The sequence below is a fragment of the Erpetoichthys calabaricus genome, chromosome 16, assembly GCF_900747795.2.
Source record: "Erpetoichthys calabaricus chromosome 16, fErpCal1.3, whole genome shotgun sequence".
Classification (NCBI taxonomy): Eukaryota; Metazoa; Chordata; class Cladistia; order Polypteriformes; family Polypteridae; genus Erpetoichthys; species Erpetoichthys calabaricus.
The window spans coordinates 67,733,728-67,804,986 of NC_041409.2; the positions used below are offsets into that span (position 1 = coordinate 67,733,728).

Sequence of the window (71,259 nt, forward strand, 5' to 3'; positions counted from 1 at the left end):
GCTGTCGCTGAAGCTGCTCCTCTGTCTAGAGGTGACACTGTTTAGTGGATGCAGTGGATTTTCCATTATTGACAGGAGCCTGCTGAGCGCCCGTCGCTCTGCCATGGATGTCAAACTGTCCAGCTCCATGCCAACAATAGAGCCTGCCTTCCTCACCAGTTTGTCCAGGTGTGAGGCGTCTTTCTTCTTAATGCTGCCTCCCCAGCACACCACCGCGTAGATGAGGGCGCTCGCCACAACCGTCTGATAGAACATCTGCAGCATCTTATTGCAGATGTTGAAGGACGCCAGCCTTCTAAGGAAGTATAGTCAGCTCTGTCCTTTCTTATACAGAGCATCAGTATTGGCAGTCCAGTCTAATTTATCATCCAGCTGCACTCCCAGGTATTTATAGGTCTGCACCATCTGCACACAGTCACCTCTGATGATCACGGGGTCCATGAGGGGTCTGGGCCTCCTAAAATCCACCACCAGCTCCTTGGTTTTGCTGGTGTTCAGGTGTAGGTGGTTTGAGTCGCACCATTTAACAAAGTCATTGATTAGGTCCCTATACTCCTCCTCCTGCCCACTCCTGATGCAGCCCACGATAGCAGTGTCGTCAGCGAACTTTTGCATGTGGCAGGATTCCGAGTTGTGTTGGAAGTCTGATGTATATATAGGCTGAACAGGACCAGAGAAAGTACAGTCCCCTGTGGCACTCCTGTGTTGCTGATCACAATGTCAGACGTGCAGTTCCCAAGACGCACATACTGAGGTCTGTCTTTAAGATAGTCCACGATCCATGCCACCAGGTATGAATCTACTCCCATCTCTGTCAGCTTGTCCCTAAGGAGCAGAGGTTGGATTGTGTTGAAGGCGCTAGAGAAATCTAGAAACATAATTCTTACAGCACCACTGCCTCTGTCCAAGTGAGAGAGGGATCGGTGTAGCATATAGATGATGGCATCCTCCGCTCCCACCTTCTCCTGATATGCAAACTGCAGAGGGTCGAGGGCGTGTTGAACCTGTGGCCTCAGGTGGTGAAGCAGCAGCCTCTCCATGGTCTTCATCACATGTGAATCTAACATTTTTAATTCCTACATGTAATAATTTACATTTAACATAAAGATAAATAATATAAAATATTCAATGTTAATACTTTAATCATATCCTTTTGTTGCTGTCTTATTGAATTCCAACATATTAGTAAAACACAACCTTTTTGCCGTTGGAACCTGTGCTGGCTGTTCTCAATCTTCTCCTCAATAATTTCTTCCACTAATAATAGTGAATGGCGAACAATGAATTGTGGTTCTTTGCAGCATTCAAGTTATCAAGCACCACAGAATAAAGAAAACTTGGAATTTGAATATTTGATATAAAATATGTAATCCAGTATGACTGAATTGGGATGAATAACACTTGAGTACTCATGGAAAGGGAATTTCAAAATAGTGGGAAAAATACCTTGTAAATATAGAAATGACCACTCAGACGTTAAAAATATGCATGTGTCATCTTCTAACCAATTCCAATTTAGCCTACATCATGCATCCCTTTGAATAGAATTGAAGTTTAAAGATGTAACCAGAGTTAAGATTTTGGAGCCACACAATGTTACTTGTTGTGATGGATTACCTGGTTAGCAAAAAGTTGAAAGGGTGGGCACAGTCAAGGCCTGAAGAAGCTATGAGAAACATTAAACCAAACTGCAAGCATGCAAACTGGCCATTTATATCTGCTCTATTATGGAGAAAAGGTGCATGGCTTGGGAAAGGTAGGGCCCTCTATATGTACTGAGTGCTCTGGAAAGGTAGCAGCATTTAAAAAAAAAGATGTGCAACTTGGGGAGAAACTTGTCTGTTGTCATTACGTTAGAGGATAGGCAGTCCAACAAATGCTACCTATTCCTGTCTTTCAGGCTAAGGGAGAAAGGGCACAAAGATTTGGCAGAACGTCAAAATCCTGGCTGACAGAGTGTAGGTCTTGAGAAGCAGAACCATAGTACTCTTTTAAAGTTGTCATAACCCTCCAACACATAGAAGCAGTTAGACAGTGTTTCTCATTTAAGAGAGGCATCTCAGAAAGTGCTAGAAAAATCGGGCTCTTTAAGAGCTCACAAAAGACCAGAAAGGCAGGAACACCAGAGAGCTTTTTTACCTGGTGACTGGAAGCATGCTCAAGAAGGATTCTAATGTTATCACAGAACTCATTGAACTTTGAGTCGAAAGATGTGTTCAGGCAAAAGTTCAATGGTGGGAAGAAGAGAGGCCAGCTTTGTATGAATGATAAAATGGGAGAGCGATAGGAGGTGAGGAAATGATGTGTTTTTGTACTGTCTGAGAGGCGAGCAATTGGATGACTATGTGGGGGTTCAACGCCTATTTATGGAAGTTCACAGTGGCAGTGACATTTTGTTAGGCTTTTGTCTATTTTATGTTCTTCCTTTGTTTATTACTATCTAGTATGGCTTGTATTTCAATAAACAACCTTTTAGAACATAGAAATTGTACAAACGAGACCATTCAATCCAGACCATTAAGCCAATTTGCTTATCTAATAGCTAAGCTGTCCCAATATCTCATCCAGATTCATCTTAAAGGTTGTAAAATTTTGTACTTTTGGCCTCCTTGGCATTATTCTTATTGTGCAAGGGTACCCTCTCCAGGTACAATGAAAAAAGGAAAAATGTGTTTTCCATGTGTAAACAAATGTAAGTACAGATGATACAAATATAATATATAAATATATAATATCCAATCTGTATACAAGAGCCAATACCTGGTGAAAAGTTACAATGCAAGTTCCCTATTTTTGACAAGATAATAATAATAATAATAATTAATAATAATAATTCTTTGCATTTATATAGCGCTTTTCTCACTACTCAAAGCGCTCAGCAATTGCAGGTTAAGGGCCTTGCTGAAGGGCCCAACAGAGCAGAGTCCCTTTTGGCATTTACGGGATTCGAACCGGCAACCTTCCGATTGCCAGTGCAGATCCCTAACCTCAGAGCCACCACTCCATCATTCAATTCAATTGAAATATAGCACCTCAAACATTCACACTCCAAAGCAATTGTTGACCAAACCTGACAGAACACTTTGGTCTATAGAAGGATTTGTGCCAACACGATTAGGGCACACAAATTCTACCCAGAATGCATAATTCCCCCAATCAAACTAGCACAGAAGATTCTGTATGCACTAGCACAACATAAAAATAGTCACCATTTATTTTCAACAGTTGGTAAAACAATCTCTTATTTATAGTAATGCTGACTGGTAACTCAAGTAAACCTTGTGTAAAAGCAACGTCATGAAACTATATCAAAGTATTAATTAGTATATACTAATCAGAAAAAAGTACTTTTCCACATAATTTACAAATATAGTATATAAAAGACAGCTTCTTTAATTTTCTAGTTAAGCCAGTAACATAACACCTGTTGCAATTTCACAACTATCAGTTCTGTTCATTGCCATTATACATTACAGTACAAATCAAAGTATTTATTGCTTGTCCTGCTGGTGCAGAAACATCAAAAATACACCCACAACACAGTGCATGGCTCAGTAGGCAAACATAACTACAAGCAATGCAGATAATAACAATAAATATTAATAAATATACACTGCTCAAAAAATTAAGCCAACACTTTAATCACACATCGGATCTTGAATGAAATATTCAAGAGGAAAATCTTTACTGTGTAATACTGTATAATTCCTTGAGAACAAAATGATGTAACGTTGGTCAATGAAAACCAAAACCACCAACCCATTGAGGACTGATTCAACATCATACCGAAAAAACTAACTCTAAAATTGAAATCACAGGCTGATACAACTTGCATGAATTTCATCAAGACAATTCATAATGTGACTCAGTAGTGTGTATGGCCCCCACTTGCCTGGATGCACTCCCGACAGTGTCTGAGCATGCTCCTGATGAGATGGTGGATGTTGTCCTGAGGGATCACCTTCCCGACTTGGATCAAGGCATCAGTGAGCTCCTGGACAGTCTGTAGCTCTACTTGGTGACGTCAGATGCACTGATACGTAACGTCCCAGAGGTTTTCAATTGGATTCACGTCTGGCGAACATGTGGGCCAGTCAATGGCAACAATACCTTCGTCTTCCAGGAACATCCTATACACTCTGGCCACATGAGTCCGAGCATTGTTCTGCACCAGGAGGAAGTCAGGGCCCACTGCACCAGAATAAGATATGACAATGGCTTTGAGGATTTCATCCCAGTACCTAACCGCACTCATGGTACTGTTGCCTAGCATGTGGAGGTTTGTGTGACCCTCCAAGGTATGTCTCCCCAGGCTACCACTAACCCACCTCCAAACTGGTCATGCTAGATGATGTTGCAGGCTACATAACGTTCACCACAGCATCTCCAGACTCTTTCAACATCTGTCACATGTGCTCAGTGTGAATCTTCTCTCATCTGTGAAGAGAACAGGGCATAAATGGTAGATTTGACAATTGTGCTATTCTCACTCCAGCCACCATAAAAAACCTCACACTGTGTATCAGCTCTTAACCTCATCCTCCTTCCCCTGACGAATGCCAATCAAGCTGTACAGTGATAGGCTTTGAGAACATGTGAAGAAGTGTTTTCATAGGGCATAGGTCCCACAAGAGGACGTCAGGCTATCATGCCACCCTCATGGAGTCTGTTTCTGATGCACACCAGTAGCCAGCTGGAGGTCATTTGGGAGTGCTCTAGCAATGCTCCTCCTGTTCCTCCTCGCAGAAAGGAGAAGATATCGGTCCTGCTGCTGGGTTGATGCCCTTCTACAGATCTGTCTAGCTCTCCTCTTGTAATGTCCCATCTCCTGGTATCTCCTCCATGTTCTTGAGACTGTGCTGAGAGGCACAGCAAATCTTCATGGAGGAGCTGGACTACCTGAGCTAACAGATTCAGCAGCAGGTCCTGCCTCAAGCTACCAAGGACTCTAGCAAAACACAAAACTAGAGAAGAATCAATGAGAAAGGATAAAGAAAGAGCAATTGTGGCCACCACCTGCAAAACTGTTCCCATTGTGGGGGTTTGTCTTAATGTTGCCTCTCCAGTGCACCTGTTGTCACTTTCATTTACACCAAAGCAGGTGAAGTTGATTCACAATCACTTATGTTTCTTGACTGGACAGATTGAAATCCCTGAAGCTTCAGAGACTTGGTGTTAGACTGTGATAATTAAGTGTTCCCTTGTTTTTATAAGCAGTGTACATTATCAAATTATAAAATACGAGTATTAGATATATCCATATAACATGAACCAGACATAACAAGTAACACCCTGCCAACCAAGAAGATGTGCTACAGAATGGTCAAAGAAATTGATCCAGGACTACAGACTGATTGGGCAGGTACATAATGGATTCTTAATAACAGACCATGAAGATGTTAGCTAACAGTTTAATTGCCCAGGGTAAAAACCCTTTGCAAACCTGCTGGTATGAAACTGAATGGTTAGATCTGCATGTGCTTCATGGCAGTGAGCAAACACTTTGTTGCTGAGTTGTATGGGTTCCCTCACAATGTAAAGGGGTTTCTTCTGGCATTGCTTGCCATAAATGTCCTTTATGGATGGGTGCAAGGCCAGGGTGATGAGTTAGGCCATTTTAGTCACTTAAAGTGGCACCTTGCAGACTGGCACAGTGCACTTACCACACCAGACTATGACGTAACTAATTACATAAAAGACTTATATTGCATGTTTGTTGTCCACTTTCCACCTAACAAGTTATTTTGAACCTTTGACTATGCTTTTCTTCTATAATAAATACACATTTATCATAGTTTAGTAAGAACTATAATCTACTTTGCCAGTTCTTATGTATCAGTCTCCCAAAAATCAAGTACAGCAGAAATGCTTGTTGATATGCTTTAAGAATTTTCTGAAATATAAAATTCATATGTACACACTGCTGTTCTAATCCTAACCCTAAAGTATATATCGCATGCATTAGTTATACTGTCCTAGGGCTCCAGGATTACTGTTATGCAAACCCACCATAACTTGCCTTAGCGTACCCATCTCCTTACCCAAGTTTGAAGGATTCTACCTAATAATGCTCCTATGCAAAACTCTACAAGCACACTCCAGAGTGCAGCCATTAATAAAGGATATAAAGTAAGTAGGAGAAAGTAGGAGCATTCAGGACTTTGTATGTTAGAAGGAGCTTACTAGACAATCAAAAGCAAAACTTGGTAGCCCTTACACTAAAGGGTCAATAGTAGACCAACTATGCTAACTCTATGTTATTATAATTATTCCCTTTGGACCATTTGGAGTGCAATCAGCAAATTAAGCCCTATGAAAACACTTAATTTGGCTGTAAAGTTTAGTATTCCATAAATTGTGTGAAATTATTTCATTTCTCTCATAGTTTGCAGTGGGATGAAAGCATTACCTCATCTATCCATCCATCTGCTGACCTGTTTTTATCCAATACAGATTTTCAGGAGAAATGCAGCCTCTCCACATGACACCAGGTACAAGGTAGGAAAAAAATAGATGAGACACCATTCCTACATGATTTTTAAAATAGCTCAGCAAAAAATTGTTATCTCAAAAATGTTATTATTTCCCTGTAAGTGTTGTTCCAGTTTCATAGGGCCATCACTGAATGCATCCTCCTGCTCTCAGTTATTGCTATTGAGGGAAATTTTACTATTCACTCAAAAGAAGAACCACTCGTCATGTCCATAGTTTCTTCCCTCCAATAGATAATCTTGTCAATTAAAATGTTTGGTATGTTTGTGGTTCCACCACATTCCTAAATCCACATCCCACATGTTTTTATAGTGAAATGATAGGAGTGTGTTGCTTACGTGCAATTATACAGTCTGTAATATTGGTTTACATATTTAATTATGTAGTGTATTACACTTTTAGTGTTGTTTCATGCCAGTTATTTTGATAGTGGATACTGTATATTTTTGCTCTCTACATTTTTTTGTTATTATTATAATTATTGCTGTAACATCGACATAAATTCCAATCAAATATGTTACGTAACAATAATGCTTTCTGTCATTATCAAAACTTCTGTAGAGCTCGAGAAAAGCTTTTATGTTCAAAGAAAACTTTGATTATTATTACAGTACAACTAACAAAATTATAAGCCTCCCAAAACTAAAGAAAAAATAAAATTGAACGATTTTCAAACTTGCTTAATTTATGGGTTGCACTATGTTCATTTAATCTGTTACAGAAACACTGTAAAATATTCCAGTCAACAATTTTTTGACAGTTCTACATTAATAAAGTATGTAGATATGAATATACAGCATATGATTCAACCAAATATACTGTAAAACTCACTGTTTTTCTTTCTCCAAGTTAGTTTGGGTGTATTCATTAAGCTCTCCCGCAATGAAATAATGTTCTGTATGTGGTCACTTTCTGTTTTGCAGCTATTGCTGATGGCACAGACTCTGATATGTCCCACTTCATCCTAGAAAGTCTATAAAATTAACAAAAAAAAAAAAGAATCCGTGAACAGCAATGTCAACAACCTACTAATACTATCAAGAATTATACATGTACACTTTGGAATCACATTTGCCATCAAATAGAAGAAAGGTAAAAAATTACAGCATCACTTGAGCTAAGATGTCATGTAATTGTGTAATTGATTCTGACTTTTCTGATTGGAAGTAAGTCATCCAATAGCATTCAAACTGAGGGTAGACTGCAAAGCTTGTGGTATAATGAATCGAGTGCAGTGTTAAGAATTCATACGCCAGCATCTACTGTCATACTGCAAAAATTATAAATACCTAAATAAATACTCAAATAACACAAAGGCCTCAACCTCAAAGTGATGGCAGACATTTTAGCCATTTTAAGAGAACCACATTTCAAAGACAGTGAAAAAACAAAAAATGCATAAATACAAAAGTTCTCAGCACTGTGGTGCAGTGGTTAACAGTGCTACATCTAAGATCTGTTGTCTTGGTTTTGAATCCCACGCCCATTCACTGTATGCATAGATTTTCCTAAAACATCCATCATGTATACAGATTAGCTGAATTGATGATCTCATATTGTCCCATGTAAATGCGAGTAAGGTTGTGTGTGTGTGTAGGTGGGCTCTGTGATGATCTGGCTCCCAGTGTAGCCAGCACAGGCTTCAGGCATTACAACCTTAACCCTAAACTGAATTGGGCAGTATGTTACACAGTAGTAGTTTTGTGGTCTTTCTCCTTAATTACCTTTATATATGGCTCCATTGTCACAAAAAATATATCTAATGCTTCATTTTTGTTTTATGATAAATACTAAAGCCAACAGTTTATATTTTAGCATTTCAGCCAATAACTATGTATTTTTAACACACTCAGGTTGGTTTTAAGATGTATTGCCCTCTAGTGGACATTTGTCAAGGTCCGGACAACCACCTGACCTTACTGACCTGGAAAAGGTTGTGAGGGACAGAGATTTAAAGAAAGCGTGGAGAATTTATTGATGTTGCAAAGAAAATAAAAGAAGTGTCAGTTAAGAAATGTGTTGATTGAAAGAAATTGAGTTATCTAAGGCTACACCAAAGTTCTTAAATGATGCTGCAGATAAAGTTTTTAATTGTATACTTACTGAAATGGTTTTGCATCCTCTGGTAAAATTTATAATGCATGTAATATCATGCAGGGCAGGCAGTCATGCCAATCTATCCATTTTACAATTTGCATTTTTGTAGTGCAGGTGTGCAGGGAGATGAACTGAGTGTATTCACTCATACTGGACCAATTTATAGTTACCAGTTAAACTAAAAGCATGTCCTTGTGTTATAAAGGGAGATGTGTCTGTGGAAATACCCATATAGTTACAAAGGCAACCAAAATATCAAACTATGACACAAAAATAAGTAGCTTTAATTATATCACAAAAATGTGAATTAATTATTATTAATAATAATAATAATAAACCTTAAATTATTCAAAACCTGTGTTTAAAATGTATTTGTCAAAAATAGTAAAAAAAATTGCAAAAATTTTTGGTAGGTTGTATAGGTGTAAGTTGTAAAGACTATGTATAGTGTATGACAGTAAAGCTGTTCTTCACTTTAGATAGATAGATAGATAGATAGATACTTTATTAATCCCAAGGATCTTATTGCAGATGTTGAAGGACGCCAGTCTTCTAAGGAAGTATAGTCGGCTCTGTCCTCTCTTGCACAGAGCATCAGTATTGGCAGTCCAGTCCAATTTATCATCCAGCTGCACTCCCAGATATTTATAGGTCTGCACCCTCTGCACACAGTCACCTGTGATGATCACGGGGTCCATGAGGACCTTGGTCCTCCTAAAATCCACCACCAGCTCCTTGGTTTTGCTGGTGTTCAGTTGTAGGTGGTTTGAGTCGCACCATTTAACAAAAATAATTCTTTAAAATTGTCTGTTATAGACCTACACTAACTTAAACATGTGAGTTTGATTTGGGGGATGCTAGGGGCCAGTCCCAACCCTAGTGACACCCTTTAGATATAATTGAATATCATGCACCAAGCACCCACTGCGATAGCCATGTCTTTTCGTCTATCCACATGAAACAACTCAGCCACCCCATGGACCAATTTTGTTGAAATGTGGCACACTTGTTCTTCAAGAAAATGTGTCAAGACATTTCAATTTTCATTGAGATACAATGTATTTGACCTTATTCTTCATTTACCCCAGTCCCCTCCTGTCTGTGTCTGCATCTTTGAAACACTTATGCACAGCGGTCATTTGGTGGTAAGGCAAGAAATATATAAACTGGGTGAGCTCAGTTGGTGCTCTACTCAAACACTGTGTTTCATACCTCTGCAAAGGCCCACGTAGAGCTCACCTTGTTTAGCAGTTTGTGCAGTGTTTTTCTAGAGTGTAGTGTTTGGCTTCATTTTTGGATTTTTTAAGTACTGTCCTTGGGGAACCTCATGGCATCAGGTTTTTACTCCAACCAGTTTCACAATCGGTGAGTCATTCTTACTTTAACTGATCTCAGTGTTTAGTTATCTGTTCTTCAAATATTTCTAAAAAATTCAAAAACATTTGTATTCTTTGCATCAGCTTTGAATGTCTTTTGTTTCTTTTGCCATTTTGTTTTTAATTTCCCCTTTTCTGTAGTGTTTTCTCCTTTAATTTTATTCAAATGTGGATGAATAGCAATGAGGAGGGCAGATACAGGTGCATACAGCATTGAATGCTAAAGAGGAGCAATAACTTCACTGCCATGTTCACTTGTCTGCTCATTAAGAAATGATTCTTATAGCTAAGCAGATAACTGCATATGACACTAAAGTGCATTTATTTCTACAGCACATTTTCATACAAGGTATGCAGCTCAAAGTGTTTTACAAGATGTCAAAGAAACAGTTTCAAGAAAAAAAGTAGAAGTAAATAATATGAATGAATAAATGAGATACTAAAAATCTCTCTCTATATAAAATCCAATGTCTGTCTGTCTGTCCGCTTTTCACTAGAGAACAACTTAACGGATTTAGATTGGGTTTTTTTGTATAATTTGCTTGAAAATTCTGGTGGATTTTGCGACTTCTGCCATCTAAGTATCATAGTTCGCTTGCAGGAATGATTTATTTGCGCTAATCCAAGACAGAGGCTGCGGGCCAAGGGGAGGGGGAAGCATGATGACAGGAGTTGGGAGCTGGGCAGGGCCCTCCTCCCTCACACGCCAGCCTCCATTCGAACTGGTCTACCTCTGGCCACGTTATGGAGTGTACCTTGCCTCCACTTAGGTAGCAATACCTGTTTGTTTATTGATTTTTAAAGTTTGTCCTGTATCAGTACTATGCGGGTGGAGCCACAGGGGGTAGCTAGTAGTAAATAAGAATAAATTGGTCTCAATGTAAATTAGGCAAATATACAAGTAATAGATAGAGTCCTTAATTTGTTAATTTGTTTTTAGGTTTTAAGAATAAATTGGTCTGAATGTAAATAAGGCAAATATACAAGTACTGTAATAGATAGAGTCCTTAATTTGTTAATTTGTTTTTAGGTCTCTCGTGATTTTAATGATTAATCTGATGTCAGACGGCCAAAGAGGACAGAAATAAGAAAAAAGAAAAAAAAATCCAGCTGGCTAAGAATAAAAAAAAAAATCTGCAGGGGTTCCAAAGCCAAACAACCACCCGCCCCAACAAGGCACCCTACCTATATACATGTGGTATAGTAGCTCCTCTTATTTTTTAAGCTTTGTCCTAGAAGATCTGATGCAATCAGTAGCAGTCAGTGTTTTTAGCATTTGGTTTACAATATGGAAGTAAACTCTTTAGAAAACGTTGAATTAAAAAGAAAACAGCAAAGCTAAGCATTTACAGTTTGGGCAAAAATACAGTTATTTCAGAAGTTCCCTGAATATGAGAATAAAGGAAGATAAAAAGGACAGTTCACTTCACAATGAGATCAATTAAAAGTAAGAATAATACACTTGATTGTGAAATTATTTGAAATAAAAACTCGCAGCTACAGGCACTTGATTATGAAATTATTTGAAATAAAAACTCGCAGCTACAGGGGTTCTCAAGACTGAACAAAGGAACCACTAGTCTAGAGTTTTTTTTACTTTTTGGATTTGACCTCTTCCCTTTTCGTGAATTTGCCAGCTGGATTAGGATAATTTGTAAATCTTATATATTTTTTCACCATGCTTGTTTTTAAATCAGAATTAACAGATGAAAAACAAAATCACTTTTCTTTTTGTACAACATAAGCAGATGATGTTAAAGTTTAATTACATACAGTACTCTTATGTGCTTTATGCAGCTTGAGAAGCAGAGGCATTGCTACACTTCTCATTCCGCTCTTCGCACTGTGTAAACAGGTGGAAGGAAAATAGACTGTGAAAACTGTGCAAATTTTCCTACAAAAAATTTAAAGAACCAGTAACCTGCTGCACATCGAGATTGCACTTCAAGTCTGCGTTCGGTGGAGACTAAGCAATCAGACAAAAAGTCTAACAATGCCACCTCTTTTAAAGTTACAAACAGGTGGCAACATTGAGACCTTTTAAAGAATGAAAGTAAGCAAAAATAATACACTTGTAAATTTGTTGTATTGGCAACCCAACAGCTTGTTGGTTTTCCGTTCTACTGCGTATTTTTGCAGGTACTGTATACAGTTTGTATGTGTGTCCACAGTAGTATCGCGATCTCTACAGGTCCATCTGCTGGAGATTTGTTGAAAGGCAGTGTTTTCTAGTGCTGAATGTATTCCCTGAACCATTCAATAAAAAGTAAATTCTCAAATATGTACAAATAATGAAACTGAAAACAGACCAAGATCATGTTGAACACCTGAAGTACTTAGAAGACAATATCACTGTGTGCCTGAGCAGAGTAATGCAAATAAAAAACAAAGTAACAAAACATTTTAAACTGTTGTAGTGTTCAGAAATGGCAGGACAGGTAGTCAGACCTGTGTATTTTAATGAAGAGGCTATACTAGAACTTGACTTCATTCACAACATTTGTGCAGTCAAGTGGTTAAGGTGTTATACTGTAATGTACCTGGATGCTAGTTCAATGACTGCCACTGACTCCCTGTGTACATCTCGAAATTTGCCAGCATCCCATGTGTAGAAACAGTTGATGACTGAACTTATGATTTGTAAATTACTTTAGATAAAAGTGCGTTCTAAAAAATAAAACATTAACAACAAAAGGTCTAAGTAATGGTATACACAGATTTGTGATGTTGTTCCTCTATTTGAAAAAACAATATTTTACATGGTAATTATGAGCAGCGTTCCACCATTACCAGAAATGCATCTTCCTTTGCAAACTCATTTTGATAGGAAATTATTTGTAATTTTCAGCATTTTCAAAACAAAGAGCAGGTAATAATAACAAGGCAATGAGAATGATGCACACTTTGGCACTAAAGAGATGCATAAAATGCATGGGTGAAAATCTATCCTCAATAACCTAGAACATCCCATTTTACTTTACATGAAGTATTTTGCTCCAAGCCCATCCAAGCAGATTGAAACCTGAGCTCATCCTAGTCCTCCAGTGTAGGCTGCACGGTTGTGGCCCACTTTGTTAGAGCTGTTGTTTCCTCTCCTGGCAGACAGTACAAATCGCTTTTATTCAAATGGCATCTGGTTTATATTATCCAATAAAGCCTTCTTCCAATGTGTTTTCCCATATATCAGAAAATTTGAATTCAGGCAAAAAGCACCCCAGAACCGAAGTATTTTGTTACTCTTGAGGCTAAACACAAACCTACAAAATTCAGGAGTTGCACTTTTTATATTCTATTTGACTGAATGATTTTAAATGTTGCACTGCTTGAAGCAGAATGGCATCTGTTACATGATCATAAGCGAGAAGCATTGGTTTGGATGTTTTCCCAAGTATGTCTGTAATATAGCACCCCCACCCCATCTTTCAGCAAACATTTGAGTAATTACTGTCAGCCTAATCTGCCAAACTAAACAGCATTTATCTATGTGTTCACATCATTTTATTGGACTCCATGATGACAGATCTGTTGTGGCATTATGCCATGTTGATCAAGATTTTTTATGTTATCTGTTCTGTAACATACAGGAATGATGGCGAACAGAAAATGATACTGATTAATAAACAAATACATTTTGTTCATTACTTCAGTAGAACCTTTTGATCACCATTTTAATGTACAGACAGCCTTAAAGCACAAGAAATGCTTTAATTATGTACCGTGTTCAAAATATTTGTGCTATATGTATAGAAGCGTAATGGATGGAAAAGACCATGAGTTAAGAATCTGTCATAAGACAGCATGTGCTACTCTTTTAAACTGTGGCTACCAACAGGGCTTGAAACCACACAATATGTGGCCTGAAGCCAAAATCCCAGTTCACTCAAGTTAACTTGCTAGTGCTGCTCATGCAGGTTCTTCCACAAGGGTGTGGTTCCTAAACTAATGAAACCTCAAACATCTCAGTATGTTCAGAATTATATGTAAAAATGCTAGGCAGACCTGGTTACCTGTATTTATTCCTAGAAGATGAGATTTTAGTGATTATAAAAAAGGAGTTTTAGTTAATGCACTGATGCTGGCATGGAACATGAATAAAACGTGACACTTGTGAACATTAGCTTGAGGTTTAAGGGTAAATGGACCTGCAATTCTTTATCAAACAACTTCCAAAATGAATCTGGGGTGTGAAAAGTCATGTCATTAGGAATTGTTTGCTGAGAACAGAAAGACAATAGCTACAGATGACAATGCTCATTTAGAGGAGGGCAGTGGTGCCAACAGTTCAGGCAGGGGTCTACACAGCCATAACAAAATGGAACATGATAGATATGTCATCATGTGGGCTACATATGCGGTGCAGACCATTAAATTCTACACATTTTTGCTTGCAGTGGTGAAAGGTGCTGGTGTATCCTTAATAAGGAAGAGTCTGTTATACAGACATTGTTTGACTGCTCAGGGTTAGCGCTGCTTCTCTTTAGATCCAGTGCTCTGAGTTTACATCCCATGTCCAGTCATTGTCTTAATAATTGTGTGGGCTTCTTACCACATTCTGTTAGGCTAATTCTGAATTCTAAATTGCCCCGAGATGACTGAGTGGCAGTGCAATACTTCAGTTAGCTATGCAATAGATGCACCACTGCCCTGTCCAGGGTTTGTTTTTGACTTGCAACGAATGCTGCCAAGACAGACTTCAGTCTGCTTTAACTATGACATGGATTAAGCAGGTATGAAAATGTTTGGGGGCTCTTATCTGCTTATAAGACAATCCACCAAGTGTGTCAAAAAAAGTCAGCTGAATAATTTATGGGAGTCCCTGCCATGACATCTGAGATAGCATGAGAACTGTGTGTGTTAAGTAACATTCCTGTTGAAAGACCAACACTGCAGTCCTCAAGCAGAATTCCAAATGTTAGGAGATTCTATGCCACATCACATAGTCCTGGCTTTGGTGATACATGGTGGCCATACAGTCTATTAAGTGACATCAACTTGGTGCTTTCAGCCTTCGAGCATTCTGCACCAATCCTGCTAATCATTTTCAGAAATAACAATGAGGATGGATTGACCAGAGTAACTGAAACCATACTTTTTAATTATATACATATTACATAACTTGTATATAAAAAATACAGCTTTGATAAAATGGTCTATAACATCTTACCACTACAAAGTCTTTAGGGGCCTATCTGTATGAAACTGCAATAATTTTTATTTATCTGATGATTTACTTTCCACAACGATGTTTCATTATTAGTCCCACAGGAATGTTTCAGATTCTGGTTTGTACAAAAGCAGGCTTTGGCATACTAAAGAACTGAAGTGCTATGTGTAATGAATAGAAGGGCATAGACAGTAAACGATACATTTAAAACATTTGCAGTCATATGTTTGTGTGACAGAGCATATTCAGAAGTGTGTGCTTACTAATCCCAAAGTTTTGCACTGACTAGATCAAAATCTTCCACTTGTATATAAACCATGACGGCAGTGAAAAAATAACAACTTATTTTTAGCACTTACCATGCTATACTGTTATCAGCTCCTTCAGGTAACTCCAATGCAGATTTGTTTATTTTGTTTGCATCTGTTATTATACCAAGACTCTTGTAAACTCTTCCAAGCATTTCATTATTTCCATGTCATTTATTGTTATGCGTTATCATCTTGTATGCTACATAATTATGAATTTGGTTAAAGTCACAATTTATAATATTTTATCTGATGTGCCTGACTTGACACATTTTGGAGAAAGTGTATGTCTGTTATTGCTTATGTGCCTCTTACAATGTTACAATGCATTGCAGTTTTTTTACATATGTACTGCATATTTCTCAGTTAATATTAGGACACACTGAAGATTAACTGTAGAAGGTTTGAAGTGCAATGCCCCTGGCACCAAGCCACACTGACCTACTTTTTGCAATGAAAGTGACCACGTAGTCCTAATATTTTACTGTGCCTTGAGTGATTACGCCAGCTTTTACTGTGTAGGGTGGCCACCACGTTACCGGACTGTTAACACCCCTCACAACAACAAACAGGCTTCCCGGGATGTCTAAATCCCAGAATTGAAGAGGATTTTGTTACCTGTGGCTCTGTGCTTTCGGGAGAACGGATCATGACTGCAAGTTACTGATATTGTATAGAATCGTCACACCATCTCCCGTCTTAATTTACGGGATCAAACTACCGGTAAGTCATTCACTCATCCCGAAATATCCGGTAACTGCGGCCGCAGCGCTCATACAGCAGAATGGATTATCTCGCAGCGCGCCAGAAACCCCCGCCCGCCCTTGGGATACGACCGCCCTACTGGTGACGTATAATCCACGCCCACACACTTTAAATATGGGCAAAGGAAGTTACACGCGGGTACGTTTGCGGCACAGAACGCGGACGTGATATGACGCCACTTGACGCTCTGTGCGTGCTTGGAAACCAAACAAAGCAAAATGTAGGAAGACTTGTAATGGAGGCTGACGCAAGCACAAACAGGTTTACCTGTAGACGTGAAACTTTGCTGTTTCGAGAGACACTGTGGTGGATACTTTGCTCAAAACATTGAGTTGTTTATGTAACATAAATTTTTACTTTGGATGTAGCACGAATGAAAGTTATGCTTTGTTAAATTTGTATTGTTGTGTTATGTCTTAATTTTATTAAATATCTTAAGAGGTCTGTCTTCACAAACGCAATGTTAATTGTTCTTCTTCGGTACGGTAGTTTGTGTGCGTGGTTAGTTCCCAGTCCACGGTTAGAAACTCCTGTGTACATCCTGCTGCTTGAGTGGACTACAGCTCCGCGCGACCTAGAATCGGATTAAAAGTGGAATGATGGAGAAATGAAGTGCACGAGAAATACATGAAGGGCAATTTTTTTAATGAATGCTGGAAGTCTGTTATTTGCATAGAGCTACTTTATAACTGCGAGTGCCACAAAGCGCTCACAAGTAGAATATAGGTAACTAAAGTAAAACAAGCAACAAATGAACCATGATGCTTCTAACAAGGCACTTTACAAGGGTTGTGTGGTTTCTTGTGGAACTATTACTTCACCCAAAACTTTTAGTTCTGGGTTGAATTTTTTGTGGTTAGAACAGAAATCTCTAATTGTATTGCAGGCAGGATACAATTGAAAATCTGAACTTAGTCTCTGATATTGTATGCAGCCAGATTCCTTTTAAAATCACAAACCTGTTGATATTTTACAAAACGGTCATCATGTATTCATGGATATTTATGGAGCCTGTTTGGAATCTAAATAGATAAAAGTTCTTTCTGAAATTTGCACGTTGACGGCTTTTTTTTGGGAACTCGGAAGAAGCCCATTGGCACCTTTGTTTAAGAGTGCGATTAGTGATGCTGGACTAGACAAGCCTGCCAGTTTTCTTTGCGACATTTCTAATGAGCACAACACAAAACCACATAAGAAAATCACTGGCAATTTTTTGAATAATGTTTGTCCATTATAGATTGTCTTGGAGTGCTGATGTCTACCATGGTAGCATTTGGTAAATGGAAACAACCAGCTTTTGATGGATTGACAGCCTGTCACACAGCTCACCTAGTTATATCAAGCATTGAGCAGCCCCTGTTGATTTAATATGATATTTTGGAGGAGACTGCACTAAATAAACACACAAATGTGAAATTAGTCAGGATTCTTGAACATTAGTGCTGCAACACTAACTCTTTTGCTGCATTTAAATCCCTACCAATACACATTTTCAAGCTCTAATAAATGGGTGACCATGAAACATGGATTGAAGTAGGACAAGATGTAGGCAATAAGAATGTGGACTAAGCTCCCCCAAAAATCATGTCAAGTTCAACACCACACACACACACACACACTGTTGTGTATACTGTTTATTGGTTGGATATTTGGGACTTTATCGTACTATGCCCCACCTAGTAGTACAGACACTGCCCTTACCATTTTGCTTCAGAGCCAGAGCTGATTGAGAGTGAATTGTTTTATGCTACATATGACAGCAGGAATGTAGACTTAATCCAGGTTTTCAGTTCTGCAAACCATCCATCAACCAATCCAGCTGTTTTCAAAACAGCAAATAATATAACCATTTGAAACTGGCATATTTCTGGGGATACATTATATTTGGCAGATGTCTGATTAAATATCTACCATAGTTTATAGCTACATGAAGCATATGCAGAGTCTCTTGAGTGCACAAGCCAGGAATCCCACTAGGAAACAAAAGGTGAAAGGCAGGGCCTCCTTCTCCCTCTGGTGTCACACAGCTGTAGTAAGAAGTAACTGCAGATTATACGTTGACATTACTTGCACTTGAGTGTTGGGTTCAGTTTTCATTGTTGAGATTTCCTGCTTATCAAATAAACTTCTGGGCTTCCTTTTATTTTCCAAAGGCATGTCGTCAATGTGAACAGATTTTGTCTAGTGATGTAGTGCTTTTGCACCTGTTCTTGCTAAGTTAAAGTGTGCCTACCCTTCTCAAAAAAGGTATAGAAGATTTGCTACTTGGCTTACTTTTGCTGATTGAGGGAGGAATCCTTCCTTTGTTTAATATGTTTAAATACAAATTCCATAGCGTTTCTGAAGCTGTGAAGCCATTATATTTGATGGAAAATTCAGGTAATTTACAAGTAGATGTGGCTTACTTACAGTTAGAAAATATGGGATAGATGTAATCCCTTTATGGCATTATAAATGGTGGACAAAGTAAGACTGGACTTTATTACTACATATTTTCTTAGGGGGCGGCACGGTGGCGCAGTGGGTAGCACTGCTGCCTCGCAGTTGGGAGACCTGGGGACCTGGGTTCGCTTCCCGGGTCCTCCCTGCGTGGAGTTTGCATGTTCTCCCCGTGTCTGCGTGGGTTTCCTCCGGGTGCTCTGGTTTCCTCCCACAGTGCAAAGACATGCTGGTTAGTTGGATTGGCAATTCTAAATTGGCCCTAGTGCGTGCTTGGTGTGTGGGTGTGATTGTGTGTGTCCTGTGGTGGGTTGGCACCCTGCCCGGGATTGGTTCCTGCCTTGTGCCCTGTGTTGGCTGGGATTGGCTCCAGCAGACCCCCGTGACCCTGTGTTTGGATTCAGTGGGTTGGAAAATGGATGGATGGATATTTTCTTAGGAGACCACATTCTTTTAATGTGGGTAGTGGTATCCTTTAAATGATCTATAACTCTGTGATAGCCATCAGAACTACATTCTTAAATAAAGGTGCCAGAGGTGAACTTTTTTTGGTTCTCAAAAGATCCATCCACATGTAGGTTCCAGGAAGACGTTAGATCCATAACAGGCACCATCTTTATATCATAATAAAAAAATCCTTGGACACGATGTGACTTTTTCAGAGAGATACTTTAATGTCCCACAAGACAAGACTTTGTGCCAAGAGATTTAACCACACCGGGGCTGGAAATAAAAGGCAAAGAGTAGGTGACAAAGTAGAACATCGTAAAGAATTCAAAAACGTTGGCGCGATACACGTGCAGAGCAGGATAGAGATAATGAAAGTACTAAAATACTATAGTCTCGAAAAAAGGATAGTAAAGATCGCATTAGCGCAAACAAATGGAAATTATTACTCGGTGAAATAACAGCGAAAATAGATTGAATATATTGTTCGGATTTAAACCTTAAGTCGGAGACTTGTAGATTGTCTAATTCATGTTGCCATCAGGAGAAAGTAGTGTTTCTTGTCAATGAAGAGACGTTTCCGTGAGAATTAAAAGATTTGTTGTTTGGCAAAAGTGAAATCCACATACGCGAGTGGCAGAAACGCACAGTGGCTGGCTTGTAGCACAGGCCGGGGGGGTTGGAGAGCGAAGCGAGTAGCCCCCCTAGTACAAGAAATAATCATGAATAGATGGTAACAGAAATACCAGCACATCCTGATTTTAAAAGGATTCTTGCTGCAAAGAATAATACAGGCTAAGTCCAGGCTTCCAAAATCTGTTAGTGTCCTACTATGTTGCATACCATACAGTAAAGATTTCATTTTTCTTCTACATATCTGAAAGTTTTTCAAAGCAAAGAATGAAATGGTGCTCTGTCAAGCAATGGTTTTACAAGGAAGCACACAACCCAGTAAAGAACTATTAACTTTAAGCGAGAACAATCAAGAATTGTTAATTTGCATGATCCCCGTAAAGCCACCCATCCATCCATTTTCCAACCTGCTGAATCCGAACACAGGGTCACGGGGGTCTGATAGAGCCAATCCCAGCCAACACAGGGCACAAGGCAGGAACCAATCCAGGGCAGGGGGCCAACCCACCGCAGCCCCGTAAAGCTTTCGAAGTAATTTTAAAGAGTTTAGATTTTCATCAGTCCATAGTTAGACAATGTGTGTATAAATGGAGATGGTTTAGTACAGTGGCTACACTCCCTAAGAGAACTGGCACAGCCAAGATGACTTGAGAGGTACAATGCAGAATGCTCATTGATGTAAAAATGAACCACAGAGTAACAGCTAAAGGCTTGAAGGAGTCATTGAAACAGGTTAGCCCTTCTGTTTATGAGATACCCATACACAACACACAGAATGGGCATGGTGTCCATGGCAGGATGCCAGTGAGGAAGCCACTACTCTGCAAAAATGAAGACATTGCAGCACACCTGAGGTTTGCCAAAGACCACCCTGCCACTTCACAACACTATTGCGAAAATGTTTTGTTGACAGATGAAACTAAGGTTGAATTGTTTGGGAAGAATATGCAGCAGTGCATATGGGGTATGGTGTAAAACATCCTCTAATCTGTTAAGTACAATGGAGGGAGCAGTAGGATTTGGGGCTGTTGTGCCACCTGGGGGCCTGGACACCTTGCCACCATCAAGAGGAAAATGAATTCCCAAGTTTATCGAGGTATCCTACTGGATAATGTTAGGGTGGCTGTCCCCACCTGAAGATAGGTGATACAGTCAGACAATTACCCTAAATGTTAAAGTACCTTTACTACAGAATGGCTTCTACAAAAGAAAAACCGGCCCGTTAGTTGACTTCAACAGGGCTACTCACGCCAGATATCCTAAGAATATGCCTGAGCTGAATCAGTTCTGCAATGGAAAATGGTCCAGAATTCGTCCTAAATGTTGTGAAAGTCTTATTTGCAGCTGTTGAAAGCACTTGTTTGAGGTTATTGCTGCCAAAGTGGTTCAACCAGTTATTAATTCCAAGTGTTTGCTTGCTTTTCCACAGCACAGTGCGAATGTTTGATGGATGGGTTCAATAAAAAGCATGAAAGATTATAATTGTTTGTTATTAGCATAAGCATATTGTGCTTGTCTATACTTGTGACTTAGATGAAGATCAGATTGCATTTTATGACCAATTAATACAGAAATCCAAGTCATTCTAATGGGTCACATACCTTTTCGAATCATTGTATTAATTGAACGTCATGGCCACCTTGAGTAACTTATTCATAACATGAGAAAAATGATCTTCTTGAGATTCTTTCATTAAATAACAGATGAAAAAAAATATTCATATAGGTAATATAGAATTTGCTTTGTATAAGAAATTACTGAAAATAAATTTTAATGTAGTTAGAATTCTACTCTACTGACTGTTATTCACATAAATATTCAGTCTTAAAAGATTTATACCTTTAATAAAAACATCCTTACAGTTTTCTTTCATTTTATGCATGGCAAGAGGCATAACAAAAGCTGAAAAGCATTCAGATCATAGCCATCAATATATGAAATTAAGTAAAAAGAAATACACATACACACATTTTTTGTTGTTTTCTCTGTTTTAAAGGGAATGATGTCAAATGTATAATTGCAAGATGTTACCTGGATAGATCTTTTCTTAAGATGTACCAGGTTTAAATAGTGTTTAGTACAGTTGACGGGCAGCTCATATTATGCCCCCAGGTTTATTTCCTGGCCTGGTCTGCATGAAGTTTGCATGCTCTATGTGTGGGTGGGTGGGTTTCCCCCACCTGGTCTGATGGTGCAAACTGCCCTTCGTGTTCAAGATGCTGAGTTAGATTAACTGGCATCTCTAAACTGGACCCATATGAGTGAGTGTTAGTGTGTGCATGCATGAGCCCAGTGGCTGTCTTCGGATCCCATTTAGGTTTTCCTCCTGGTGCATAGTGTTGCAGGAATAACATTAATCTCCTATAACCCAGAACTGTATTATCCAGAATCATCAATATTCATCTGAGTTAATATTCTAGAGCATGAAATACATTCTTAAACATTTCCCATTGCCTGACTGGCATTGCACCCGGCCTTGGTGATGATGAGCACACATGGCAGTTCAAATCTCCCAACTGCCCTGGGAATTCCCCAAGTGGATTTCGAATACGAGGATAGACTGGCCTTATCTGTCCATCTCGGCATGTTGCTACTGCCACCCTCCCCAGGATAAACAGTTAAAGTGAATGAAATACAATGCATTATCAGTTTAAATATATTTATTGATTTTTTATAATAAGCAGTCAATGCTTATTCATCTCTGTATATGAACTTGACAAAATGTCTAAACTCTTAAGGTAGAAAAATAAATTATATCATAAAATACATCTCAATAAATAAAAACCACAGTAAATGTTTTCATGGAAAACTCTTTAAATGTATAAATGAATAAAAAAGGAAATAAAATTCACATCACAGCGGCAGTTGAGGTATGTCAGTACAGTCCATGTTAATTATTTCTCCAATTACACTAAACTTGCCTAATATTAATAAGCTACTTCTATTTAAAATACATCAATTTCTTTTTATTAGAACATCTCACAACAACAGTTAAAGATCTAGCACCAAGAAATGAATTACAATATATTTAATTGTATGGCACTCAAGCATGCTACAAATACAAGATTGTATGTATTTTTGGTTACAAACATGATTTTCATGCTTCAAGCTACACATCTGGAAGAAAGTAATCCTTGTTCACTTTCAGTAAACATAATACAAAAAAGAAAACCTTTTTTCCTCCAAAAGTGTGGAGTTTGTCTGTTATGGTTAAAAATACTTCTATTTGTAATGATACATTGTCCAGTGCACTTCAGACTATATTATTCATGTAACTGATATTATAGGGCTAATAGTGTTGGAGAGTTAAGAATATCTAATGCATGGTCACTCCTACTTATTTCCTCTGTAAGATTCTCTCCACAGTCTGGGAAAGAATCAAAATCTGGGTATGTGAATGAAAATGTAGATAAATAAGTAGTGCATGCTGGAGTGGAGGTCACTACTGGGGTGCTGAGGGGCTCCATTTCACTGGAAACAGATTTATAGAGGGTCTCCCAGTCTGTTACTCCAAAAGATGAGGAAAGGTCAATGTCTGGAACTGATCGAGCAGTTTCCAAAGCACTTTTGTCTATGGTAGGAAGAAGCTTATCTAGTTGCTCATCCTTTAAGTCTAAAGAAGGCTCCAAGTCTGAAATGTTCACTTCTGCGCTGGAGCACAGCAGGATGCTTGAGTTTCCGGATATTGCCGAGGCCGGGATGCTCGGGATCTCCAGGTCTTGGATGAGAGCGGCATTCACAGGGCTGCTGCTTTCAAGTTTCGGCGTATCTGCAGAGCTGAGAAGAGAGGAGCCCAGAGAATCGGAGAAGACGCTGTCCAAATCGTGAGGAATTTTGCAGGCGGGTTGATGAGCAGCTAAGATCAGCTCTAGCTTCTCCTTCTCTTTGAGCAAACTAGCGATTTCTCTTTGCAGGGCTGCTTTATCGTCTTCCAAGTTGTCAGTTTCCTGAAGGATAATAATAGTGCAATTAGTAATGAGGATCACACAGACAGTTATTAAATGACATACGATGAGCTTCAGTATTTACGGTCTTATATACTTACAGCTTGCAAACTGTCAGTGAGCTCTTTTCTTCTGTTGCGGCATTTAGCTGCAGCCATTTTATTTCTCTCTCTTCTAATTCTCTTTTTCTCCTCTTCTTCTGGTGAAAGCTGCAAAAGGTATGCAAAATAATTTGTTTATTTTTTGCGTGATGCTATTTTAATTACATCTCTACCTTCCCCCTTTTGCAATTTTTTAAATTTTTTGTATATTCACAGAAAGTAGTGAATGTCTTGTCCCTTAGCGGTTGCTCTATAAATAAACCAGTGATGCAGACCGTACACGAGCTGAATTTAAATGAGCTTTTATTGCAAGGTTTCTGGTCCATGTACCATACCCCCCACATTCACTAAGCGTACAATCGGAACGATTAATAATTGCATTTTTATGATAAACGGCATTTTTGTTTACAGAAAAAAATGATAATCACCTGTTCTGCTTTCCCCCTTCTCCCGGTGGTCTGGCCCGATGTTCCTCCGATTTTGCTGCCAGCTGGCCCGGACCTCTGGATCTTGTAGGGGTGCACTCTGGATTGGGAAGGAGAAACGGACGTGACCACCGTAGGTTGGACCATCCATTGCAAATCTGGGCTGGTGGAAATCGCAGTCACAGTGGGGACAAATGGGGTGCTGCTGATATCCAAATCAGAAGTAAAATCCTAAAAAAGGGGTAAAGAAAGGAATGGTATTAAAAATATATAATAAATACGGAAAGTAGTAAATACTCAATTTTACTAAACACCTGGATGTGTTACTTTGCTGTGAAGACTTTTTTTAACTTAAATACACTCAGCCTGACTGAGTTTTTTTAATATATAGTTGCTGTACTTTTGAATGCTGTATAACTATTTAAGAATTTTTTTTGTTTGCGCCGCCGTCTCCCTGTTGAAAATGAAGCTTTGGACACGTTTCTGACGTCCCGAGTGACGCAGGATGTACTGCTCGGGAGTCTCCTCAATGAAATCGTTTTCACATTAAACGTCTGCAGAAAGGGGCAGATCGAAAAAAAACAGGATCACACCCCTTCTGTGCAATGCATTAGCTACCTGGATTAAAATGGACTAATTACAATGTTTCAATAAAATAGCCAATCAGTTTGGTTCGGAATAGTTTTCAATTAAATTTAGCGCATCCAAATTCTATACGACAAAGGCAATAGGCCACATACATATAACATTTGAGGTAAAAATAAATATAAATATTTTTATTAATGTAAAATGGATAGGCCAGATACATATATTTATTTTTACCTGAAATGTTATAAATATTTTTATTAATGTAAAATGGCATATATATTTTAGGATAAAAATGATCAATTTTTGCAAGGTAACACGCACAGTATGTGGATTGTTTATGATGACAATCTAACAAATAGAATTTAACATAAAAAAATTTTAAATAATTTTTTAAAAGAACTTTAAAAAATCCTTTGCGTTATTTCCTCATTAATAACCGCCACGACAATAAGGTAAAATCACTTTCATAAATAAATGGCTATAAAAGCAATCCGATAATAGAATTAAGAATTGCTTAAAACAGAACAAACTCTGCTTACCTGATGGCTGTTTATTGGAGATGCGCTGCTGGAGAAAGAATCCGCCGGCGAGCTGTTGCAGTACTGCAGGCTGTCCCCGCCTGGGGAAGCCGTGCTTCCGCGGGAGGAAGAATCGTAATCTGTGCTGAAGTTAGGAAACATCGTAGCGAAAAAAGACGGAAGAGGTGTTTGTAATCAAGCAAAGGCAGAAGGTTATTTGAAAATGACACTCTCTCCTAATGCACACGGATATTCTACGACAAACTTCTATGCTAGGAGCTGTCAAGCGAAGCTGTGGCCAGGTTTTCAAACCTGGGAAATCTGCTGAGAGAAACTGAGCGGCTTCTTCCTTTTATATGGGCTCCGGTTTTTATGAATGAAAGTCGTGCGTATTCGAGCCATACCATTCGCCTCCAAAAGGGTGGTGCTTTCCAAAAAGGAACATGCCATTTTTCTGTATCAAACTTGTGCAAAATGACAAATAAAGGCAATTATAATACACAAATAACTTACCACAATCGTCTATTAATATCTTACAGGTCAAGAATGCTGAACCAGATATTGCATTATTGGGTGGACCCTCTTTAATCCACAGACAAAATCATTCGGTTTGCACACCCCCGATACTCTGCTTTCAAACGTATTTTTCATGGTTATTACTTTCTGCATTTATTTTAACTTGATTGCACCCTTTACACATTTGGTATTCCGCGTAACAAACATTACTTTTCATTACTTTGCAATTAGTTAGCAATGCAGCCTAATAACAGCAACAACTGCTTTAAACAAACATCTGTCGACATAAGATAAACAAGCATCATGCTTATAAAGCCATACTAATTTTGAACCCCGGAGATTAACCGTCTGCAAGGTACGAACTAAATCAGGGCGGCAGGTTAACTACACTTTCATGGTGTGGCTAACAGCGAGATGGGTTATGTTAGATTTATTTTTTTATGGTTTGGTTTATTTTTGGCAGTGAAGCCAACAACATGAAGTTTCAATGTAGATGGTAATTTGTGCGATCATGGGAGTTTATTAGCTTAAAGCCGCACTCGTGTAACACATGGGCGATTCTACTTAATATGACAGGCATTTCCGATAGAAAACAAACAGGGGTCCGAGCTATGCGACGCGACACGGCAAGGGCTTAGTCACGGTGGCCACTTAATGTCTGGTAGCCTTGGAAGACATGAGGGCCAAAAATGAGAGTGGAAATATTTGCAGTCCTGCACTCCCAAATACACACCAAGGACACATTTTGACGTTCTTTATCCATTCATTTTCTGGCTTTGTTTCAGGTATAAAACACCTTAGCTGCTCAGCACTTGGAGTCCATTTGTCGCTCGGTTGGAGTTAGCGTGTACTTCCTAAGCGCACGTGGCTTTTCTTCCCGGACGTTTCTTCCCACAGTCTTGCAGTTTGCTTTTAGGTTGACTAGAAAGCTAAATCATCCAGTGGCTGTCGGTGTGTGATTCAGACTGGAAATTCAGATTTAGATTATACTGAAAGGAGGCCTTGGTTATAAGATTTTTAAATCCTGGATTTTATCCCTGCATATTGTGAATTTCCCATTGGGATTAATAAAGTATCTATCTATCTATCTATCTATCTATCTATCTATCTATCTATCTATCTATCTATCTATCTAATATAATATAGGCCTAATATAATATAATATAATAATACTTAAGTTTCTGTAAACATTTACATGGGGACAAATAAAGATCTATCTATCTATCTATCTATCTATCTATCTATCTATCTATCTATCTATCTATCTATCTATCTATATATCTATCTATCTATCTATCTATCTATCATTTGTAACATTTATTTCAATTCAAAGCCTAATTACATGAACCCTTATCACAGAATTTACTCAACGTACCATAAGACGTTCAGTCCAGGTGCGGTCTTAACCATTGAGCAAGGGTAGGCGAGTGCTTAGGGTCCCAAAGTAGCCCAATGCCCCATGATAAAATGCATTTATGAACTTTTTTTTTTTATTTCAAGTATGTTGAACTTGCGATTATAGCTGTTATTTTCAACGGATTTCTGTCAACGTGGGGCTCCCCCGTTCAACCTAGACTACAATGGACTCTTCCATGTTACTGCCACACTACTGCGCAGTTGGAAGGGTAGCCTGAAAGAGTAAACTTACAACATGTTTAAGTAAAGAGGCGTGTAGTGTAGCAGGGACAAAGAAGTACACCAATATGTTATATAAAAAACAAGTTATTGGCTAGAAAATGAAACAAAGTTACCCAAGTGGAGCAGAAAAACGAAAACAAGGGAGAAATAGTTGCACAGCTCCCAAAGGTAATTTCTTTTCTCTTGAAATAACTTGCATTTTGATACTAGATTTTTTTTCCAGAGGACATTTTTAAAATGCTGCAACAAATGCAATAGCCAAAGAGAAAAGAAAGTAACTGGATATTGCACTGCAACTGTTAGAGTATCAAGCACTTACCAGCACCGCATCATACACTTCTGACTGTAATAATGAAAGCACCGCCTCGTACAATCGGAGGTCGGCAAAGGATGGCCCGTGGCACAGGTGCAAACAGCCCGCGGATCTTAATATTTTGTACCTCATGAGGTGCTCTTAACAAAACGTTGCTGCAGTATGCTGTTGTACGAGCTTTTAGTATATAAACAGGTATAGTCTGCAGAGGGATAACTGACGATATTTATAGCTGGTTGCTTGTTGTCTTGCATGCTCATTTTTAAAGAATCTTAGTGTGTGCATGGTGATTTTATCAACGATGGATTTCATTGTTAGCAGCATCCTGAAAGCGGAGCTTCGGGTGTCACCGTGGCTCTACAGGACAAAGAGCGCCGTTATACAAATGCAAATGTGTACAGGTTAAAAGCAAATCTATAAAAATAGATTATTCCTTTATTTGCCAAAAATGAAGCTCAGACTGCCAACCTTTGTCATGAGTTTGCATTTCAGGAGTTTGAAGGCCTCGAGACAATTTTGTTTTCAGTTTTTTCGAACTCCTTTTGCTGTTAATGTGGACAACATGCCAAACTTTTTGCAGCTGAAAGTAATTGAACTTCTGGGCAACAGCGTAGATTCAAAATAAGCTTACCAAAGTTTCATGATTTGTACAGACTGCACATTACTTAGGATTTTCCCCCCAAGGCTTTGCAGGCATACTGGCATGGCATCATTACGAGGCATACATTTCAGTTGTGTGCAGGTCTTTTAACAAATGGAATGACTTAATTAAAAGAATGTTTCGAAGTCGTACTAACTATACTATACGTACGTACTACTACTAACTATATCTTTGCAATAAATTGTTGTGACATGTAGCATTTCATTCAATATTTGTGCAGAATCAAGCAGCTTCATGTTCATGACCAAAACAGTAACATAAAATTACTGTCCCTGATTAGTTTTTGAGCTTGCTCTTAATAGCTTTTAATAAAAGGTTTTATAATTCAAATCATTTTTGTACAGCTATTTTTAAAGTTAATGTTTGTGATTAACACACATGCTAGTTTGCACAGGCTCATAGACACACCTGGATGTTATACGACCCACTGCATGAGCCATTATTATCATATTGTCCCACTTAAAGAAAAGTTTGTCCACCCTTGTTGTACACTTAGTACAGAAAAGTGTGATCCCCAAATTATTAAATCCGCCTCTAATATTCGCAGTGCTTTTACAGCTTCAGTTATGTACACAAGTTTAGTTTTGCGAACAGTAGAATTATGCCATAATTTAAAAACAAATATTAGTTTTTATATTAACTTATTTTATAGTTGTAGGGCATAGCATTTAATGTAAACATATTGCCCAGAAAACTTATGACGGCATGGTTCTTCCTTCCCTATTACATAAAGAGGCTTTTCAAGTACTAATAGAATGTCCTGCAAAGGGCACCGCATAAAAGAGTCTGACATTTAAGCAACAAAAAGGCCAGTGCATGCTGTTATTGAAGCCAGATTCTGTTTGCTGGTAAGAATTAAGCATCTCTTTCATGTGCCCGTAAAAGCGCCTGAGTTACGGTAATCGAGGGGCACTGGTTGTTGGGAACAAGCCCTTTGCTCTCGCCTTCCCTCGTTTCAACTCACTTCATTACCTCAGCTCACTCGTGAGATAGACGCGCCATACCCCGCAGCAGCCCTTTCCAGATGGCATCACAGTGCTGGAACACCAATCGGGAGGCAGGAGAGACGCACCATATATGGAACTTCCTCTTCGGTGAGCTTGGCGCTGCCGGGAACTGGATCAGCAGAGGGCTGCGAGGAATGCAATTGATCTATTATGTTCAGAAGCCTATCTAAAGTCATGACGGTTTCGGGACCACCTCTCCGTCCCCTAATGAGACTTTCATCAGGGAGTCCCACAGAAAAGAAAAATCTATATATACATACTGATGTCAATAACAAAAATTGAAAATGGGCGTCTTCTGGCTCACTGGAGATATTTCCCGGATGGTTAGAGTCAAGTGCAAAAATACAGCACTTTATTTAGAATAGTAATATTGTTATGTTAATATTGCAATTAAGCGGTTGCAGATTTTGAGATAACATGATCTTTATAAAAGCTATAAACAGATCTCATTGTGTTACGATTTTCATATAGTATTTAAAGTAACACTGTAAGTGCTCCCAGCTTTTTAATTTTTTTTAATGAGTCTCAATATAAAGACTGTCCAGACTTTTATTATTAAGGCACCCCGCGCACAGTGATTCGTATGAACGGTGACTGACGAAGGTCTTAGTTTCATCCTACTTTTTGCTTATACAGTATATGTTTTATGGTCTTCCATGCCGTACGTGGTTTTGAACGTTGTAAGCTGGATGACTGGAAAAATAGGAATTCAAGGCTATTTAAGTATTTTAGTATACAAATCTTTATCCTTGATTAACCCCATCATTTTGAGGCACTATAATCACAGATCCAGAGCGTTGGCCGCTAGTTAGGAGTGTGTGCCAGTCCATCGCATGGCACAGTCACATATAGCACATGCTAAGTTCAGAGTCGCCAGTTAAACAAAATGTCACATCACTCAAATGGAGAAGGAAAGCAGGGCTAGATGGAGAAGGGCCCCCGAAGACATGGGAAGAACATAGCAAGCTCCACATAGAGACTGTGCCAGTTTCAAACACAAGAATCTAGAGATGTAAGGCAGCAAGGTTAACCACTGTGTACTGCAAATGCAAACTGTGTGAATTGTTTTTATGTATGTACTTCTATTACTCTGGCTGGCTTGCATTAATATTTGATTGATGGATTCCTAATAATTTTTCTGATTGTTTTGGAAATCTCTCATGTATTGTATCTCTTATGTGCAATCCTCATCAAGGTTTCAGTGCTTATACATAAATGCCACCCACCCATCAAATTTCTAAACTGATATTTTCTAGTATAGGGTCACTGGGAGTCCAATTCTGGCCATTAAAATTACAGAGGTTGTCTTTATATGGAGTGCCATCTTATAAAGGCACACTCATTGTGTATACACACACAGATTCACATTGGGACAGCTTTGAGTTTCCAAACCATGTTACTCTTTGATATTTTAGTGGAAACTGGGTACCTAGAGATAACTCACATGAACACCTGAAAAAGTAGGCCTCGTTCAGAGGGCAGCCCAGTCAGATATGAAGGTGTGAAGTGGCATGAAAAAGTGGAATCATTTGCCAAAATTAGACTTTCTTTTCAAAATGTCATGGGAAATGGATGCTGCTTTCCTTAGTTCTATTATTTTATCCATTTTAGGACCTTGCTCCTTAGATATAAATATAGATAGATAGATAGATAGATAGATACTTTATTAATCCCAAAATATACACAATGGTTTTAGAATGTATTTTAATGATTCCTTCTGAAAAATAAAACGTTAGCTGTGTGAAAAACAAATTCATTTTGCAAAAGAGGCATGATAATACAGTACAGCAAAACTGTAAGACATAGCATCAAAAAGCAAGGGCAAACTGTCATAAAATTAATGTGATAATGATTGCTTAGAATTGCTCTTTTTTTCTTTCAGTCAATTGATTTTGTGTAAAAAATAGTAAATTTGTAGGCAAAGTGATTTGTATTGTGTATCTGCAGAGTGTTGGGTTCACATTCTGATTTGGGTACCAGTGAGTGTGTGTGTGTGTGTGTGTGTACGTGTGTGTGTGTGTGTGTGTGTGTGTGTGTGCGTGTGTGTGTATGCCTTATAACAGACTCACAACCCATCCGCGGCCTGCTCATAGACCTGCTGTTGCTCACCTTGACATTGATTAAGCAGGTTCAATAATGAATGGCTGCAGCTTCCCTGTGATCCTGCTCTAAATAATTTGGTGTAGAAAATGGATGGACGGATAGAAGGTTTGAGAAAGTTGTGTATGTTTCGTGGACAGAACATAAAACAGATGAGTGGGTTTTACAGTAAGTTTTACAGCTGCTGCTTAAGATATAGAAATTGAAAGGAGAGTGTTATGGTCATGCAACGAGAAAACAAGTGTGTTTAGAGAAAGACATTATTCAGGGAGAGGACAAGAAGTAGGGGAAGACAGAAGGGGATGGGGAGATGGTATCAGAGATTGCACGTAAGGATGTCAACACAGCTGCAAGAGGAACAGAGGACAGACAGAAAAGGAGGCATGCCCTGCTCACCGCCTGTCCTCTTGGAGGTTGGCAGTAGAAGACGATATAAGTATAAAATATAATGAGACCACTTCATCCAACTAAGGGTTGTGAACGTGTCCTACGGTTTGTCAGTTTAAGTTTGGTGAGTCAGGTAGTATACTATTTCTTGGACGGGTATCCCATGCAAAGTTGGTTCTCACCTTCTGTGATAGGCCCCAGCCCTCTATGAACCTAAAAATGAAACCAATTGAAAGTTCAGAAGTTCAATAAATAGGTATAGTTATTACTGTTTTATAACTCAGGGCTAATGCAATTATTTTCTGATTGCAGTTATTTTAAATAAAGTCAGTGCTGTAATTGACTTTTGATAGCATTTATTTAATAATTTGTTGAATTATTTTTAGTCACTATGCATATGAGACAACATCTCTTTTTAAACTTTATCCTTTAAGATTGTTTAGTTAACACTAGTTGAATAAAAAATAAGGATCATCAGTGCTGTTCTGAATTTCACAAATACCAAAAGTAGATCAATTCAAAATATTTTTAAAGCTATTACATTTTTATAATCATAAATTGAGAGAGGTAAATAAGCAATACTATTCAACTCATATTACTCGCTTAGTTTGTAATAATAAATGTAATTGCTCAGATGCACCTACAACTTTTAAAAACACTAGAACTCAAAAGTAGAAAATTATTTCGATAAAAACTTGTTAAGAAATCACCCTTTTAAATCCGCTTTTTGCAGCATTTTAAGCTGGGGCAGCGTGCACCTTGCAGTATTGCGGCGCCAAGGCCAAGGCTGTTCTGTATTCTCGCTCCCATCTCCGGCGCTGCACAGGACTAAGCAAGTTTTGAAAATGGATTCATAGATTGATGTGCAGTGTGTTTTAGAAATATCTTTAGTCGAGAACGTGTTAACCTAGAGAGAATACGTTCGTTTAAGCAATACAAAGTTTCTCTAAATGCTTCTTAACTATGCTTCGAAGCAACTGGTCTTCAATTAGAAATACTCCTAGATGCACATTTTACAAGTTTAGTACGAAATCGTTTGGGAAAATGATGCAGTCTCATAACATTGAACTTTGAAATAAAAGTAAAACTGTCTTTTTCTCAGTCGGCCTAGCGAATCAGATGCCTCTTGTTTACAACCCGCCGTCTCCATGGCTACAGGGACGTTTCGCCGCACTAAGGGCGGGGCGTTGCCATGACAGCCTTCAAAGTTTCCTCGATAAACACAGACGAGCAGCGCAAACTGTAATCCAATGAAAACAGAAACCAAGCCCATGGGAACTGCTGAAACTGCATTTATTATGTCAACAAAGTCAGCGGAACACATGCAGGCGCCTTGTTATTAAAATAAAAAATAGGAAAGTTACCTTAAATATAGCTAAAATGAGGGCATACCCTTGAGGCCGTGGGGGTGCATCGTGTAAAGGAAAGTAAAGTGTAGGTGCTGCTCACTTTATTTGAAGCTTTCCACGGCGTTAGCACAACTGAGCAATCAGATCTTATAAATGTAATCTGCATGTGTGTAGTTCATGTCTATTGTAACAAAACTCCTTTTACATTCTTTGTCAAAGGTGACTGCTATTGCATAAGAAAATAGCAAACACAAGAATGATGCAATGACGGCAGACACACTCGTGAGAAAAAGGGATTCCCTCAGAAAAGCGCGCAGACACAAACAGTTGCTATGTTGGCAACAGAGATCTAAAACTTTCACTGCTATTAAGGAAAGACCTGCCTGGAACACTCCCTGTGATTTTTGGTGGAGCAAAGGTAGCCCGCTCTGGCTACCTGCTAGGCAGGTTTCGCCACTCTTAATTGTTTATCTTTAGTGACGAAAAGACACGCGCAGAGTATTTATTCCCTTCAATTGTTATTTATAGTACAGCACAGTGACGCAGTGTTCTGGTTCAAACGAGTGCAGCTCGCTCCCACTGCACGCGTGGTGACTTTGACCTATTACCCAGTTTTAGGTTATTTGACTTGAGTGGGCGTGAGTGCCTTGAGCGCAGTGGGACTATGAAGTGACTTTCATGCGTGGTTATTAAACACGTGTTAGGTCCTGTTTTAATGTGTGTGTAAAGTTTTGCTAGTATCAAATTTTCAAGACTAGTTACGTTTACACTTTACGTAACCCATAAACTTAGACATTTAGCTGTTGAGATCTTGTTTATCTGATGCAACACTTCTGACTGAAAAACTTTGCTATGAAATCAAATGGTTATGTTTTTTCTAATCCAGTTTATTTGTGCATCAGACTCACACCACTGACTATGGAATAGGACTTTAGAGCTGTTTCAACACTGAGAAGCCCTAGATAAAGTGCCTGGCCTGTCACTGTGGTATTAAGAAAATAGTCTGTCCTTCAAGGTCAGCAAAACAAAAGAACTCCTAGTGGAGCTCAGCAGGGAGAACTGAGTGCACACCTCTGTTCATTACAGGTACTGCAGTGGAGAGGGATGAGTGTTTCAGATACCTAGGAATCAACATCAGGAGTGACTTAACATGATCCACTCACCCAGACATTCTGATGAAAAAGAGTAGGCAGCACCTTTGTCATCTCAGACAACTGAAGAAATGTTTCAGAAAGAGTCCTGAAGTCCTTCTATCACGCAGACTTTAAAAGCACATTGGCAGGATGCATCACGGCCTGGTATGAAAATGGCTCAAAAAAAGAACATAGGGGAACCACAAAGAGTTGTACACTCAGCCGAGCGAAGCAGCCATCCCAACAGGACCTATACACCAAGAGTACACTAATAATAGTCAGCTATCATTTATATTTCTTAACTATTATTTATAATTTTAAAAGTTATTATACCTCTACTGTGAATATATGATACACAAAAAACAACTACTTGAGTATTTGTAATCTGCATCTTTTAATAATTAATATCTACTTAATGTATACTTTTTTAATTGATATGATACACAAAAAACAACTACTTGAGTATTTGTAATCTGCATCTTTTAATAATTAATATCTACTTAATGTATACTTTTTTAATTGAATTGCACAGTACAGGCTGCTCACTGAGATGCACTTATGGTATTTTTCCCTATATACCCCTGGGTGTGTACGTGTGACAAATAAATAAAATCTAAATCTTGAATCATTTATTTCTTTTGCCATAAAACATTTACATCGCATGAAGTGACAGTATGTTCAAAAGAGATTCAGATCAAGGTTGTTTAAATGGGCATTTCTTGATGATGTGTTAGTGAATGTATTAAGTAAATAATGATCTGCTTTCAGCTTTAATTTTAATTATTATTAAGGTAGGAAGCTATATTAATTTATTTACAGAAATCATCAACATACATATACTTGTTGCACATTTATATATATGCTGTACATATATATTGGATTTCAGGTGCAAACAATGCACAATTTTTAGTTTCAGGTGTATATATGTTCATATATTATGGGTATGTTAAATAACTTAATCTGTTTTTCGTCAACCCACTTTTCTGATGTAAACACCATTCCAGCTAAAGGGACTTGCAGGGCAGACAACGTTTTGGGTATAACTCATCTTGACAAATGTAAATCTTTTTAAATATATTGTAAGAGTAAACAATTCAACAGAGGCGACTTTAATTGATGTTTACATCGTTCGTGGCATTTGTTTGTTTGAATGGTTGTTTTTAAACGTCAAATTGATCTTTCTTCCCGCAAACACTTTTTGCTTCGCAACCAACTACAGGGCAAATGCTTGCAACGCCGCAGTTTCTAGGTAAAGTACACATTAACCAGTTTAGCCCAGCCTCTGACAGGATGCATTCCATATAAGGTTATTTACGTAATCGGGATGCCGCAGAAGCTTCCATTATGACCAAAAATAGGGGTGAAAAAACGGATGCCCTGTTATATATTTTTAATTCAAATCATTCATTAACTTAGTTGAATTATTAAATATGTTTGATTTGGTTAATATTTCTCCGTTTTAACTTGTTTATCTAATCGTAAAATCGATATGAATCAAATTAAGAAAGAAACTCACCAATTGGATTCTTCCGTATAGCATGTCTATTCATAAAAGTTTTCGCAGGTTCCGGAAATTACAGTATAAAAGCACAGCCCCGCTGTCAAATTCGCTAAACAGCAAAACGAACGCTAGGAGATACAGAGGTAGCTCTCACTTAAATACTTGGCGAGCCACTGAAAGAGACTAATAGACCGGCGTTTTGAACGGCGACTGGTTTTAAAGCCACTTTTCAGGGTCTGGCTTGGAGCGCACTTCGTAGCCAGGATGATGTACCAAAGTTTCGGCACAGAATACGACTCGTCTTCCCGCTGCAGCACTGCCTCTCCAGCCGGAGACAACCTTCCGTACTATCACTCCCCTGCTGATTCGTACTCCAGCATGGGCTCTCCAGTCAGTAAGGCGCAGGTACGTACGGTGCAATAGTACTCTTTACTTTTGTAGATTCAACTTTAAAAGTAGAAGAGCACACATATGCATGTCGTAGGTGTTTTTACTTATAATTAGTTGCTTCTTTGTAACTGTTTATATGAACAAATTTACTTAATGAGTGGTTTTCATGTTTATGTCCGTTGAATTCTGGTTTTCAATTAGATACTAACTTGGAGCGATACTACGTAAACTGAAAAAGCGGGTTCAGAAACAGACGAATAAGTCATATATGAATAAAATTATATTAAACACATTTAGTATTAGAAAATATTCAGTATTTGTATCAACGCTTGAAACAGTGTCATTGTAAATAAGTGAAACAAACAATGCAGTTGTTTATGAGAAATTCAACAGAATAGTTAGTTACAACATCAGACCAGGCTTGCAGTTCAAGCAGCAATGTCAACGCCAGTCTGTAGTCTGATAAATGCGTCATCAATGACGTCGTGGGCTCTAACTTATTAATACCACAGTGCTGTCAAAAGAATTGAATGTCGTGTTTTGAGACTGCATACTTACGATGTATTCTTTTTTCTTTCTTTTTGAAGGATTTCTCCGATTTGTCCAGCGCCTCTTTCATCCCCACTGTCACTGCCATCTCCACGAGCCCCGATCTACAGTGGATGGTGCAGCCGACCACGCTCATCTCGTCAGTGGCACCGTCTCATGGAACTTCGCATCCCTATGCACTGCCAGGATCTAGCGCTACCTACCCCAGGGCGGGCATACTCAAAACACCAGGGAATAAAGCACGAAGCACTGGCAGAAGAGGGAAGAACGAACAGGTATTTTAACATTTCCTTTCAGAAAATTGTCTTGCCTAAACAAGTTAGAGACTGTATACGTGGAATGCAGTATGAGCTCGGCTTTTACGCTCTGGAAAAGATGCAATTTAAGACGAAGCCTAATTTCTACCATAAGACCTAGGCCCCACCAAAACCATATCTTTGATGATGCATGCCATGATTGCTGTACTTCAATTCGACACATAGAATCCTTGCTTACTGTTTAAGCTAGTGTTTGAAAGTTGTCTGTTGCAGAATCTGTTTACAGCAGCTCTGAAGAAATATTCTTTTAACGGTTCTATTATATAGCAAGTGCATGGGCAGTTTGCAATTTAACATAACAATGGGGGAAAAAAGGAAACTAACTGAAATGCCTCTTATTTTGTATTTTTTAATAGCTTTCCCCAGAAGATGAAGAAAAAAGAAGGGTCAGAAGGGAAAGGAATAAGATGGCTGCAGCTAAATGTCGTAACAGGAGGAGAGAACTTACAGACACTTTACAAGCTGTAAGTTTACTGGTTTTTTTTATCATCTTCAATTTTTCCACTTGCACCCATTTTATTACTGATTTTGCTCTTCAGTTTTACTCATGCCCATATTTTCTTTTCAGGAAACAGACATCCTGGAAGATGAGAAGTCAGCCCTACAGAATGAAATTGCCAGCCTCATGAAAGAAAAGGAAAAATTAGAATTTATTCTGGCAGCTCATAAACCTGTCTGCAAGATCTCTGCAGATCTGGATATATGCTTTCCAGAGTCCATGGTTTCTCCACAGCTGAAGAGTATATGTGAACATTCTGACTTGTATATCCAAAGTGCTGTTCCAGTCAGTACTGCTTCCGTGACCCCTGTGATTGCATCTTCCAAAGACTCAACTATTTCTAGGAGTGCTGCACCTGTTGCTTCCATGTCTACAGTACAACTGTCTGCCCTTGACAGTTCTTTGCACGTAAAAGAAGAACCCCTGGATAATCTGTTTACATTCAAGAAGACAAGCTTGGAAACGGCTAGATCAGTCCCTGAAATGGACCTTTCCAGTTCTTTTGCTCTAGCAGACTGGGAACCACTTTATACGTCTGTAGCAACCGACCTGGAGCCACTGTGCACTCCTGTTGTGACCTGTACGCCATCCTGTACTACATACACCTCTTCATTTACATTTAGCTATCCAGAAACTGAATCACTTTCATATTGTGGGGAGCTCCACAGGAGAGGCAGCAGCAGCAATGAACAGTCTTCAGATTCTCTTAGTTCTCCTACTTTGCTGGCATTGTAAGAGATGTAGCAAAATGTATTACTGAATTGGCTGACGTTGTTTCCTTTAATATACAGGGTGTGCAGATTCTAGGACTCTGGCAGGGAAATACCTCTAAGTAATTTTAATAGCTTGATAATAAATAAAGTAGTATTTTTTTCTGCATATGTAGCAAAACTTGGCATGTTGTTGTTGTTGTTATTATTTTGCTAAATATTTTAAAAGCATATTTATAAGCATGTTGAAACATGCTTTGTTAATATCTGTTAGTAAAATATCAATTTTTTTGGTGCTAATTAATTTAAAGATATATTGTGCAGATGATCTGACAATATATGTAACTGCAATAGTGAGTTATATATTTAGATAGATAGATAGATAGATACTATTTCAACAGAAACTAGTCTTTAAATTTTAGATTTTCTTAGTATAAGTAAATTTTTGTACAATCTTCCATGTTTATTATCCTAGATTCAGAGTCATTGTAGCCCTGGTCGTACCCACCTTTTTACTTCATCCATTGAGTGGTTTGAATATTTGTATAAAGCAAAGTTTTCTGTGAAAACATTTCTTTTTTTTATTTTAATTATTTTAAGTTATACAAGACTTTAATATTTATATTTTTTTATTTTATTTTTCTACCTTCTGAAATGTTGGTCAGTAAACCTGCAAAAGAAGTAATTCAGCATTAATTGCTCATTGTTATATAGTTAATAAATATATATATTAAATACAATTCATGTATATGTGTCTGTGTGTAAAATACTTCACAGGTTTTTCTGAAATTGAATTCTGCCTTAATACTTTTTATTATTGACTAGGAAAGACAAAGTTTCTCAATACCCTTGTCCTGTGTTCAGCCATTGTACCTAATTGCTTAAGGGATGTGACCATAGAAGTTTAGAAGTATTGGCCCTCTAAGCTGACGTTTTATTCCCACACAAATATTTTTCAAATGCAAATATATTCGTTTTCTGGTTATGCCATTTAACAGCTGAAATTATTTCATGGCTGCTTTGAAGTATGTCACCTGTCGTATTTACCGAACATCTCTCAGATGGTACTTTTAAAATAGCACGGCCGTAGCTATAAGAGTTCAGTAATTTGACACTCTTTCTTAAATTACCCGTTTTTAAATGAACACTTAATTGTTATCGACTTTAAATTATAGGTCGTCGTGTTTTATCCATATTCAGATTCAAGTTTTGTAATTTGGTACACTCTCTGCTACCTCCCCAATTTTTCTTACGTCGAGATGTACCTCTGTAGGATTCCTGTAATAATTAAAACATTTTAACAGCGCGCCCCTTAGGAGAACAAACCAGCTATTTTTATAAAGTGCCTCTAAAAATAAAATCCTTAGCGTTTGGTTAAGGCTTGTCACTACGTTGCAACAACGCTCCGTTTCTATGGGCACGAGCGAACGTCAGTGGGTAACGTCAATGCGTATTAGTTTAAAAAAAAAAGCATGACCTTGACACGCCAGCGCCATGACGTCACGTTTCCGTGTACATATATGGGCAATCTCTGTTGCCAACGGAGTGGGATGGAAATTTCTGGAAACTGGCGACGTCAGAGTATACGCTAGATTATTCTTTTCGCGGGTGAACGACTCGCCGCGCACGTGCGCAGTTGCCATGGAAATCATCTTTTTTCTCTCGTTAGTCTCTAGGCAAATACAGAAGAGATTAAGGCTGCGTGGCATCTTGAGGGCCTGGAAAGTATTTTTAAAAATAATATTCTGGCGTGTCGGGCATTGTTGGCAGAGATGTGCTATTTTGCCCCTACTTCTTCGTTTACATTTACGTTTTTTGTTCAATCGATTTCTTCGTAACGAGACTCACTTCTCACCATTTGAAGTGGCGCACCACTTCCTATCAAGGGATCGACTTTCTGGACAAAAGATGTTTTGCTGAGTGTTGTGGCCTCATCTTTGAGGTGTTCGCGTTTCGACTTCTTTACCTCTTCGCTATATGGTATACTTTTTATGAACGTTTGCTTTTCTGAAGGCACGGGTATCTTTCTTCACAATAATCCCGGCGTCAGTGGGTTCAAGGCGAGAGCAAATCCAGAAGTGCTCGCCAGCCTGTGGATGCTGGACCAGTTGAGAGTTGCAACTTTACCTCACATCCACATCTTTGGGTCTAAAACTGGCGTGTCAGGAGCTAAACACACACAGAGAGTGCCCAGATTTGTATTTGAACCAGGGCTGTGGGCATGCGATGCAGTGACGCTAATCACCGTACCTCCTTGCCACCAAACTTTCAAACATTTAAATAGTTAATGTAATTCAACATGATTTACAGCCAGGGTTTCCAGCCTACCTGGAACATTCTCAAACCTGAATTGCATCAGGCAGGTTTGGGAAAGTTACAGGGAGTCTGGAAACCCCAGCAGTGATACAGGGAGAACATGCTAACTCCACACAGATTGTACTGGGCATTGGGTAGAACCCAGGATGCTGGATCCATGGGGCAGTAATGCTGTGTTACCAAGTCACCCGTGCTTTAATTAAATGCATCTTTGATTCAGGGCATGTTTTGAATGTGAGTTACAACCTGTTTACTTGAAAGCTGGTCACTTGCTGTAGTGTTCATGCAAACATTGGAGTCAAATGAAAACTGAGCTGATTGACATACTGGTGCAAGCAGCAATTTAGCCTACAGAGAAGAAGTGTGTTTAGAATACTCATACATTTGTTTGTTCCCCAATGCCTTTTTAAAAAAGTATACACAATACTGTATAATCTTAGTAACACTGTATAAAACATAGATTAATAGGGTCATTACTGTCACATGTACAGGGTGCACTGAAATTCTGGCTTGCATGTGCTAATCAACATGCCACATGTCATCACTCTCCAGTGACACAATCGGTGAGTATGACTGCCTTACCTTGTGACTTCTGTCTTCCTTATCTAAAATAACTACCTTACCTCAAAGGTAGGATTATGGTAGAACGTAAAGTTAAAGTGAAGTATTCACCCTAATAGATTTTTCCATATTTCCTACAGTTTCAGTACATGTTCTTGGAGTGATAACATTAAATTAAGCAATCTTCGGTCTTTATTTTCTTATTTGCTCTCTGCATTCTTCTGTGATTTTTAGAATGGTTACACACTCTTGGGCATTTCTGATGGAAAAGTTGAATCAGGGTAAAACCATGCTGTAAGCAGGGACTGCATTTTAATTAAAAAATAAACTGAGCTCCTGCAGAGCAGAATTGTGGTGTTCAAATGACAAGGCTGCCAGTCCTGTCCCCACCTTTCATTCATGGTGTGACACTTAACCTGCCAGTGATACTATTGTATGAAAAACCAACCCAAAAACATATATACAGTACATGTAAAAACTTGTACTGTGGACTAAAATTGTAAGCTACTTTGAGCGTGAATGTTTTTGCAGACAAATTTAATTCACCATTACTTTACAATTTCAATTAAACACCTTTAAACAACAGTTGATTTGTCCTTAACGGAACTCTGTAGGATTTTAGGTCACACTAAGAACGCTAATAAAAACACCCAGCCATTTCTTTTCTATATCCATTGTTCTCAGAGAAGGGGTACAGAGAGTTGGCATTTTCCCCAGGAGTCACCAGGCCATTGATTAGTCATTTAACACTGGGTTCCCCATGGTTATGTAGTGCTGAAGAGTAATCAGCTACTCATCCAAGCCGCTCCCCAGTCCTGCCTCGAATGGCTAAACTCGCAACTCTGGGCTATCCCTACTAGAGGGAAATATTCCCAGATGGCACCACACGTTCACTTTCACAAGGCCACTTTTATTGCTTACCTGGATTATGAGCGACTCACTTAAACACTATGAACACGCAAACAGGGAGCAGTCAAGCCAGGGTGCAAGCGCTGCACACTACAGTACTGTAGCTAATGTATTTTTGTGTAGTCTTCATTAAAAGGAAGATGAGTTGACTTTCAGTTTGCCTGTTCAACTCTCCAGTTCCCCTTGTGAAAGTGTATTTTATGAAAGGTGCTATCAAAAATAAATACAGATTGATGGTAGTGGTAGCATCAGGATAATAAGAATGGAATTCAGAGAAATTCATACTTCCATGTTATTATTGGGCACTCTTTTAAATTATGCAGTTAATTCAAAAACATTGTGTAGCTTCTGATGATCTTAACTGGACACTTTGCTTTATATGAATTGCGACTTTTGTATCACTAGGTGAAATTTATTCTAACGGTGTCTTAACTGAATTTTAAACAAACTGTTCCACTGTTTTATGGATTACACTAAAAGGTTTAATAATACCAGTTTTAAAATAAATGTAAGGATTTTCCTTTTTGACTGGTTATAGGGTTCTACATGCTCTCAGTACATTACATTCGTTGTTTATTTACTGTAGCTATACTAAAAGGTCAGAACTCCCTGTAGTTAATCGTGCTCTCCATGCAAAAAGCATTTAAATTTAATTCCACATCTCTTATTCCAGTTTGTGAATGTTTCAGTTTACTTACAAACATCTGTCCAATTCACAATTAAATCATTGAACTCCATTCTTTTTCAGTATACCTTACAGTACAAAATAAAGTATTTGTTGTTAGTCCCAACTGGTGCAGCAGCATCAAAGATGAAACTGTAATAAAGGACAAAGCATAGTAATCACAGATAAAAGAATGTATAATGGACGTTTTTCCTATATTTTGGAAAGAAGATGATTTTAGTTATAAAAAGAAAGAACGGGAATATGAAGGTTTTTCAACAAGAATGTTTTTGTTATACTGTGTCATGGAACTGGATATGCTAAAATAGGAATTGTAATTCATCTGTGAGAGAAAATATAATTGGTATGAGCTTTGAACATGAAAAAGTTGCTTTGCGCATTGTATTTTGTACTGTGTAAATGAAAGTTTACTTTTGTGAAAGAAAAAAAACATTAAGCAAGGCAGCAGCAATAAATACCAGCAATTATTCCACAGTATCAAAAATGTGAATATATCCAATCTGAGCAGGATTAAGTCTAAAGAGGCAATGATTAGGGAGTGCAATGTAGACAAGCTGGTAAATAAAAGTCAGTAGTGCTGAATCAGGCCGCAGACTGACGACTGGTAGAGCTGGTGCTTATGCAATAGAGTCCTCATCACACATTACTAGCATCACTGTCAAACAGCTTACAAGTCACAATTGCACAGGTTTAAATTTCCACAGTTGTGAGCAATGACAAGAGAAGTGACTTGTCCAGTTTTCAATGGTGAGTCAGTAGTGGGTTACAGGCCATTTCCTTAGTCATTAAAATACACTATTTTATCTATCTTAAGGTAAATAGTAACTTTCATATCAATCTATCAACTGTCAACCACATTTACAGCAACAAAAATTCTGTGTATGCCATATAAAGGTTTATAGGGTGAATATATTCATTCATTCATTTTCTAATTTACTTATGATGCAGATGCAGGGATGCAGGAGGCCAGAACATATTCACGGGTGGTATTAGGTACATGATGGAGCACAAGCTCACAACATGGCACACTTAAACACGCACCCACAATCACGTCAGGCCAATTTCGAGTTTCTTGCCAGCCTAACGCACATCCAAACACATTTTGTAAAACCTGGGATGAAAACTCCTGTTGTCATGCCAACTTCACATGGATAAAAATTGGACAGGAATTTGAACCCAATTTTCCTGGCACTGCATGGGTAATGCTTTGCTTAAGAAAGACTAGGGGGCTTCACTTGCCAACCCCCGTATTTGGTTTTCCGGATACACACTTTTAAGATTGTTTTTTATTTGATTTGTTGCTATTTCATTAGTTTCACTTTTATTTCAGGACTTCTGTAAAAACAATATTTGTAATCTTGCGAGTCTCAATATGCTGAATCTTTTTAATGAGGTCAGGATAGGTTTCACTGTTTGGAATTTCAGCATAGACAAAACGATCTACATCATCAGCATTTAATAATTTTTTTTTACAAAGTAACAAAGTAAGTAGAGTTCTGCATTGGACTCCTGTCTGTAAAGTCCTGCTATTTTCCTCTCACAGTTCCAAAAGTACATTGGTTTACCAAGGTGATACCCCAGCATTTGTCTAGGTTTTTGTACAAGAGCTAGACAGAACGTTTTTGACACCTGGGATAAATTTAGATTTTTAAATAAGCAGACAGATAAATATATATACATTAACAAAATAACCAATACATGCACGTGCAGTAAACTCCATTTTTGAAATTCTCAAGATTCTTTATTTGTCACATGCATAGTTATACAGGACAACACGTAGTGAAATGCATCCTGATCCGCTTATCAAAAGCTGTGCAAAGTTAGAAGAATATCAGTTAGATTAACAAAAAGTCATAGATTGAAAGGTAACAGTATAGTAGAACATAATAAATAAGTAAAATTATGTGAATAAAGTAGAATTAAGTGTTAAGGTGCAATAGTGTAGTGATTATTGTGCAAAACCAAAGTTAGACTGGTGCATAGTTAAATGAGGCAGTTTGTTTGTTTGCGCTACTGCGATCTTTACTTTTTTATATTTTCTAATTTTCCTACTTTCGTATCCTTTAACTTTCTCCACATGTATATAGCGCCAACATTTTTTTTTTTTTTGCCTTTCTAATTTCCCTGGCTTCATAGTCTCTAACCTGCTCTGCATGTGTTTAGCGCCAACGTTTGTAAACGTCTTTATGAAGTTCTACTTTGTCTTTTACTCACTGTCATTTAATTCTGAGCCGGATTGGACGTGCTTTTTTTCAGTTCCACTTGTTCAAGGCTGATAATTACTTTCCGCATTTTCTGAATTTGCACCTCGATTATTCTTTTTTGCTCTTTTTTCTGTCCAACGCATTTGAGTCTCTTTTCTCCGTGCTTTTCTTTCTTCTTCGTTTAATCATTGACGTTTCATTTCTACCCTATTCATTTCATTTCTACCCTATTCATTTCTACCGTATTGACCTTATACACTTTATATGCACTGAGAGTCCTGGAGCTGTGTGTGCTGCATGACTGCCTTTACACCACTGATTTGTTTTTTTTGATATTGCTTGTAAGTAGGGTGTGTCTTGCCAGACTCTCGTTCTATGTTCCCGTGAGATGCACCGTGGCAGGTCTCTTTCGTCTTGCGGGTCTTTAAATTATCTTCCGAGAAAGATCACGTATCGTAGACTATCAGGACAAAGGACGGGATTTCTTTTTATAATAGATAGATGCATCAGAGCCTCTGAATTCCTTCTGCTGTCTATGGCTAACATTTTGACATTTATATGATAACGAGAGTTGCAGTTACAGTGAAATACAGGTGCATCTCAATAAATTAAAATATCATCGAAAAGTTAATTTATTTCAGTTCCAAAAGTACCAATACCTGCTTTAATGACCATGATATCACTGTGCTTGATTGACCAGAAAACTCACCTGACCTAAACCCCATATAGAATCTATGGGGTATTGTCAAGAGGAACATGAGAGACACCAGAGCCAACAATGCAGACGAGCTGAAGGCAGCGATCAAAGCATCCTGGGCTACCATAACACCTCAGAAGTGCCACAGGCTGATCGCCTCCATGCCGCGCCACATTGATGCAGTAATTCATGCAAAAGGAGCCTGACCAAGTACTGAGTGCGTACATGGACATACTTTTCAGTAGGCCAACAGTTCTGTATTAAAAATCATTTTTTTTATTGGTCTTATGTAATATTCTAATTTTCTCAGATAGTGAATTTTGAGTTTTCAATACCTGTAGGCCATAATCAGCAAAATGAAAAGACATGAACACTTGAAATATATCACTCTGTGTGTAATGAATCTCATGAAGTCTCCACAAGTTGTGGTGGGGAATAATAATAATTATAATAATAATACATTTTATTTATATAGCGCCTTTCCCATGCTCAAGGCACTTACAGAATATAATAAAGAACGGCAGGGTATACAGTATATAGCATTGCACAAACCAGATAAATAAGTAAAGAAGATTACAACAGTGAATTCAGAAAAAAAAAAAAACGGACAACATCATTGGTGGTCTAGCACACACACGCATACAGGTTACATGAGAATCTTGACAGAGAAGTAAACTGAGAGAAGGGTAATAAAGTCAAGTAGAGCTAAAAGCCTTCCTGAACAGATGAGTATATGAATATGATGAATATACAGAACTAAATCTTTTAATCAAGGATCATATGACATATCACACTACGCAGGTTTACTCTAACAATAATACATAAATCCGCTCAGACATGGTGTTCTTAGCATTCTTATGATTGTCTATCTCTGCATGGAGGCCAGCTGTCAGCCACTGCTGGATAGTCAGGTTGGGTTGATTTTTCTAGTGTGTGGTATGGGAGGAAAGTGCTGATGAAAAGACAGCATCTTTATTTTCTTCAAGAGAATGAAACAGTTGCTTAGGTTTGTAAACACTGGAAGTTCTTGATTTGTCTCTGTGTAACAGATAGTTAATCAACAGATTGTTAACAAGGTTGACTTCATTAATAACTGCACCTATGACCAAACCTGAATTGTTCACAATTAATATAGTGATTTCACTGTCATCATGTGCTAGAAGAGCTCTATCTGTATTGGTTTGAGGTGCTTTTTTACTACACACTTACCAAATCAGCTTGTTGTATAAAAGGTTTCTCTCTCTGCCGAAAACAGCCTACAGAGATGGACCATCCCCCAAATACTAGGATCTCCCAAATCTGCATTTTTGATGATACTAGTAAAAGTGGTCTTTTATTCAGAAGTATAGTGCTGCTGGTTAATACCTTTCTGTTTAAAAGTACAATGGAGTAAAGTACAAAAACAACCAGATAATCAATTTGGAGAGAGACAGACATTTATTGTTCACAGTGTGCGGCCAAAAGTGGATTAAACTGAAATATTCACTCCACCCAGACTGGAAATGTACCCATTTTCTAACCCACTTTTCCAGTTAGTAATAAATAGTGAATAATGGCCTAGTGGGTTATGGGTGTGAACTTAGTGTTGCATGCCTACATTTCCGTACTAGCTCTCTCTCTGACTGCCAAAACTGTACAAATCCTGCCCATGCTCGAATTGTACACATGCATCTCTGTGAAGACTGTGAAAGAAAAATGCTTTGGGGTGACATGCACCTTTAAAGGTGCTATACTAAATAATGAAATCAAATAAAGGTTTTTAAATTAATTGCATAATCTAGCTACAATTACATATGATTATATTATTCTATGATCAATGCATTTCCATCTGTTACCTGAGTCATCTTCTTTTGATTTAGGGCCATGTGAATCTGGAGCCTGCCCAAGTGCCCTCAGGCACAAAGCAACCCAGGATGGGGTGTCAGTTTATATGCAGTAAACAAATATGCATCACTATGTTTTGTTTCTCACTTGTATTTATAAATGTTATTTATGAATCTTCTACATAAATTAGCTTATTGGGCATCTTGGACATCTGTAAAATGAACACCAAAGTGAAAGGAGTAGGCAGAAAGCTTTGTGATAATGTCAGTATGTTTTTATAATATGTTCAGGAAAAAATGTTGCATTGGTTTTGATAGTATAATGATTTCTATTATTGCTAGATTTTTTATAGTTTTGTAAATAATATTTTATTATTGTGCAACTTCACATATTTAATTAAGCTGTGTACATATTTATAAATAGTATAACCAGAAGTATAACTTATCAAACAGAGGACATCTATCTATCTACTATATAAAAAAAATGCTATGGTCTGTGTGTGTGTCCGGTCCCTCTGACCAATTTGATTGGTCAGTTTACCGTTGATTATGCGGTTAGAAGAGGCAGTGCTGGGAAAGAGAGGTTGAGACACACATTGAGGAGTGAAGGTGTTGGAGGCAAGCCAAGAGTTGCCTTCAAAGACTGGAACTTTAAAACTGGACAGGATTTGAACAAGGCACCTCAAAATGGCAAGAGTCTAAGAATCAGGCTTCACAGCAACACACTCGAGAGAGTGAGCACCGGGCAAAGAAGGTTTAGAAACAAAAAAGTGCTGAGGAAGGGCATATGAGAAACACTGAAAGTACATGTTGGGCAAGAAATATCAAATATTTTTAATTGTATTCTGTTACCTGAGGTTAAATGGCTAGTATATTATAAAAGACAGATGTCCATCCATCCATCCATCCATTATCAAACCCGCTATATCCTAACACAGGGTCACGGGGGTCTACTGGAGCCAATCCCAGCCAACACAGGGCGCAAGGCAGGAACAAACTTCGGGCAGGGCGCCAGTCCACCGCAGAAAAGACAAATGTTTAATTTAGAATTAATTCATTTTAAATGTATATCCTTATATTACTTCCAGTGTTTGTTTCTTCTTCAAATTTGTAATTTTGTCCTTTAAATTCCTGTAATATTTATTTGCATTCCTTTAGTAAACATCCATCTTTAAATATTTAAAATAAGGTCACATTTGTATTGGTAATTATTTTCTTTCTGATTTTTTTTTAACAAAATGTTTATGTTCTTTTTTATAATAATTGACATATTTCTATTGCAGTGATAATGTACTGGAACATTAATCATAATGAAAATATTTTTAAATCAATATATTCCAAATTGTAATTGTAATTTTGTGTGCAGTATTTGTATTACATTTTTCTAATGCCTCACTGTGACTGCTCTTTTTATCTTTGTATCTTTAGCTAAGTCAGAATTTGCTTTCTTTTTTAGTAATTGTTGTGTTTGTTTTGTTATAGGTCTTATGTAGTTATTTACTTACTTATTTATTGAGCTTTGGTAAAAAGATAACATTCTCTGTAGGGACAAATCATCTGTCTGTCTGTACGTCCATCCGTCCCTCCCTAATGCTTCAGCTTCTTGTTTACAAATTAATGTAAATAATTAAACTTCATTATCATTTACACTCATTGTATTTTGTATATTCTATAAAGAAATGATTTAACACCAACATTAATATCAAAACAGGGCAGCACAGTACAGCTGCTGCCTCATGGATCCAGCACTCTGGGTTCAAAGCTCACTCCTGGTTGTTGTCTGTGTAGAGTCTGCATGTTCTACCCTTTGGCTGTATGGTTTCTTCCAGGTATTCTGCTTTTCCTTCCACAACACAAAAGATATACTAGTTGTTTATTGGTGACTCTAAATTTGCCCAAAGTGGGCACCCAGCGTCAAAGCAGTCCTACTGTTCATGTGTGGTTTCCCTTTGTTTTTAAAATTCACATCCATGATACGGGCTTTATCAAATACACTGAAATTAACCACATATCATGTATAAATTTAAGACACCTGATTGTAATCAACCTGTAACAATAAAATGGTGCATGAAATGGCCAAGCTATTCCAAATACCATAGCTACTTTAGCGTTAATATTCTCAGTGCACCACTCAAGAGTATTTCAACCCATTGTATATGAGTGTGGTATCATAGCTGCACAGCAGCTGATCAGAAAGCTCTACAGTGAGTTGTGTTGAGAGTGCAGAGGATTTATCGAGATACAGCTTCCAGCCCTGGATGACATTTATAGCACATGCTGCCTCAAGAAAGCCACCAGCATCTGCATTGATTCCACTCAGCCATGCCGCAGTCTATTTGAACATCTCCAGTATGGCAAATGCTTTATAGCCTTTCCTGCACAGACCTTGAGGCTCAGGAACAGTTTTATCTCAAGATCTATAAACTCAGTCAATTAGTCCATCAAGTTCTCCTGGTAGAACTGCTTGTACTTATAATTACAATTACCTCACTGTAAACTTGCAATACAACTGTAACATTGCACAACCTGAGCCACTTTATTAACCATTTGCACTATCTGCGTTGTACAACATTTACATGTTTATTGTACTTATGCTTTCATAATTTATATTTTTCATAATTTTTTATCATTATTGTTATTATTATTTTATCATTTTATAGGAAATAAGTTTATGGAGGATTTGTATATTGAATTTCATTGTAATTCAACAGAAGAGAGTGCATATTTACAGATGATGATGACTGGCTTCTAAGTCAATTTAGATTTCCAAGTGCTATCCACTTGAAGGTGTGAGCTGTTAGAATACTAGGACTTGATACTTGATATCATTTTTAGGATGAAATGCAATAAGTATGTGCATTACATTATACAGATAAATTGTTAATTTAAATAATATATACTGTTAATAATTAAACATGTGGGGGCATGGTGGGGCAGTGGTTGATGAGCTGGCACCATGTCCAGGGATTGTTACTGCCTCGTGCTGCATGCTTGCTGGGACTGGCGCGACCCTGGATGGATAGATGGATGGAATAATTAAACATGTATTATGAAGATTTTTCAGTGTTCCTTAAAGGTTTTGAATATCACCGTTATAAGCTTACAGCTTAAGCTTACAGAGCTTATTGTGTGACGATTGATTACGTGGAGAAAGAAAACAGAAGGACAGGAATTGGGTGTTGGTATGTTTGACAGACACAGTACTGGTGCTATAAATTATTTCATCAAGGGTTGCGCACATCCCAGCAAAGATCTTGTAGGAGACTTGAACAATCCCTAGACAGTTGAGGCAAGAACAATTCCTGGACAGGGCCCCAGCTCAATGCTACTGCTGTGCCAACGTGCCCCCATATTTAATACATGCTTTAATGAATTTCATCATGAAAATGACATCAAGTATACATCTTAGTACAGTGGAACCTCAGTTCACGAATGTCTCGGAATACGTACAAATCGGTTTACGACCAAAAAGTTCGCCAAACTTTTGCACTTGTTCACAACCATACACTCGGTATACAAACAAGCCAGTTTCCTTTTCAGTTTGTACGTGTTCAGTCTCTCCCTGTGCATTTCCTGTGCAGCGAGCAAGAGAGAGAGAACGAGAGAGCGCCACACACACACGAGAGAGAGACACACACACACAGGTGCACGAGAGAGAGACACACACAGGCGTGCGAGAGAGAGACACACACACACACAGGCGCAAGAGAGAGAGACACACACACACAGGCGCGCGAGAGAGACACACACACACACAGGCGCGCGAGAGAGACACACACACACACAGGCGCAAGAGAGAAAGACACACACACACACAGGCGCGCAAGAGAGAGAGACACACACACACAGGCGCGCGCATGAGAGAGAGACACACACACAGGCTCGCGCGAGAGAGAGACACACACACAAAGGCGCCCGAGAGAGAGAGACACACACACAGGCAGCGCGAGAGAGAGATACACACACAGGCAGCGCGAGAGAGAGGGCTGGACACATAAGGTAGGAAGGCTTGTTTTTGTTTTCACTTCTGTTTACAGCGATCGGTTCGTAGCGTGCATTGTTGCAATGTTACTTTTCTTGGTGGTTTATTAAATGACGGATATTTTCAAATGTTAATTTTTTCCCCTGTGCTTAATACTCATTAAAAAAGTGTTTTTAGCGAGCGGTTGGTAGCGCTATAGCACGAACTATTGCAGTATTAGTTTTCTCTGTTGTTCAAGGTTTTCTCAGTGTTATTCAATATTTTTACATTTAGTATACTATTACGCTGTTCATTCTATGGTGTAATTAACTATATTTGTGCTTAAAAACTTAAAAAATATATATATTTACATACAGTTTGCATGGTCTGGAACAGATTAATTGTATTTACATACAATCCTATGGGGGAAATTGCTTACGACCAGAGTTTTGGAACGAATTATAATAATAATAATAATAATAATTCATTACGGTCGTGAACTGAGGTTCCATTGTATTCTAAAATGTTCAGAGAGCTGTAATATAATGAATGTAATGTGCTCTGTGTGGAGATCAGTGCCTGCGTGCTCCTGAGAGAGATGCCCATTTAAGAAGTAGATAGTGATTCCCACACATAGAACACATAGAATATGAAGCATTTAACTTGCTACTTTGGTTACGATGGGATTTGAGAAATTAGTAAATTAAACATCGGTTTTATGATGAAGTTTACAACATTCTACTTTAATGACAAAATAAACTATGAGATTAAAGTGGAAATTTCGAGAATAAAGTGAACATTTTGACCTTTCTATCTTCACTGTGTCCCTATTTTTTTTTTCTCTGTACCCTAATACACTTCCGTATGGCACTCAGACAGTGGGCTATGACTTGCCTTTTCATGCCGAGTTTGATATCTGACCACTTCTTTTTTATTTCTGGCACTGTGCGACTTTCTGAACTTGAACCTTCAAGTGTCTCCACTACACTCTTATCACTCCATGACTGTCCTTTTGTTACTTATACCACTGCTTAAACCAACAAATAGTACATTTTTTGTTGCCTCCACTTTGCATTCGCTGAAATTCGTTTCTCCCCATGAAAAATGCTGAACATAAGGGGCTATTTATGTATATTTGCACATTCAAAGGGGCATAATTCTGGGAGGAGTCGGGGTGGGGGGCAGGTGTGTGCACATGCGTTACATTTCATGCTGACTGGGATTTATGGAGCAGAAGTGTGTGGAAGTTGGCTTACAGACGGTTTTGTGCACGTGAATTTTTTTGTTCTTACATGCATTTCAACTTTTGTCCATATGCCTTGTTTTCTTGTTTTAGTGTGATTTCTACGCATGCTGTTATACATGAGGCCCCTGGTGTATATGTTATGTGTTAATGTATTTTGTGACATTGTCAAATAATGCCTTTTAATGCCTCATTACAAATAATTGTTATTGCTTTATCACATTACTTAAGAGAATAAAGTTTATTTTTTAAAACATTCATATAATTTTATAGTATTACTTAAAATCTGTGTAGAGTTGGCATGTTCTCCCTTTTTCTGTGTAGATTTTATTCATGTATTTCAGTATTCCTTTGGCATCCCAAATTTGGGTTAATTGGTGACTCTAAATTGTCCCCATGTGAGTGTGAATGTCTGTTTGTGCATTAACGTGCCTGGTGATGAACAGACATCTTGTCTTCTGTTTGATACTGCCAGGAGAGCCTCTGGCCCTCCATGACCCAGAATTAGATTTAAAGAATTTGTCATTATCTGCGGTGGTGTGGCACCCAGCTGGGGTTTGTTTCCTGTCTTGTGCCCTGTATTGGCTGGGATTGGCTCCAGCAGACCCCCGTGACCCTGTGTTAGAATATAGCGGGTTGGATAATGGATGGATGTAATTTGTCATTATGATGTGAATATTTGAAACTGATGGATGGATTATCCCTTGCCTCATTAGTAACATTTACACTGATTCCAAAGAAGTAAGTTAATTTTTTTTGTTCTTTTTAGCACTGCTTAGTACATTTTATAATATTGAATAGCATGTTTCTTAATTGATTATACTAGAATTATGTTTCAAAATATTAATATTTTACTTTTTCCAATTTTATGTATAGATAAAATTTTGATAAATTATTTTACTTCTTCAGTGACCCTGAATTGGTTTAATGTGTGTGATAATGTTATTTTTCTGTTTGTTTGTTTTCATGTAAGCTTTTCTGGTAGAATTAAATACATATTTTTGTTTTTTTTCAGTTGAATAAATCAATATTAATGTAGGACAGAAATGTATATTGTTTTGAGTTAAAATAAAATCCTACTGTTGTTGAAGCTTTAACTTAAACCTTCATGGCTAATAACATGACAGCTCACACTCAGCTAGCTCAGTAACACAGGGCTCTTCATCTGTTGGCCAGCTCACATGTGTTCCACAAAGCAGCAGGTATTCCTTGTTGTGTTACATGATGCAATTTTCTTATTCCTCATGCTGCAGTGTACATCATATTTTAAGTTAAACAAAAATATTTTGTCAAACATATTAATCTAAGTGATATGAGCACTAACGTTACTTTAGTCTCCTGGCTTTGAGTAGTTTGATGGCCTTTTCATTTTTAAATTATGTTTTGCTTTTATATATTTAAATATATACTTAATCATTTACTTTGATGTTACATTATTACATAATGCTTCAGAATCACATTTCAACTTATTTTTAATAATAGCCTTTAAAAAGGAAGATGCTTTCAACCTAGAAAAGAAAATCCTTTAATACTCTAGTGGAGAAAAAAGACACTATAAATAAGTGAATCAATTAACATGACAAACACAATTGGCACTCACTATCTTTAGCTGTCTTTCTTTCTTTCTTTCTTTCTTTCTTTCTTTCTTTCTTTCTTTCTTTCTTTCTTTCTTTCTTTCTTTCTTTCTGTCTGTCTGTCTGTCTTAGTGTGTGTATCGATGTAGCACAACTTGCCCTGAATTGGTATTAAGAACATTTTAGAAAGTAATGTTATTCTTTTACATCCATACTTATGGTAAGTACACAGTGCTCATTACAACATACTAATTACAGCATAGCATTACACATTTTAAGTCTTGTGAGGTTTCAGCTTTAAGCTGTGCAGATACTCCTTGCAAATGTGTGATCTAAGGATCATTAAATAATAACCAAATGTTTACTAATTAGTACGTGTGTGTTTGAATGTTTTATGTAAAATGGATATATTTATGTGTAACAGTTAAAAGGGAGTTTAAAATTAACCCCATTAACCCCCCATGCATTTAACCCCAAAAATAAGCCATATCAATTTATTGTAATCATTTGACATTTATATAACACTACTACCTGTATAGTATAACCCACTCAGAAGTCTCCAAATCATCAACTGTCGCTCTCACTGTCTGTCTCAACAGAACTTAAAACACTGACACTACTCAGTACCCAAGTGTCTTAGCTGCTGTACAGGTATGAAACAACAATGACCCCAGACCTGCTGTTGGCCTGTTCCTTATTATTAGCACTGCTGCCTACTAAAATTGTGTTGCAGTTATTGTCATCATATTTTTGCTGTTCATATGAGAATTGGTGGCTGTTCTTCTATTTCACATTGCTGCTGCAACCAAAGCAATTTAACATTTTAAAATTATTATTATCTTTGATTTTGATTTTCTGAAGTGTACATTTCTATCATTCTGTAGCCCTAAATGAAGTGGATGATAACATTTACTCTCTCTCTCTGATTGGTGCAGTTAATAAACAATAAAACTATTTTCCAATAATACATTTTTCCATCGCATATGTTACATTGCTTGTAATATTGTCATTATTACAGGGTGCACACAATTAGCTCACTAAGACCCATACCAATAATAAAATGGCACAAATTTATATAGATTTTAAAACAATTCTCAGTATGTGACTTTAAATAAAATATATGCGTCCTACATGCAAGACTTACCATTTTTAATATGCAATATGCAATGAAGAATGCCTGAAATAATAATACCTTTAGTGAGCCATATTCCGCTTTAATGTATATGTTATTAAGCACATGGACATAACCTAAGTGTCTTATGGGGGTTGATTTAAAAGGAAATGAAAGAGGTTTGAAGAAGAGGAGGTTGCACTGTCTGTCCAGTGTCTGTTCCCAGGCTCGAGGATCTGTGACGTTATGTCTAACCTTCCTAACTCTTTGTCTTCCAATTACGGGAATGTATGAGAAGATGATAGGAAATCATTATCATTTGACTAAGGTGTGCAATTAAAAACATATTGGTGTAAAGTGATTAGGACTTTGGACTTCAAACCCTAAGGTTGTACGTTCAAATCCCACTACTGTAACATTGTGGCCATGAACAAGTTACTTCACCTGCCAGAACTGCGATTGGAAAAACAAAGGAAATGTAACTGTTTGTATCTCAAGGGAGGAAGATTACCTTCCTTTATTTTTTCTTTTATTTTTGGACAACCAGATTTTTCCATGATTAAATGGGGATTCCCAACTCTGCTCACGGCCTTATTCTACAGGTATTTATTTTACAATATAAAAGAGAAAATGTATAAAAGAAAAACAACCTAAAGTGATTTATTGATATACAGTACTTCAATTTGGAATGAGTGTTTAACATTCCAAACACACTGCTGGATTGGGGTGACAAGTACCTGTATCCTTTGGGCACTTTGTAGACGGGCTTTTAAAAAGCATTGGCAGCTGCTTATTTTTATTCTATTTGAAATAGAAATAATTCATACTTCTGAAATACATTTTTTATTAGATAACCAAGCAGAGGGAATAACCCACATTAAGGAAATGGACTGTGAGGCCTTCTTGGTCTACAGAAGTATAGCCATCATTCAGTGCTCTATTTCAACTCAGAGCTGCCACAGAGTATAGAATGTGTTGTTTTATTTTCTACTGTAGTACGTCTTTTGTATAATTAACAAAATTATCTCACAGTAGGGACAAATGAAATTCCCAGACATATGAAAGCTTGCTTATGTAAGGTATGGTCTGTTGCGATATAAAATGTACTTTTTGCTTGCATGATCAGAAAACTGGGCCTTGTTCCAAACCATAAACTTGCAATTTTAACATTTAAAGACGTCACGCAGGATATTTATGGAACTGGTAGCAAAGAGTTAAATTGTGCTTCTTGGATACAGTAAGCCAACTTAGTGGCTCATGTAACAAATCATTTTCCATTTAGATTTGTTTTATTGCATTTTAAATTTGAAAGTTTAAAGTTTTTTTCCCTAGTGAAGCACTAAAATGCAGTATTTTAAATTAGAACTTGTATTTGAATTTAAAAAGAGGAGAGGACAAATTGTCTTGATGTGAACAGCCCATTTTTAGAGCTTTCTCTACATTTCCCTTTTAATGCTCAAGGAGAAATCTGCATTCTATCTTCCAGTGCTTTACAACAATGTTGGTATGTTTGTGGAAAACCTAATTGGATACAGTATGGCAGATGAAGCATTGCAAACAATACGTCTTAACACAAACCCTATTATTAGGATTGTCCTTGCTCTCAATGCAGTCTTGTTTTCAAGCTGCCTTACTTTTGATGGCCTCATTCAGTACAGTATTGATGTTCAAAAACCTTGGGGATCGGATTGAAAGATAAACATTTTAATAATTTCCATGTAATACATACATGTTTCACTTTTATAACTGATATCATTCAATATGCTCTTTAGTGCAATAAAGAAAAAATGTTTTAAAATTCTGTTCCTCACATGGCAGAACTACGGTACATGAGACTAAATGAACTACATGAGACTATGCTTATACTTATGTTTAAATTTATTTATTTGGCTTCACAAGACTATGCTTGTACAAGTGACGAAGCTGTAAGAAATAACAAAGTTTGTCAAGCAGTGGAAAAACAGGACAAAAATACAGTGAGGCCTCTCAAACAATGTTTGTAAAATGTCCACTATGAATTAATATTCATCTGTCTATTAATTTTCTAAACAGCTTATCAGCCCAGGGTCATGAATACAGGCAGTGCTTAAAGGGGTGCCAAGTAGGCCAAGCACCCACAACGGATGCACAATGTTACTAATTTAAATCCCCAATAAAGCGAACTTCTTTCACAGCTAATGTAAATATGTTAGTAATCAACTAATACAATAATTAAATCCATCCTACCCTACCCTTGAAACAAACAAAAGCATTCTGTATGACTTCAATTATGGATTTGTTTACTCTTTGAAATGTAGCTTGAGAGAGTCACTTGTATATTGTCTGTTCAGAAATTTCCCCTTTTACATGTCAGATAGTTTGCTCCTGTCAGTAAAACAGATCTTCAGTGGTCAGTCCCTAGCTATTTAAACAGACACAGAGTTATGTGTTCATGACTTGTGTCTGAATGTGCCACCTGTAGAAAACTGGTGTGGTGGTTTGAGCAAACCTCTATCTTGTCATACACACCACCATTACAAAACATTTAATCTCTTTTTAACAAGCTAAATAAAAAAAATTAAAATGCTCTCAACTTTTCCTTAATACATCCATTTTTAAACCTGCTTATCTAGAGTAGAGTCTCAAGGAAGCTGGAGCCTAATCCAGAAAACATTGGGCACAAGTCAGGAACAATCTGGACAGGGCGTCGGTCCATCACAGGGCAAATACCCACCCACACCCATGCATACTCTTTTACCACTGCCACTCCACCTAACGTGCATATCTCTCAAAACAGTCCAATTGTGAAGCACCCCAAGTGTTAAGCCATATGTGTACGTTTTCTAAATTATTTAAAAGATAAAGTGTTTATTTTGCCAAAGTGCAATAAGTAGACAAGCAAAAAAAAACATTTTTTTGTCATTGCAATCATGTTAACAGTACTTATGTCCTTGGTACTAATTTCGAATTTTTAAATGTGTTATTGTAGCTGACATTTAGTTTATACTGAAACTTTATATTTTGAACAGTGTATGTTATGCAACTTGGGCTATGATGTAAATATTAGGCAGTAGGGTGAGACTCAAAATAGTTATTTTGTATGGTTTGTTTGGCTTCCCAGCAACCTAAATGTCAAATCGCCTGTGGTAGTGCTAGTATCAATGAAGCATACACAAGCACAACCAATCCTGGGACAAATTAAATTCGCCAGCTATCCTTCCATGGGATGTGGCAGAAAAAGCCAGTCAGATATGTAAATTTGGACTCTGTGAAGCAGTAGGGTTACCAAGGTACCACCACCATGGTGCCCCATACATAAATGTCTCTTCTGTAAGTGCATTATCCAAAATGTGTTGTGGTAATGTAGATCCAGAGAGAAATGATTGTAAGGTTGTTAAGAGCAGATTTTACACAAACATTAGAAAGACACACAAAGAACCACAGACACATGGAATAAATTACCAAGTAGTGTGGGGGTGAATAGGACTCTAGAAACCTTCATGTTTTTTGAAGAGTCTGTGTGGCTGGATGAACATGTTTGTTGGACTGAATGGCTGGTTCTTGTCACAGTTGCTCTAATGTTCCAGCTTGCAGGTGCTATGAGAAAGTTGGAATTCTTCAGATCTGATATTTTTAACAAAGTGACTTAGTAATCTAGATCAAAATAGATAACTGCAACATACCACATGGATTGATGTGCATTGTTGTTATGGATATAGGGTAGCAGCACTGTCAGTTGAACTGTTGAAAGCAGCTATTTTAACAATGTTAAGAATTACCATCAGTAAGTGGCCTTTAGTTTCAATTCATACAAAGCATCTTCCTGGCGGTTAAGAGTACAAACTGTGACACTGTATATACTGTATATACATTTGTCACAGGCAGTAAAGGTGGTCATCAAAAAACTAGGCTAAGGAGGTTCTTCAAAATAAGTTAATAATAAAGCTGGAACCCTACAAATTTAAAGTGCATAACATAACATTCCCAGACTAGTGTAATCCAATTCAGGGTTGTGGGGAGGCATCACTTATCCTGGCAGCACTAAGTACAAGGCAGAGGCCAGTCCATCTCACATCCTATTCAAACACACAATCACCAAATAACACAACCTGCATATGTTTTGGATGTAGGAGGATAACCTACTTAGAAATTGGGAGAATATACAGCACTACGCAGACCACGATCATGGGCAGAATTCAAACTCAGGACATTAGATATGTACGATAGCAGCCACCTGAAGCAGTCTAGAAAATGAGGGTCTGAACCATTGATATCAGAAGACTCTTTTAAAAGCCTGAAAACAGTTCATAGTTTGATTAATTTTTACCAAATGCATACCAACTATAATGTTAAATTTCCCTGCCTAGATTTTGGACTTAAAAGTATCATCCAGAGACTTGTTGATGGTGAACGTGGAATTCTGCTATTAGAGAACACAAGAGTCAAGTGTTTCCATTAAGGAACTTTATGCTTTCATGTTGGGGGGGGTTGCCTTTAACTGATTTCTAAGATGTAACAACACCTTTCAACCATAGTAGTTTGAGCAATTCTTGGCATTATTTGTTTACTTCCCTAAAACTACACGCAGACACACACAAAACTAGTGACTTGAGAAACAGTAAAATTAAGATTTCAGCTGTCGACTTGAGACAATTTTAAAAACAATAGTTACCTAAAGTGGGTAGGCTTCAGTCCCCACTGCCCTGCAAGTCTGATATGATTAAATGATATGAGTAAATGATTAAAAGATGCAAAAAGTAGAAACAGTTAAAGAGCTGCTCTGGTGTAATGCTATTATGTTAGCAAGCAAAAAATATAAACTATCCATCCTCTTCCACTTATCTGAGGTTGGGTCGTGGGGGCAGCAGCTTGAGGAGAGATGCCCAGACTTCCCTCTCCCTGGCCACTTCTTCTAGCTCTTCCGGGAGAATCCCGAGGCGTTCCCAGGCCAACCGGGAGACATAGTCCCTCCAGCGTGTCCTGGGTCTTCCCCAGGGCCTCCTCCCGGTTGGACGTGCCCGGAACACCTCACCAGGGAGGTGTCCAGGAGGCATCCTGATCAGATGCCCGAGCCACCTCATCTGACTCCTCTCGACGCGGAGGAGCAGCGGCTCTACTCTGAGCCCCTCCCGGATGACTGAGCTTCTCACCCTATCTTTAAGGGAAAGCCCAGACACCCTGCAGAGGAAACTCATTTCAGCTGCTTGTATTTGCGATCTCGTTCTTTCGGTCACTACCCATAGTTCATGACCATAGGTGAGGGTAGGAACATAGATCGACTGGTATATTGAGAGCTTTGCCTTACAGCTCAGCTTCTTTTTCACCATGACAGACCGGTGCAGAGCCCGCATCACTGCGGACGCCGCACAGATCCGCCTGTCGATCTCACGCTCCATTCTCTCCTCACTCGTGAGCAAGACCCCGAGATACTTGAACTCCTCCACTTGAGGCAGGATCTTGCTCCCAACCCTGAGAGGGCACTCCACCCTTTTCCGGCTGAGGACCATGGTCTCGGATTTGGAGGTGCTGATTCCCATTCCAGCTGCTTCACACTCAGCTGCGAACCAATTCAGAGAGAGCTGAAGATCACGGCCTGATGAAGCAAACAGGACAACATCATCTGCAAAAAGCAGTGACCCAATCCTGAATCCACCAAACCGGACCCCCTCAACACCCTGGCTGCGCCTAGAAATTCTGTCCATAAAAGTTATGAACAGAATCGGTGACAAAGGGCAGCCCTGGCAGAGTCCAACTCTCACTGGAAATGGGTTTGACTTACTGCCGGCAATGCGGACCAAGCTCTGACACCGGTTGTACAGGGACTGAACAGCCCTTATCAGGGGGTCCGGTACCCCATACTCCCGGAGCACCTCCCACAGGATTCCCCGAGGGACACGGTTGAACACCTTTTCCAAGTCCACAAAACAGATGTAGACTGGTTGGGCGAACTCCCATGCACCCTCCAGGACTCTGCTAAGGGTGTAGAGCTGGTCCACTGTTCCGCGACCAGGACAAAAACCACACTGTTCCTCCTGAATCCGAGGTTCGACTATCCGACGGATCCTCCTCTCCAGAACCCTCGAATAGACTTTTCCAGGGAGGCTGAGGAGTGTGATCCCTCTGTAGTTGGAACACACCTTCCGGTCCCCCTTCTTAAAGAGGGGGACCACCACCCCGGTCTGCCAATCCAGAGGCACTGTCCCTGATGTCCATGCGATGTTGCAGAGACGTGTCAACCAAGACAGCCCTACAACATCCAGAGCCTTGAGGAACTCCAGGCGTATCTCATCCACCCCCGGGGCCCTGCCACCAAGGAGTTTTTTGACCACCTCGGTGACCTTAGTCCCAGAGATGGGGGAGCCCACCTCCGAGTCCCCAGGCTCTGCTTCCTCATTGGAAGGCATGTTAGTGGGATTGAGGAGGTCTTCGAAGTACTCCCCACAACGTCCCTAGTCGAGGTCAGCAGCGCACCATCCCCACCATATACAGTGTTGACACTGCACTGCTTCCCCCTTCTGAGACGCCGGACGGTGGACCAGAATCTCCTCGAAGCTGTCCGAAAGTTGTTCTCCATGGCCTCCCCAAACTCCTCCCATGCCCAGGTTTTTGCCTCAGCAACCACCGAAGCCGCATTCCGCTTGGCCTGCCGGTACCTATTAGCTGCCTGCAGAGTCCCACAGGACAAAAGGGACCGGTAGGACTCCTTCTTCAGCTTGACGGCATCCCTCACCGCTGGTGTCCACCAATGGGTTCGGGAATTGCCACCACGACAGGCACCGACCACCTTATGGCCACAGCTCCGGTCAGCCGCCTCAACAATAGAGGCACAGAACATGGCCCATTTTGACTCAATGTCCCCCACCTCCCTCGGGACGTGGTCGAAGTTCTGCCGGAGGTGGGATTTGAAGCTACTTCTAACAGGGGGCTCTGCCAGACGTTCCCAGCAGACCCTCACAACACGTTTGGGCCTACCAGGCCTGACTGGCATCCTCCCCCACCATCGAAGCCAACTCACCACCAGGTGGTGATCAGTTGACAGCTCCGCCCCTCTCTTCACCCGAGTGTCCAAGACATGTGGCTGCAAGTCCGACGACATTACCACAAAGTCTATCATCGAACTGAGGCCTAGGGTGTCCTGGTGCCAAGTGCACATATGAACACCCCTATGCTTGAACATGGTGTTTGTTATGGACAGTCCGTGACGAACTCAAAAGTCCAATAACAAAACACCACTCGGGTTCAGATCGGGAGGGCCATTCCTCCCAATCACGCCCTTCCAGGTCTCACTGTCATTACCCACGTGAGCATTGAAGTCTCCCAGCAGTACGAGGGAGTCCCCTGAAGGTATGCTCTCTAGCACCCCCTCCAGGGACTCCAAAAAGGGTGGGTACTCCGAACTGCTGTTCGGTGCATACGCACAAACAACAGTTAGGACCCGTCCCCCCACCTGAAGGCGGAGGGAGGCTACCCTCTCGTCCACCAGGGTAAACCCCAATGTACAGGCTCCAAGTCGGGGGGCAATAGATATGCCCACACCTGCTCTGCGCCTCTCACCGGGGGCAACTCCAGAGTGGTACAGAGTCCAGCCCCTCTCAAGGAGATTGGTTCCAGAGTCCAAGCTGTGCGTCGAGGTGAGCCTGACTATATCTAGCCGGAACCTCTCAACCTCGCGCACAAACTCAGGCTCCTTCCCCTTCAGAGAGGTGACATTCCATGTCCCAAGAGCGAGCTTCTGTAGCCGAGGATCGGACCGTCAAGGTCCCCGCCTTTGGTCACCACCCAACTCACACTGCACCCGACCTCCTTGGCCCCTCCCATAGGTGGTGAGCCCATGGGAAGGGGGACCCACGTTGCCTCTTCAGGCTGTGCCCGGCCGAGCCCCATGGGTGCAAGCCCGGCCACCAGGCGCTCGCCATCGAGCCATATCAAGTCTGATATGATTAAATGATATGAGTATATGATTAAAAGATGCAAAAAGTAGAAACAGTTAAAGAGCTGCTCTGGTGTAATGCTGTTATGTTAGCAAGCAAAAAATGTAAAGTAAATGGAATAATATATTGTGAATCATAGTATAGCTAAAAATGTTTGAGTTTGGATATCCTGCACATACAGTTCTAACTAGTTCTTGTACAAGTCAAATAAATAGCATGACCCAGCATTAATGAGGAAATTTGTTATCAGTACAGCAAATGTACAGGCCTCAACTGGTTTCATAACAGACGTGCAGAATGAACACCCTGACGCAAATATCTGTAATTTGGTAATGTACACGCTGGATGACTGAGAGTACTTGAAATCTTATGCAATATACAATAAAAAAAAATGTGTTTGTGTATGAAGGTCATATCAAGGCTACAGTTGAGTTATACCAAAAGAGGTTATTTTAAATGGATGAGCCAAGCAATCAGTGTTCTGTTTTTATTTTTTGCTGAAATATTTGGTTTAAACACAACAATTCCTCTTTATTTGTCATGATGGAAACATTATCCCTTCATCCATTTTTCAAATCTACTAGTTTCATTACAGCATCAGAAGTCAAGCCTAGGTGGAATGCTACTTCCATACCGGACACACTCACACACCCACCCTGAGCCTTTAATTAACCTAAACAGCTTATCATTGAGATGTGAGTAGAAACTAGGAGAAAACCTAAAGAGACACTACTCGGGGGCAAAGGTATTATTCCTTCTAAATAATTTGTTGGCAGATGGGGCATTCCTTAAACAGAATAGTTATTTAAAATAAAGCTGGACATTAAGATGATTAGGAATTTTTACAGCTCACAAAATATTAACCTGCCCAGAATTTGTATTTCCCACAAGAAATAGTTAATGAGTAGTCCAGAAGAACTGTTGAACTATTAAGATAGCCTCCTTCAATGTTCCTAACAAGGATACAATGGTGGTTTACTTTTTAAAATTAGGTGTCTGTGCCAGGTGCAAAAACAAAGTGGGGATCTTACACCAGATGAAGAACTCTTTGGTCCTGTCTGCACATGCTTCATACAAGCTGTGGATGTTCATTACTTCTTAAAGGTAGGTGGTTCACATCTAGTCCCTACCCTTAAGTGTTTTATCATCACTACACAGTCCTGTTTACTCCCTTCTATCTTACTGGCTTTTTATATGCATTCTCAGAACACTTCAGAAGCCTCCTGCTGCCATCTTCATGCTGGAACACAGACCACATGTGTAAAGTGTCTGTTGTTTCCCCAATTAAACAGTTTTAAAAGGTCTAGAATAGCACAGTGTGTGTGAGCTAACCCTGTACATGTTCCACAAGGAGATGCTCCCCTTTTTATTCTAACTAGTGCAACGGCCTCTTACTGTGAAATGTTTGCATGGCTCCCTACTGCTTTAGTAACAGGAGTTAACTCAGATTTTTAGTTTGGGCTTGGAATGTGAGGACCAGAGTTGAACTCCACTGTGGGTATACCCGTGACCCCACTCTTGGTTCCAATTTTATTTTAGGAAGAAGATAAAACTCCAGCAGGCCTTAACTAAAGGGAAGGATGGCCCTAGACACAGTTGTATGCTGAAGTCTAAAGTGGAGGTGAAATGTCTGTCCCTTATTTGTTGGGGCACTCAAGAAGAGAAAGAGAAGAAGACTGGACTACTTTGGTACTGTGTCTCTTCGGAGAATCCTTGGGTACCACTGGTTTGACTTTATGTCGAATTAGTGGTTACTCAGAGTCCTGAATAAGGCACATTACCTGCATTGTGATGGAGCATCAGTTACGGCACTATGGGCATGTGGCGCGATTCCCTAAGGGTGATCTGCCTCACAGGATCCTCATTGCTGAGGGCCCGAATGGTCATGTAACAACTGGCTGTGACAGATAGAGGGTGGGACTGGACCGTGTGTCTGCCTGGGGGTTGCCAACCAGGATCCTGAGCTTTTTCGTCATGTGGTGGGTGCAGCAACGCGCTGTACCAGTGCATGCTCCCAAAAACTGATCTGACTTGACTCAAAAACCAACCTCTGAGATGCCAGTAGTGCTTATCTCAGTTGTCATGTGGTGTTATAAACATACTCTGACCGTTGGTCTTTTCTCAGTATGGCTACAAGTTAACTCTGACTTTGTTAGTAGGCCTTGATTAAGAAAATCACCAGTCATCAGCCAATCAATAATAGCCACTCTGAGGGAGAATCATGGTGATAGCCCCAGTTGTCCTCAGGCTGCACATGCTAGTATGGGAATGCAGAGGTCTCTGTGGAGTGGTGTATGCTCTGCATAAGGGCTTTAGCCAGGGGCACCACTGATGGCCTGAGTGGAAACAAGCAGTGCTCTCCATGGATGGTACAGGGAAGCTGATACAGCAGTGGACAGGGATGTCTAGCTGCCTAGTAAAAACAAGAGAGTTAAGGCCAGAGAGCAAACCCCAAAGATGGCAATTCTTGTTCATCTCTAGAGAGCACTCGTGCCAGAAAAGAATTTATGTGGCCATCGTCTGACAGACTAGAAAGTGGATAAGTTGCCTTCTAGTGAGGGTCCTTTAAAAACTGGATCAAGCAGCCTAGGACAGCAGGAGCCATAAGAGCGAGTTCTACTATGGTGTTTCTGGAGCAAGTGTAGAGCTGATCCTGAACTTGGGTGTGAACCCACAATGGAGTTAAAAGACGTCTGATAGGCAGAAGCAAATTGAAAAGGTAGTCAGGAGGATACATGGAGGCAAAGGTTCAACTGGCAGTTTGAAGAGTTGGCAGGATTGAGAGTAGAGAGAAACAAAAGGGGTGCATTTTTGAGTGGTGCTGTGATGGGTAGGGGGGCAATCCACCTGACTAGATGTGTAGGTACAAAAGGCAATTAGGAAGGCCCAGGGGGACGTTAGTATTTTTTTTACCTATTTTCCTTTCTTTTGTGGTTTGTGTTCCTCCCCATATTCATTACTTATGTAGCTTGTTGTTAGTTAATAACGGTGACTTTTTTAAATGTACCTTTTACAATCATGCTGGTTGTGAAGAACTCCTTCTAGGGCCCCTATATTGCAGAATAAAAATCTGCTTTAACAACAATGAAGGAGTCCTTTGAACAGACAGCAGTATTAAATGTGTGTTTTCATAAAGTCTCCTTATTATTTGTCACTTAACTAAGCAAATGTATCTATATATATAAAATCCCTATGTGCGTCCAGGTGTCCGTGTGTGGGTGTCTTTTGGTGAAGTGCGCATGCGCGGGGCACGGTGCGATGCGCGATATTACTGTCAGAGAAAGTTAGAGGCGTTTTACGGAATACAAACCAGTATTACTGCGAGAGGAAATTAAAGGTACACAATACAGTGACGCATATTACAGCCACATACAAGCCAGTATTACTGTCAGAGGAGATTAAAGCTAATACGTGCACGCCTGTATTACCGCCAGAGAAAATTAAAGGTATATTACGGACGTACAAGCCAGTGGACGTACAAGACGGTATCCTTCAATAAGGGCGCACACAAAAAATCGAGCCTCAAAAGGACGACCTCAATTGGGCGCAACGAATAAAGGCGCGCGTAAATAAAGATCTGCACCTGTTGCTCTTCACATATTCCAGAGCCATTTGAACTAAATTATCTATGCGCCCTTATTGAATAGAACCGTACAAGACAGTATTACTGTCACAGAAAATTAAAGACACACAATACACGGCAGCAGCCCACGAAGAACGGTCAGTTCAGCAAGTAAACATCAACAAAAGAAAGGCTCAAAGAAAGAAAAATACGACCAACAAAAAGAATGAGGTCAAAGTCCCTTGCCATTTAATATAGACTGTTCGTACTAATGTTTATGCACTACTGTTCTAGGGCCCGTTATTGTAACAAGCTAAATGACTAGTTTATATAATAATTAGACTGAGAAAGCACACTGCCATAAATACTTAAGCAAGTAAATGGTTTATTGTGCATGTTTCTTAATATCAGCAAATGTAAGAACAATAATTCAGTTGACACCAGCTCCACACACCCTGGGTTGGATAAAAGGATTTGGAAAAACAGGGATGGGCAATTCAGTTCAATTTATTATATACTGTATTTACCATTAGCAATGGCAGAGTTGCTCATTGGTTGGTACTACTGCCATCCGTGTAGAGTCTGCATAGTCTGTATGTTCCGTATTTTCAATATTTGTGTGTTGGACTAGCTGCTGATTCTAAACTAAGTGTTGGTATATGCACACAAGTAAATTCAGACTGGCTTGGTTCTTGCCTTGCAATGAGTGCTGCTGAGGGTAGGCTCCAACTGCCACAACTCTGATCTAGATTAGTCAGGCCTAACCAACAGACCTCAACACATGCAAATAGACGCATTACATCTTCCATGCTGACTGTCAACTTAAGCAGTCCACAGGGTATTGTGCTGAACCCCTTATGTGCTCCTTGTTCACCTGACTATATGATCATTGATAGCTCCATCTCCATCATTAAATTTGTTAATGACACCACCATCAAAGGCCTGATCCCTAACAGTGATGAGATAGCTTACAGAGAAGAGGTTTACCTGCTGACTTGATGGTGCCAGGACAGCAATTCCTAATGTCTGCAAAACAAACAAATTGGTTATTAACTTCTGGAAGCAGACCACACTGACTTCTACAGTGTCATTGACTTCTTCATTAGTAATAACAGCTTAAATATACAAAACAGGTGAAAAAACAGAATGAAAATAGTGATGATAGTGAAAATATTAAAACCAGATTAAAAATAGCGGTAAAGAATCTCCATGCAACATTAATTCTTGCCACATTAAATAGAATTTAGCAAAACCCAATTCCTGGATAGACATTAAAAAATAAAAAAGAGGAATGACTACTTAGTTAAAGCAGGAGTGTAAATAAAAATGGGTACCCATAATTAAATGTGACAGTCACTTATTATAAAGTCAATTGAGATCATTTTCCTAAATTACCACAAGATGAAAGAGCTTGTGTTCTCCTATGTTCAATATGCTTTGATTAAGTGAGACCTCCATTTATTTTCTAACCCACTTAGCCCTGAGCAGGGTCGTGGGGGGCTGCTGGAGCCTATCCTAGCATAGGGTGCAAGGCAATAGCAGGAAGAACACACACACACCAAACACACACTATGGCCAATTTAGGATTGCCAAGTCAACAAAACTGCATGTCTTTAGACTGTGGGAGGAAACCAGAGTACCTGGAGGAAACCCACACAGACACGGGGAGAACGTAAACCCTGGTATCCTTACTGCAAGGCAGCAGCGATACTACTGTGCCATTATTCCGTCCATTTGGTAAAATATTTAAAACACTGTCCTGGCATGAGCGCTGTCTGAACAGTTGGTCTGATTGGCATCCCTAAATTGGTCTATCATGAGTGACTGACCCCTGTAAAAACTGGTGTCCAGTCCAGGATTGGTTTCAGTCCTCACTTGATGTTGCTGGGATTAGTTCTGGCCCTTGTAACTCCATACTGGATTATTCAGGTTGAAACACTAGATTTGTTTTATACTGTGTGTCAGTCCAATTGATAGGAGTGACTGATTTACAGCAAGCCCAAGAGACACTGTAAGACTTTCAAGATGTGCATTATATCTCTGCACAGCCCAATCATTTATACAACAAAAAAAGAAAACCTGACATTATTTTCTGTTTCTTCCAGTTCGTGAGAGGCTATGGTTGCCAGTTTATCACAAATAGGAAGTAGTCTAATCAAAATAAATTACTTCCGCAGGAAGCCTGTGAAGTAAACTGTTGAGTGTGCCTTTCTTTGGGCTTTGGGACAGTTTAATGTAACAAGGTGGTGCTTTCATGTATCCTACTGCATCTGAGCCAGATGACTAACAAGAAAATAAGAATGCAGATTTAATGCAAGGGACGGCACCTCTCTGATGTAATAGTTTATATAATAAATACTGTAGAATATAGCGTAACAAACTTTTACTGTACTTGTTAAGAAATAAATGGAGTTAACTGTCTGAAATAAAAGTGTAGTTTAGATTTCAATATTTTTGATCAGTTAGCATTTATTTCAGGTGGTGCACTCGATAGTGCACAGAAAACCACTGTCTATACAAAAGGGCAGAAAAACAAGCAATGAGTAATCTGGAACCCAGGAAATGAAGTGTACTGAGTGTGCCTTGCAATGGAGTGGTGTTCCATTCAAGACTGGCTCCTGCGTCCTGCACCCAGTGCTGCCAGTAGGGTCATTTAATAATAATACATTGTATTTATATAGCACTTTTCCCATGCTCAAGGTGCTTCACAGAGTCTCATAAAGAAACAGCAGGTGTATGTAACATTGGATACAGATGTTTCCTGAATAGAACATTAAAACAGATGCAGGGTATACAAAAGGCATTAAACAGAATAAAAGACAATAAAACTGAGTAAAATAGTAGATTCAATACAAAAAAAGCCTAGCAAATAACACACACAAAAAATAATACTAAGCTTCTGCACAAGAGGAAGACTGAAAGAGGAGGCAGAATATCAGGGTAAATTAAAAGCCTTCCTAAACTGATGAGTTTTAAGTTGTTTTTTAAAAGAATGAATGGAGTCAGCTGATCTAATTAATTTAGGGAGGTCATCCCATAGTCTGGGTGCTATACAGCTAAAGGCCGTGTCACCCATAGAGTGCAGGATAGTGTGGGGCACAACAAGATTGCCAGAATCAGAGGACCTTAGTGGGTGAACAGGAGCAGATTGATGGAGAAGGTCACAGAGCAAGGCCATTTAAAGCTTTGTAGGTTAATAATATAATTTTATATTCAATTCTGTAAGACGCATGGAGCCACTGGAGGTGAAGCAGGATGGGTGTTATGTGATCGCTGTTGCTGGCTCATGTTAGGACTCTTGCAGCAGTGTTTTGAATCAACTGGAGCTGTGATAAATTGGCATAAGCCTATTAAGAGACTGCTCAGTAACTGGGGAGACCCCATCTGGTTGCCAGAATGACCTCCAGCTACCCCATAAACTGCTAGACACTAGAGTCAAATCCACTGTAAACAGCCACATGTTTTAAAAAGTAGCAACATTAAAAACTAGGAATGTTGTATTAATTTTCATTAAAAACTAGGAATGTTGTATTAATTTTCAAATGATGTGATCTTCATCTATTGCTAAGCAAGTTGTTTCTTTTTAACACTTAAGGGTGCTGGAGTTTTTCTCAGAGTATTTTCCCACAAGGTTTCAGGTAAAGGAAGTGTGGAAACAGGAGTAAGGAGTATTTTAGACAAGCCGGTTTGTGTTTTGTATTCATGTCACCGTTGTATTCATTAAACCAGAGAGTAGCGTCATGTTGCACTTTGGTTGGACATGCAAATAAGAATTTCACAGTACTATGTACATGTGACAGTACAACTAGTACTATTGCTAGTACAAAACATGAAACCAGTCTGGATGGGATGACCAAGAACACACAGACATACACATTTACACCATGGCCAGTTCTTGATGCCAGTCATATAAACATAAGAGCATTAATTTGACCACTCAGTTCATTTCGCTTGTTTTCTTAGATAATAGCTAAGCTGTCCCAATATCTCATTCAGATACATTTTATAGGTTGTGAAAGTTTTTACTTCAACTCCATTTCTCAGTAGTGTTTGTTACAAATTCCCACAACTCTTGGTGTAAAGAAGTACTTTCTGGCTTCAGTCCTAAATGCACTTCCTCTTAATTTCCACTGGTATCCTCGAGTATGTAATTCACTAAGGAATTCAACTGGATCCACTTTATCAGTGCCTTTGAGCATTTTAAAGATCTGAACAGGTTTAATTCTCTGTCCTGGGATGCACCTGGTTAATCTCCTCTGCACAGCTTTGAGTGCTGCTGTCTTTCTGGTAGCGTGATTACAAGAACTGCGCACAATACTCCAGATGAGGTCTTGCT

At 38.9% G+C, this 71,259-nt stretch overlaps 2 protein-coding genes across 2 annotated transcripts; one reads left to right on the forward strand and one right to left on the reverse strand.

Moving 5' to 3' along the window:
* Positions 1-22,363: 22,363 nt before the first annotated feature.
* On the reverse strand, positions 22,364-25,643 carry LOC114666784 (protein c-Fos-like). Its single transcript, XM_028821779.2, has 4 exons — positions 25,319-25,643; positions 24,195-24,422; positions 23,767-23,874; positions 22,364-23,668 (listed from the first exon to the last, which is right to left on the reverse strand). The coding sequence occupies exons 1-4, from the start codon at positions 25,457-25,459 to the stop codon at positions 23,003-23,005; spliced, it is 1,143 nt and encodes a 380-aa protein (XP_028677612.2). The 5' UTR covers positions 25,460-25,643; the 3' UTR covers positions 22,364-23,002.
* A 10,359-nt stretch (positions 25,644-36,002) lies between these two features.
* LOC114666575 (protein c-Fos-like) lies at positions 36,003-39,107 on the forward strand. Its single transcript, XM_028821483.2, has 4 exons — positions 36,003-36,307; positions 36,880-37,116; positions 37,515-37,622; positions 37,727-39,107. The coding sequence occupies exons 1-4, from the start codon at positions 36,167-36,169 to the stop codon at positions 38,390-38,392; spliced, it is 1,152 nt and encodes a 383-aa protein (XP_028677316.2). The 5' UTR covers positions 36,003-36,166; the 3' UTR covers positions 38,393-39,107.
* Positions 39,108-71,259: the final 32,152 nt, after the last annotated feature.

Excerpts from the sequence above, each read along its gene's own strand:
- LOC114666784 (XM_028821779.2), bottom strand. The coding sequence starts at position 25,459 with ATGTTTCCTAACTTCAGCACAGATTACGATTCTTCCTCCCGCGGAAGC. Across the intron at positions 24,423-25,318 it reads CTCCAATAAACAGCCATCAG|GATTTTACTTCTGATTTGGA; the intron begins GTAAGCAGAGTT and ends CCCCTTTTTTAG. Across the intron at positions 23,669-23,766 it reads TCACTGACAGTTTGCAAGCT|GAAACTGACAACTTGGAAGA; the intron begins GTAAGTATATAA and ends ATTATCCTTCAG.
- LOC114666575 (XM_028821483.2), top strand. The coding sequence starts at position 36,167 with ATGATGTACCAAAGTTTCGGCACAGAATACGACTCGTCTTCCCGCTGC. Across the intron at positions 37,117-37,514 it reads GAAGAGGGAAGAACGAACAG|CTTTCCCCAGAAGATGAAGA; the intron begins GTATTTTAACAT and ends ATTTTTTAATAG. Across the intron at positions 37,623-37,726 it reads TTACAGACACTTTACAAGCT|GAAACAGACATCCTGGAAGA; the intron begins GTAAGTTTACTG and ends TTTTCTTTTCAG.